Source organism: Hyla sarda, chromosome 3, assembly GCF_029499605.1.
Source record: "Hyla sarda isolate aHylSar1 chromosome 3, aHylSar1.hap1, whole genome shotgun sequence".
Taxonomy (NCBI): domain Eukaryota; kingdom Metazoa; phylum Chordata; class Amphibia; order Anura; family Hylidae; genus Hyla; species Hyla sarda.
Genome location: NC_079191.1, coordinates 431,261,806 through 431,333,894, shown reverse-complemented (window position 1 = coordinate 431,333,894; position 72,089 = coordinate 431,261,806).

Sequence of the window (72,089 nt, the reverse complement as noted above, 5' to 3'; positions counted from 1 at the left end):
CCTCCAGTCGAGACAAGGAGCTCGAGTTTCCTCCTCAGACCCCGATACAGGCGGTACCTATTCAGGGACCTGAGGCTCGAGAGCTGGCGGAAGAACCCCGCAACCCGCTTTTTGAATATCTCCCACCACTCTGACTTACTACTACAAAAGTCCAGTAAAGGTACCTGACTCTGAAGAAAGTCCTCAAAGGACTGTCTTATCTCCGCTTCCTCCAGGAGGGACGAATTCAGCTTCCAATAACCTTTACCCATCCGGGGGGTCTCTGAAACATTCAAGGAAAACAAAATCATACAGTGATCGGAGAATTCCACCTCAACCACGGACACTGCGGAAGAGACGGCTTCCTCCTTTAAATAAAACCTGTCTATCCTAGACCTGCAGCTACCTCGATGATAGGTGAAACCCACGTGGCCTGAGGGGCTCCGGATGTGGGCGTCCTCTAGGCGAGCTTCCCTAACTATATTATTGAGGGCCACGCTATCGTAAGCCAGCGGACCATTGGAACCTCTCCTATCTTGGGACCTCGTGACATTATTGAAGTCCCCTCCAAAAATCACTTGCCGGCTAGTAAAAAGGAAGGGCTTAATCCTCATAAAGAGATCTTTGCGGCCCCACTTGGTTTGTGGGGCGTAGATGTTAATGAGCCGGAGCTCTTGCCCCTTCATGAGGACATCTAAGATCAGGCACCTCCCCATTTCTAACTCAATAACCCGTCGGCATTCAACCGGAGCGGTAAAAAGGACCGCCACCCCACTATACGGCTCAGCCGCAAGAGACCAGTGGGAGGGACCGCACCTCCACTCTCTTCTGGCTTTTACCAGGGAGGCTGAATCTGACAACCTGGTCTCTTGCAGATACAAAATGTCGGCTTCAACACGGCCGAGAAAATCAAAGGCTGCGAATCTAGCCGTATCAGACTTTATGCTGGCACAGTTAATGGATGCCAGCGTCAATGGGGTGAGTGCCGCCATCATGGGTGATTAAGTTAGATGGCCTCACCTTTATTTCTTCTTCCCCTTCTTCTTCGTGCCCTCATCCCCAGAAGAAGAAGAAAGGGCAGGACCGCTTTTACCCCTTTTTTTGGACTCACTCTGGTCCATATGGTCCCCGTCTCCGTCCGACCCCGGTCTAGCCCTGCCCTCTGAGGAAGGTGCCTCAACAGGACAGGGCCCAGTTCCCCCCAGAGGCTCTCTCTCCCTAGGCACCTCGCCCTCACCTTCCCCCTCCAAGGAGGGGGAGGAGATGTTATCAAGGACGAGGTACCGGTTTGACAGGTCAACCAGAGGGGGGGCAGTCAGGCTTCCGCTTTGGACCCGGCCCGCAGTACGAGGGAGAGAGGGCTTGGACCTCTTCTTTCTCCCTTTCCTTTTGCCCTTGTCTTTCTTTTTGGCCTTCTCTACACTCTCCTCATCCACACTTTCATAGTGGGAGGAATCGGAAGAGTCGGCCATATTGCCTTCCTCTTCGCCCAGTCTCCTGACCTCCTCATCCAGCACGTCCTCCTCCAGGGCTTCAGTCATTTCAGGGCCAGCTTCAGGAGCAGGGGCCGGAGCTACCCCCGTCACTTGGGCACTCTCCTGCTCCCTACTCCTCCTCCGATTTTCCTCCCGCCTTAGTTTGGCGGGGCCCTTCTTCCTCACTAGCCCTGGTGCGCCCCCATCCCTGCTCGTACCCTCTCCAGCCGAGGCAACTTCACAGCTCTCCCCAGCCGGAGCGGCCGCCGCACGGGCGAAGGCGCTAGGACAACGGCTGAAAGGGTGCCCGAGGACACCACACAGATGGCAGCGGATCTGCCTACAGGATGCGGCCAGATGACCCACCCCACCACACAAAGCACAGACCTGTACAGTACAAGCTGCGCTAAAATGGGTGGGGCTACCGCACCTGTGACAGACCTTAGGCTGCCCCTGGTAGAAGACCTGGATCCTGTCACGTCCAAGGAAGGCGGCTGACGGAATGTGGGCAACCGTACTCCCTGAACGCCTGAGTTTGACGGAAAACGTCCAGGCCCCGGACCAGATCCCGTGCTCATCAATGTTTTTCTTGGGCATGTCCGTCACATCCCCATACCGACCGAGCCAGGTCATGATGTCGTAACAAGAAAGTGACTCGTTACGGGTCAAAACGGTCACCTTCTTGACCGAGTTCTGACAGGAAATTGCCTTTACGGCAAAATCCCGCCAGCCGGGCTCGTTCTTCGCCACCTCGTAGTTTGACCAGAAGAGTTCGAGACCCTCTGGCCGAACGAAACTGACGTCAAACTCGGACGTACCGTAGGGGTGGATCAGGGCAAAGATGTCACTCGCCCTGAATTCCATCTGGAGGAGGAGCTCAACCACTTTAGCGCGAGGTGGGCACGCATCCTCACCCCTCCAAATCAGACGGACCACATTCCTGCGGTTATTGTCCTGCCCGGTTGTCAGGAGGGACCAGACCACCTCCCCATTCTGCTCTCGGAAAGCCCCCAAACCGTGCCTCTCTATCCAGAAAGACAGGTCGACCTCACCCCTTCCCTCTACCTGGATCGACCTGTCTCCCCTACGCAGAGCCTCCAGGAGGCGCTGTTGCAAGTAACCCCCGGGGACGGACGGAGACGGGGATCCCCCTGGACCCCCGGCAGCGACATTAGCATAGCTCCTAGGAGCAGTCACTGCCAGGGGGGCAGCCGGGCCAGACCCAGACCCAGACCCAGAACCACCATTCACACCACCACTCACACCACCACTCACATCATCCTTTTTCCCATTCATACCACTACTCCCACCAACATTCACTCCACTGACACTCCTCTCATCCACAACACTACTACACTCAGCATTCTCACTCATACCCTGCCTAACTGATTCTGGGCTGGCTGGGATTTGTAGTACCGCTGGCTTAATTTCCGGCTTGGCTGCTGCTGCTGCTGATGATGATGATGGCTCCTCCTTCTGAATCATCAATGGTGCCTCCTGAGTCTGGGGCTGCCCCACCGAGCGCACCCCAGCTCCTCCCACGGCGCCATTGCCGGACACTGATCCCGACACCGGGACACTCCCCCCCCTCACAGGGGAGTGCCCTGCAGTGCCCGCAGAACACACTGTACTCGGGGGACCGCCCCCCGAGCACACAGACACAACGCTCTCTGGCGCCCGGACACTCCCCCCCCTCACAGGGGAGTGCCCCGCGGCGCCAGTAGTGCCCACAGTACTCGGGGAACCGCCCCCCGAGCACACGGCAGCATAACTTGCCTCTGGCACTTGGACACGCCCCCTGCCTCCCTGGGGCGGTCCTGCAGTGCCAGAGCTGCCCGGCATGTGCCCATCCTGCCCTTCCCTACCGACAGGATGGGTGGGCTTCACAACTATTGCGCCCTTAGCCTTTCCTGACGCCTTACTGTACTCCCCGTGCTGGCCCCGCTCCACCACAGGAACGGGGTCTGGCAGTTTGGGGGAGCCCGCAGCCTGAACCAGCTTTGCAGCTGGCCCAGACTGCTGGAAGGGGACAAATACATATTGTACCGTCTCCTTTGTCTTCCTTTTCTTGGACCTCTGCTTGACCACCACATCTTCACATTCCTCGTCCCCAAAGGTGAAATTCTGGAGGTGGGCTGGGGACTCCTGCATCACAATTGCCCTCAGCAGACCCCCAGCCTCACCCTCCACGTCATCCTCCTCACTCTCGCTTGGCGGAAGTGCCACCTGTCCAGCCTCAATGTAGCTGTCCTGGGTCTGGGTGTCACCTGGAGTAGCTACAACTCCCACACTTTCCTCCATCTTCTCCTCTTCACCACCATCCTCACTATCTTCGCCGCCACTACTCTCCCCATCATCCACCTCCACCTTACCTGGGGATTTCGTGGCGGCAAACCGATTGCTGTTGATCAGCTTCTCCTTGAAGAGTCCGCTCCCCTCCAGTATCTCCGCTCTCCTCGCCTCCAGCCTCACAATCTCGCCTTTCAGCGATGTTATCCTCTTCTTCAGTTCTGGCTTGCTCTTTCTGGATCCGGTACTCATCAGACTCTGGGTCGCACGCAGATCCTCTCTGGCCATCCTCAGCTCCTTGCCGCGCTGCTCGTACTCCGCAAACCTTGCGGCCATGCGGGAGCAGTACGTGGAACTGGACTCGCCGGGCCCACTCTCCGACCACATCTCCACACTGCTTTTCCTTGCCTTTCTTCCACCAGTGGATCTCTGGCTGGCATCCGTAGCCTGGGTAGCAGAGCCTGCATTGCTGCAGACTCTGCCCGATCTTCTCCCGGCCGGAACAATGGCTGTCGAAGTTTTCACTCCACTTCCCGCCAGCCTGGAACGGGGAGTGGAGCCACGAGGCTCCATTGCAGGAGCTTCTTCCCCAGGAATCTGCCACAAACCTGGGGAAGGCTTGTTGGAAATCTCTGCTTGGTTCTGCTCTGCTGGAAGTCTCAGGAGACACACCCGCACACACCCTGCTGGGAGCAGCAACTCTTTTTATTATAAAAATGCAAAACAAATCAGATACAAAATATTAAACAAAAACAAGCTTAACCAGCTATAACAAACATAACATAAATAAAATTGCAAAAACAAATTCTGCCTAACCGGCCAGCCCAAATTTACTAAAATACACTTTTACTTTTTTCACATACCAAAAAACTAAATATCACACTCAAACACGCATTCCAAAAAGAACATAAAAATAGCCCAACTTGGCTTATAAAAATATATAAAACATAAAATAAGCACGACTTGGCTATAAAACAAAAAAAAAAAAGGAACATAAAGGTAGCACAACTTGGCTGTAACTCAAAAATGACCCTTACCCAGGGGGAAAAAAAAAAAAAAAAAAAATTTCAGCACAACTTGCTAATAAATAACACTCTGCCTCACAGCCAGAGATCCACCGGTGAAAGAAGGGCAGGGAAAAGCAGCGCGGAGACGCGGCCGGAGAGAGGGCCCAAAGAGCCCAGCCCCACGCACCGCCCCCGCACGGCCGCAAGGCCCGCGAAGCACGCCCAGCACGGCAAGGAGCCGAGGACGGCCAGAGAGGACCCGCGCGCGGCCCAGAAACCGGCGAGAGCCGGACCCAAAAAGAGCAAGCCACAACCGAAGAAAAGGACAACACCGCCGAAAAGAGAGACCGCGAAGCCGGAAGCGAGGAGAACAGAGACACCGGAGGGGAGCAGCCCCCCCAAGGAGGAAAAAATAAAATATAAAATTTTATACACAAACATGTATACATGCATATACGCAAGCATACACATACATACATATATATATATATATACATACACATGTATATACACATAAACGCACACATATACATACACATAAACACATATGACACTACTTAACTACTGGCCCGACTGCACTATACACTATATAATATAAAACAATATAAATACAAAACACAATATATACAAAACACAATACAAAACTTACTGAAAATATACAAAAATATACTACAGAAAACAACGGAAAACACCTACACTAAAACTGTCCCCTCACCCACACCACCCCTCCTGTACATGGGTCAGAGTCCATACCGTCCATACAGTTCACAAAGTCCAGTCCTTAACTGACCCATGTCAGGACCCCAAAACACCACAAAACCACCACCCACAAATACACCCTCCCCACCTAACACTCCTCCCAACCAACTTATATACAAACTTATACATTCTGAACCACCACCCCCTTTAGGCCCAAGTTTGGTTGCCTGTAAGCCCTTCATACCATGTAAATTGAAAACAAAACAAAAAGCTAATGTGCACATGCATCAGCCCACCACCAGGGAGAAGGATGGCAGACCTGATACATAAATCATTTTATACTCTTTCCCTAACTCCCCCTACAATTCTCCCTAATTCTATCCCTACAATAAATCTGACCCTACCCTCACCCTATCTCTACCCCTATAACACTGCCCCTAACCAAAAATAAAAGGTACTCTACCCAAAAGGTTTAGTACCTAGGGCACATGAAATGAGAAACCTCTCCACAGGAGAGAAGCCCTACTGGTACCAAGACTGCCATACTCCAAAGACCTGATCTTCCCGAGGTCACCAGTGATGTTCCTACAGACCTCCACCTCGGAGAGGATTTTCTGTTGGGTCGACACTAAGCACCGTGCGTTCCACGTGTAGTACCTAACCACTAAACTGACTAAAAATAAAGTGCCCCGATCTCGGCCACCCAGGTTCCTGAATGCCCCATAAGCCCACTCCGGATAGGCAAGGCCGGCAAGTTGACTCCAGCCGATGGAAGCGCCCACCCTGTTGTAGACCCCTATGTTAAAGGGACAATGAAGCAGGAAGTGGTCCATGCTTTCCAGCGTGTCCCCACACTCTTCTCGGGGACATCCCCGGTCATCAGAGTTCCTGTACTTCAGGTTGTCCCTTACACATAGCTTCCCCTGAAAGCAGCGCCAGGCCAAGTCCCAAAACTTCTGGGGGATCCTTTTCATGTTTAAAAGATACAACCCCTCCCTCAGATCCCGACCTGGGCAGTCCCTGAGCGCCAGAGGCTTCTGGAAGTGGGTCAACAGAACCCGTTTGTCAAGGAACTGCCTTGACTGGGTCCTGATCTCCCACACTCCCAGACCCCACCGACGTATCGCCTTCAGAGTCGGGGTAGCGTAAGCCGGAAGATATCCATGTGGTGTACGGAGGTCCTTCACTTGCCCTCCTGTCTCCCATTCCTGGAAGAAAGGCCGAAACCACTCCTTGCAGGAGAGTACCCACGGAGGAGCCCTCTCTTTCCAGAGGTTTGCAATGTTGGCTTTCAAGAAGGTGTTCGTTAAGAACACCACGGGGTTTACCATAGATAAACCCCCTAGTCTCCTCGTGCGGTACGTAACCTCCCTCTTGACTAGGTTCAACCTGTTCCCCCATAACAGTTGGAAAAACAGGCTGTAGACCCTAGTGTAGTAAGCCTCTGGTAAGATACATACACTGCCCAGATAGATAAACAAGGGGAGCAGGTACGATTTGATCAGGTGTACCCTTTCCCTGAGGGTCATAGACCAACCCTTCCACTGGTTCACCCTCTGAGTGGCATCCTGGAGCTTACCATCCCAGTTTTTGGTGGGATAATCATCCTGGCCGAATGTGATGCCCAGAATTTTTGCTGACTCTTGGAGTCCTGGAAGGGTGTCAGGGAGATCAAACGTGGGATCTCCCCCTCCCAGCCAGAGACTTTCACACTTATCCCGGTTGATCTTGGACCCGGATGCCTCCGAGTAGCGGTCCACCTCTGACATCACCACATCGACCTCCTCCCGTGAGGAGACGAAAATAGTGACATCATCAGCGTACGCCACCACTCTCTGGGCGACATCCGGCTCCGCCAGAGTCATCCCGACTCCCGCCAACGGCCCACAATCTACCCTCCGGACGAAGGGATCGATTGCGAACACGTATAACAGCGGGCTCAAAGGACAACCCTGACGGACTCCGGACCCCACCTCAAAAGAGCGGCCAGACCAACCGTTCACCAGCGGGAAACTCTCTGCCCCTGCATATAAGGTGACAAGCCAATTCACAAAAGTACTCGGTAAGCCATATCTCAGGAGGACGGACCAGAGGTATTCGTGGTTCACCCGATCAAATGCTTTGGCCTGATCCAAGGACAGCATGTACCCCTTCCAGAGACCCGCACTACTCCGCTCCACTGCCTCCCTGACACTGAGGACAGCACTTAAGGTGCTTCGGCCCGGAACAGAGCAGTGCTGGTCCCCCGAAAGGAGCCGGGGTGCAAACTTCACCAACCGATTAAACAGTATCTTGGCCAGAAGCTTCCTGTCCGTATTGAGAAGAGCTATGGGCCTCCAATTCTCAATCCGGCTAGGATCTTTACCCTTTGACAGAAGAATCAGGGCTGACCTCCTCATTGACTTTGGTAGAGTGCCCGAGGAGAGACACTCATTGAATACCTCAGTCAAGAGGGGAGCTAAAGACTCCTTAAAGGTCCTGTACCACTCGGATGTTAAGCCATCCGGGCCTGGCGACTTCTTGGGGGCGAGCCCCTCGATCGCCAGTCTCACTTCCTCTTCCCTGATTTCTTCTGCCAAAACATCAAGAGAGGGGTCTACCCCTGGCTCAGGAATAGTTTCAGCCAGGAAAGCCAACATCCCGTCTCGATTTAGATCCTTCCTTCCCAAGAGGTGCGAGTAGAAGGATCTGACGACCTCCAGGATCCCTGATCTGGACCGATTCAGAGATCCCGTACTATCAATCAGTCCTGAGACCACTTTACTACTCACTGACATCTTACAGTTCCTGTAAGGGTCGGGCGAGCGGTACCTCCCGTAATCCCTCTCAAAAACCAAAGATGCGTGCCTATCGTACTGACACCCCATCAGCAAGGATTTCACTCTGGAGATATCCTCCCGGCTACCTCCAGTCGAGACAAGGAGCTCGAGTTTCCTCCTCAGACCCCGATACAGGCGGTACCTATTCAGGGACCTGAGGCTCGAGAGCTGGCGGAAGAACCCCGCAACCCGCTTCTTGAATATCTCCCACCACTCTGACTTACTACTACAAAAGTCCAGTAAAGGTACCTGACTCTGAAGAAAGTCCTCAAAGGACTGTCTTATCTCCGCTTCCTCCAGGAGGGACGAATTCAGCTTCCAATAACCTTTACCCATCCGGGGGGTCTCTGAAACATTCAAGGAAAACAAAATCATACAGTGATCGGAGAATTCCACCTCAACCACGGACACTGCAGAAGAGACGGCTTCCTCCTTTAAATAAAACCTGTCTATCCTAGACCTGCAGCTACCTCGATGATAGGTGAAACCCACGTGGCCTGAGGGGCTCCGGATGTGGGCGTCCTCTAGGCGAGCTTCCCTAACTATATTATTGAGGGCCACGCTATCGTAAGCCAGCGGACCATTGGAACCTCTCCTATCTTGGGACCTCGTGACATTATTGAAGTCCCCTCCAAAAATCACTTGCCGGCTAGTAAAAAGGAAGGGCTTAATCCTCATAAAGAGATCTTTGCGGCCCCACTTGGTTTGTGGGGCGTAGATGTTAATGAGCCGGAGCTCTTGCCCCTTCATGAGGACATCTAAGATCAGGCACCTCCCCATTTCTAACTCAATAACCCGTCGGCATTCAACCGGAGTGGTAAAAAGGACTGCCACCCCACTATACGGCTCAGCCGCAAGAGACCAGTGGGAGGGACCGCACCTCCACTCTCTTCTGGCTTTTACCAGGGAGGCTGAATCTGACAACCTGGTCTCTTGCAGATACAAAATGTCGGCTTCAACACGGCCGAGAAAATCAAAGGCTGCGAATCTAGCCGTATCAGACTTTATGCTGGCACAGTTAATGGATGCCAGCGTCAATGGGGTGAGTGCCGCCATCATGGGTGATTAAGTTAGATGGCCTCACCTTTATTTCTTCTTCCCCTTCTTCTTCGTGCCCTCATCCCCAGAAGAAGAAGAAAGGGCAGGACCGCTTTTACCCCTTTTTTTGGACTCACTCTGGTCCATATGGTCCCCGTCTCCGTCCGACCCCGGTCTAGCCCTGCCCTCTGAGGAAGGTGCCTCAACAGGACAGGGCCCAGTTCCCCCCAGAGGCTCTCTCTCCCTAGGCACCTCGCCCTCACCTTCCCCCTCCAAGGAGGGGGAGGAGATGTTATCAAGGACGAGGTACCGGTTTGACAGGTCAACCAGAGGGGGGGCAGTCAGGCTTCCGCTTTGGACCCGGCCCGCAGTACGAGGGAGAGAGGGCTTGGACCTCTTCTTTCTCCCTTTCCTTTTGCCCTTGTCTTTCTTTTTGGCCTTCTCTACACTCTCCTCATCCACACTTTCATAGTGGGAGGAATCGGAAGAGTCGGCCATATTGCCTTCCTCTTCGCCCAGTCTCCTGACCTCCTCATCCAGCACGTCCTCCTCCAGGGCTTCAGTCATTTCAGGGCCAGCTTCAGGAGCAGGGGCCGGAGCTACCCCCGTCACTTGGGCACTCTCCTGCTCCCTACTCCTCCTCCGATTTTCCTCCCGCCTTAGTTTGGCGGGGCCCTTCTTCCTCACTAGCCCTGGTGCGCCCCCATCCCTGCTCGTACCCTCTCCAGCCGAGGCAACTTCACAGCTCTCCCCAGCCGGAGCGGCCGCCGCACGGGCGAAGGCGCTAGGACAACGGCTGAAAGGGTGCCCGAGGACACCACACAGATGGCAGCGGATCTGCCTACAGGATGCGGCCAGATGACCCACCCCACCACACAAAGCACAGACCTGTACAGTACAAGCTGCGCTAAAATGGGTGGGGCTACCGCACCTGTGACAGACCTTAGGCTGCCCCTGGTAGAAGACCTGGATCCTGTCACGTCCAAGGAAGGCGGCCGACGGAATGTGGGCAACCGTACTCCCTGAACGCCTGAGTTTGACGGAAAACGTCCAGGCCCCGGACCAGATCCCGTGCTCATCAATGTTTTTCTTGGGCATGTCCGTCACATCCCCATACCGACCGAGCCAGGTCATGATGTCGTAACAAGAAAGTGACTCGTTACGGGTCAAAACGGTCACCTTCTTGACCGAGTTCTGACGGGAAATTGCCTTTACGGCAAAATCCCGCCAGCCGGGCTCGTTCTTCGCCACCTCGTAGTTTGACCAGAAGAGTTCGAGACCCTCTGGCCGAACGAAACTGACGTCAAACTCGGACGTACCGTAGGGGTGGATCAGGGCAAAGATGTCACTCGCCCTGAATTCCATCTGGAGGAGGAGCTCAACCACTTTAGCGCGAGGTGGGCACGCATCCTCACCCCTCCAAATCAGACGGACCACATTCCTGCGGTTATTGTCCTGCCCGGTTGTCGGGAGGGACCAGACCACCTCCCCATTCTGCTCTCGGAAAGCCCCCAAACCGTGCCTCTCTATCCAGAAAGACAGGTCGACCTCACCCCTTCCCTCTACGTGGATCGACCTGTCTCCCCTACGCAGAGCCTCCAGGAGGCGCTGTTGCAAGTAACCCCCGGGGACGGACGGAGACGGGGACCCCCCTGGACCCCCGGCAGCGACATTAGCATAGCTCCTAGGAGCAGTCACTGCCGGGGGGGCAGCCGGGCCAGACCCAGACCCAGAACCACCATTCACACCACCACTCACACCACCACTCACATCATCCTTTTTCCCATTCATACCACTACTCCCACCAACATTCACTCCACTGACACTCCTCTCATCCACAACACTACTACACTCAGCATTCTCACTCATACCCTGCCTAACTGATTCTGGGCTGGCTGGGATTTGTAGTACCGCTGGCTTAATTTCCGGCTTGGCTGCTGCTGCTGCTGATGATGATGATGGCTCCTCCTTCTGAATGATCAATGGTGCCTCCTGAGTCTGGGGCTGCCCCACCGAGCACACCCCAGCTCCTCCCACGGCGCCATTGCCGGACACTGATCCCGACACCGGGACACTCCCCCCCCTCACAGGGGAGTGCCCTGCAGTGCCCGCAGAACACACTGTACTCGGGGGACCGCCCCCCGAGCACACAGACACAACGCTCTCTGGCGCCCGGACACTCCCCCCCCTCACAGGGGAGTGCCCCGCGGTGCCAGTAGTGCCCACAGTACTCGGGGAACCGCCCCCCGAGCACACGGCAGCATAACTTGCCTCTGGCACTTGGACACGCCCCCTGCCACCCTGGGGCGGTCCTGCAGTGCCAGAGCTGCCCGGCATGAGCCCATCCTGCCCTTCCCTACCGACAGGATGGGTGGGCTTCACAACTATTGCGCCCTTAGCCGTTGCTGACGCCTTACTGTACTCCCCGTGCTGGCCCCGCTCCACCACAGGAACGGGGTCTGGCAGTTTGGGGGAGCCCGCAGCCTGAACCAGCTTTGCAGCTGGCCCAGACTGCTGGAAGGGGACAAATACATATTGTACCGTCTCCTTTGTCTTCCTTTTCTTGGACCTCTGCTTGACCACCACATCTTCACACTCCTCGTCCCCAAAGGTGAAATTCTGGAGGTGGGCTGGGGACTCCTGCATCACAATTGCCCTCAGCAGACCCCCAGCCTCACCCTCCACGTCATCCTCCTCACTCTCGCTTGGCGGAAGTGCCACCTGTCCAGCCTCAATGTAGCTGTCCTGGGTCTGGGTGTCACCTGGAGTAGCTACAACTCCCACACTTTCCTCCATCTTCTCCTCTTCACCACCATCCTCACTATCTTCGCCGCCACTACTCTCCCCATCATCCACCTCCACCTTACCTGGGGATTTCGTGGCGGCAAACCGATTGCTGTTGATCAGCTTCTCCTTGAAGAGTCCGCTCCCCTCCAGTATCTCCGCTCTCCTCGCCTCCAGCCTCACAATCTCGCCTTTCAGCGATGTTATCCTCTTCTTCAGTTCTGGCTTGCTCTTTCTGGATCCGGTACTCATCAGACTCTGGGTCGCACGCAGATCCTCTCTGGCCATCCTCAGCTCCTTGCCGCGCTGCTCGTACTCCGCAAACCTTGCGGCCATGCGGGAGCAGTACGTGGAACTGGACTCGCCGGGCCCACTCTCCGACCACATCTCCACACTGCTTTTCCTTGCCTTTCTTCCACCAGTGGATCTCTGGCTGGCATCCGTAGCCTGGGTAGCAGAGCCTGCATTGCTGCAGACTCTGCCCGATCTTCTCCCGGCCGGAACAATGGCTGTCGAAGTTTTCACTCCACTTCCCGCCAGCCTGGAACGGGGAGTGGAGCCACGAGGCTCCATTGCAGGAGCTTCTTCCCCAGGAATCTGCCACAAACCTGGGGAAGGCTTGTTGGAAATCTCTGCTTGGTTCTGCTCTGCTGGAAGTCTCAGGAGACACACCCGCACACACCCTGCTGGGAGCAGCAACTCTTTTTATTATAAAAATGCAAAACAAATCAGATACAAAATATTAAACAAAAACAAGCTTAACCAGCTATAACAAACATAACATAAATAAAATTGCAAAAACAAATTCTGCCTAACCGGCCAGCCCAAATTTACTAAAATACACTTTTACTTTTTTCACATACCAAAAAACTAAATATCACACTCAAACACGCATTCCAAAAAGAACATAAAAATAGCCCAACTTGGCTTATAAAAATATATAAAACATAAAATAAGCACGACTTGGCTATAAAACAAAAGAAAAGGAACATAAAGGTAGCACAACTTGGCTGTAACTCAAAAATGACCCTTACCCAGGGGAAAAAATAAAAAAAAATAAAAAATAAAAAAAGTAAAAAAAAAAAATATTTCAGCACAACTTGCTAATAAATAACACTCTGCCTCACAGCCAGAGATCCACCGGTGAAAGAAGGGCAGGGAAAAGCAGCGCGGAGATGCGGCCGGAGAGAGGGCCCAAAGAGCCCAGCCCCACGCACCGCCCCCGCACGGCCGCAAGGCCCGCGAAGCACGCCCAGCACGGCAAGGAGCCGAGGACGGCCAGAGAGGATCTGCGCGCGGCCCAGAAACCGGCGAGAGCCGGACCCAAAAAGAGCAAGCCACAACCGAAGAAAAGGACAACACCGCCGAAAAGCGAGACCGCGAAGCCGGAAGCGAGGAGAACAGAGACACCGGAGGGGAGCAGCCCCCCCAAGGAGGAAAAAATAAAATATAAAATTTTATACACAAACATGTATACATGCATATACGCAAGCATACACATACATACATATATATATATATACATACACATGTATATACACATAAACGCACACATATACATACACATAAACACATATGACACTACTTAACTACTGGCCCGACTGCACTATACACTATATAATAAAAAATAATATAAATACAAAACCCAATATATACAAAACACAATACAAAACTTACTGAAAATACACAAAAATATACTACAGAAAACAACGGAAAACACCTACACTAAAACTGTCCCCTCACCCACACCACCCCTCCTGTACATGGGTCAGAGTCCATACCGTCCATACAGTTCACAAAGTCCAGTCCTTAACTGACCCATGTCAGGACCCCAAAACACCACAAAACCACCACCCACAAATACACCCTCCCCACCTAACACTCCTCCCAACCAACTTATATACAAACTTATACATTCTGAACCACCACCCCCTTTAGGCCCAAGTTTGGTTGCCTGTAAGCCCTTCATACCATGTAAATTGAAAACAAAACAAAAAGCTAATGTGCACATGCATCAGCCCACCACCAGGGAGAAGGATGGCAGACCTGATACATAAATCATTTTATACTCTTTCCCTAACTCCCCCTACAATTCTCCCTAATTCTATCCCTACAATAAATCTGACCCTACCCTCACCCTATCTCTACCCCTATAACACTGCCCCTAACCAAAAATAAAAGGTACTCTACCCAAAAGGTTTAGTACCTAGGGCACATGAAATGAGAAACCTCTCCACAGGAGAGAAGCCCTACTGGTACCAAGACTGCCATACTCCAAAGACCTGATCTTCCCGAGGTCACCAGTGATGTTCCTACAGACCTCCACCTCGGAGAGGATTTTCTGTTGGGTCGACACTAAGCACCGTGCGTTCCACGTGTAGTACCTAACCACTAAACTGACTAAAAATAAAGTGCCCCGATCTCGGCCACCCAGGTTCCTGAATGCCCCATAAGCCCACTCCGGATAGGCAAGGCCGGCAAGTTGACTCCAGCCGATGGAAGCGCCCACCCTGTTGTAGACCCCTATGTTAAAGGGACAATGAAGCAGGAAGTGGTCCATGCTTTCCAGCGTGTCCCCACACTCTTCTCGGGGACATCCCCGGTCATCAGAGTTCCTGTACTTCAGGTTGTCCCTTACACATAGCTTCCCCTGAAAGCAGCGCCAGGCCAAGTCCCAAAACTTCTGGGGGATCCTTTTCATGTTTAAAAGATACAACCCCTCCCTCAGATCCCGACCTGGGCAGTCCCTGAGCGCCAGAGGCTTCTGGAAGTGGGTCAACAGAACCCGTTTGTCAAGGAACTGCCTTGACTGGGTCCTGATCTCCCACACTCCCAGACCCCACCGACGTATCGCCTTCAGAGTCGGGGTAGCGTAAGCCGGAAGATATCCATGTGGTGTACGGAGGTCCTTCACTTGCCCTCCTGTCTCCCATTCCTGGAAGAAAGGCCGAAACCACTCCTTGCAGGAGAGTACCCACGGAGGAGCCCTCTCTTTCCAGAGGTTTGCAATGTTGGCTTTCAAGAAGGTGTTTGTTAAGAACACCACGGGGTTTACCATAGATAAACCCCCTAGTCTCCTCATGCGGTACGTAACCTCCCTCTTGACTAGGTTCAACCTGTTCCCCCATAACAGTTGGAAAAACAGGCTGTAGACCCTAGTGTAGTAAGCCTCTGGTAAGATACATACACTGCCCAGATAGATAAACAAGGGGAGCAGGTACGATTTGATCAGGTGTACCCTTTCCCTGAGGGTCATAGACCAACCCTTCCACTGGTTTACCCTCTGAGTGGCATCCTGGAGCTTACCATCCCAGTTTTTGGTGGGATAATCATCCTGGCCGAATGTGATGCCCAGAATTTTTGCTGACTCTTGGAGCCCTGGAAGGGTGTCAGGGAGATCAAACGTGGGATCTCCCCCTCCCAGCCAGAGACTTTCACACTTATCCCGGTTGATCTTGGACCCGGATGCCTCCGAGTAGCGGTCCACCTCTGACATCACCACATCGACCTCCTCCCGTGAGGAGACGAAAATAGTGACATCATCAGCGTACGCCACCACTCTCTGGGCGACATCCGGCTCCGCCAGAGTCATCCCGACTCCCGCCAACGGCCCACAATCTACCCTCCGAACGAAGGGATCGATTGCGAACACGTATAACAGCGGGCTCAAAGGACAACCCTGACGGACTCCGGACCCCACCTCAAAAGAGCGGCCAGACCAACCGTTCACCAGCGGGAAACTCTCTGCCCCTGCATATAAGGTGACAAGCCAATTCACAAAAGTACTCGGTAAGCCATATCTCAGGAGGACGGACCAGAGGTATTCGTGGTTCACCCGATCAAATGCTTTGGCCTGATCCAAGGACAGCATGTACCCCTTCCAGAGACCCGCACTACTCCGCTCCACTGCCTCCCTGACACTGAGGACAGCACTTAAGGTGCTTCGGCCCGGAACAGAGCAGTGCTGGGCCCCCGAAAGGAGCCGGGGTGCAAACTTCACCAACCGATTAAACAGTATCTTGGCCAGAAGCTTCCTGTCCGTATTGAGAAGAGCTATGGGCCTCCAATTCTCAATCCGGCTAGGATCTTTACCCTTTGACAGAAGAATCAGGGCTGACCTCCTCATTGACTTTGGTAGAGTGCCCGAGGAGAGACACTCATTGAATACCTCAGTCAAGAGGGGAGCTAAAGACTCCTTAAAGGTCCTGTACCACTCGGATGTTAAGCCATCCGGGCCTGGCGACTTCTTGGGGGCGAGCCCCTCGATCGCCAGTCTCACTTCCTCTTCCCTGATTTCTTCTGCCAAAACATCAAGAGAGGGGTCTACCCCTGGCTCAGGAATAGTTTCAGCCAGGAAAGCCGACATCCCGTCTCGATTTAGATCCTTCCTTCCCAAGAGGTGCGAGTAGAAGGATCTGACGACCTCCAGGATCCCTGATCTGGACCGATTCAGAGATCCCGTACTATCAATCAGTCCTGAGACCACTTTACTACTCACTGACATCTTACAGTTCTTGTAAGGGTCGGGCGAGCGGTACCTCCCGTAATCCCTCTCAAAAACCAAAGATGCGTGCCTATCGTACTGACACCCCATCAGCAAGGATTTCACTCTGGAGATATCCTCCCGGCTACCTCCAGTCGAGACAAGGAGCTCGAGTTTCCTCCTCAGACCCCGATACAGGCGGTACCTATTCAGGGACCTGAGGCTCGAGAGCTGGCGGAAGAACCCCGCAACCCGCTTCTTGAATATCTCCCACCACTCTGACTTACTACTACAAAAGTCCAGTAAAGGTACCTGACTCTGAAGAAAGTCCTCAAAGGACTGTCTTATCTCCGCTTCCTCCAGGAGGGACGAATTCAGCTTCCAATAACCTTTACCCATCCGGGGGGTCTCTGAAACATTCAAGGAAAACAAAATCATACAGTGATCGGAGAATTCCATCTCAACCACGGACACTGCGGAAGAGACGGCTTCCTCCTTTAAATAAAACCTGTCTATCCTAGACCTGCAGCTACCTCGATGATAGGTGAAACCCACGTGGCCTGAGGGGCTCCGGATGTGGGCGTCCTCTAGGCGAGCTTCCCTAACTATATTATTGAGGGCCACGCTATCGTAAGCCAGCGGACCATTGGAACCTCTCCTATCTTGGGACCTCGTGACATTATTGAAGTCCCCTCCAAAAATCACTTGCCGGCTAGTAAAAAGGAAGGGCTTAATCCTCATAAAGAGATCTTTGCGGCCCCACTTGGTTTGTGGGGCGTAGATGTTAATGAGCCGGAGCTCTTGCCCCTTCATGAGGACATCTAAGATCAGGCACCTCCCCATTTCTAACTCAATAACCCGTCGGCATTCAACCGGAGCGGTAAAAAGGACCGCCACCCCACTATACGGCTCAGCCGCAAGAGACCAGTGGGAGGGACCGCACCTCCACTCTCTTCTGGCTTTTACCAGGGAGGCTGAATCTGACAACCTGGTCTCTTGCAGATACAAAATGTCGGCTTCCACACGGCCGAGAAAATCAAAGGCTGCGAATCTAGCCGTATCAGACTTTATGCTGGCACAGTTAATGGATGCCAGCGTCAATGGGGTGAGTGCCGCCATCATGGGTGATTAAGTTAGATGGCCTCACCTTTATTTCTTCTTCCCCTTCTTCTTCGTGCCCTCATCCCCAGAAGAAGAAGAAAGGGCAGGACCGCTTTTACCCCTTTTTTTGGACTCACTCTGGTCCATATGGTCCCCGTCTCCGTCCGACCCCGGTCTAGCCCTGCCCTCTGAGGAAGGTGCCTCAACAGGACAGGGCCCAGTTCCCCCCAGAGGCTCTCTCTCCCTAGGCACCTCGCCCTCACCTTCCCCCTCCAAGGAGGGGGAGGAGATGTTATCAAGGACGAGGTACCGGTTTGACAGGTCAACCAGAGGGGGGGCAGTCAGGCTTCCGCTTTGGACCCGGCCCGCAGTACGAGGGAGAGAGGGCTTGGACCTCTTCTTTCTCCCTTTCCTTTTGCCCTTGTCTTTCTTTTTGGCCTTCTCTACACTCTCCTCATCCACACTTTCATAGTGGGAGGAATCGGAAGAGTCGGCCATATTGCCTTCCTCTTCGCCCAGTCTCCTGACCTCCTCATCCAGCACGTCCTCCTCCAGGGCTTCAGTCATTTCAGGGCCAGCTTCAGGAGCAGGGGCCGGAGCTACCCCCGTCACTTGGGCACTCTCCTGCTCCCTACTCCTCCTCCGATTTTCCTCCCGCCTTAGTTTGGCGGGGCCCTTCTTCCTCACTAGCCCTGGTGCGCCCCCATCCCTGCTCGTACCCTCTCCAGCCGAGGCAACTTCACAGCTCTCCCCAGCCGGAGCGGCCGCCGCACGGGCGAAGGCGCTAGGACAACGGCTGAAAGGGTGCCCGAGGACACCACACAGATGGCAGCGGATCTGCCTACAGGATGCGGCCAGATGACCCACCCCACCACACAAAGCACAGACCTGTACAGTACAAGCTGCGCTAAAATGGGTGGGGCTACCGCACCTGTGACAGACCTTAGGCTGCCCCTGGTAGAAGACCTGGATCCTGTCACGTCCAAGGAAGGCGGCTGACGGAATGTGGGCAACCGTACTCCCTGAACGCCTGAGTTTGACGGAAAACGTCCAGGCCCCGGACCAGATCCCGTGCTCATCAATGTTTTTCTTGGGCATGTCCGTCACATCCCCATACCGACCGAGCCAGGTCATGATGTCGTAACAAGAAAGTGACTCGTTACGGGTCAAAACGGTCACCTTCTTGACCGAGTTCTGACGGGAAATTGCCTTTACGGCAAAATCCCGCCAGCCGGGCTCGTTCTTCGCCACCTCGTAGTTTGACCAGAAGAGTTCGAGACCCTCTGGCCGAACGAAACTGACGTCAAACTCGGACGTACCGTAGGGGTGGATCAGGGCAAAGATGTCACTCGCCCTGAATTCCATCTGGAGGAGGAGCTCAACCACTTTAGCGCGAGGTGGGCACGCATCCTCACCCCTCCAAATCAGACGGACCACATTCCTGCGGTTATTGTCCTGCCCGGTTGTCGGGAGGGACCAGACCACCTCCCCATTCTGCTCTCGGAAAGCCCCCAAACCGTGCCTCTCTATCCAGAAAGACAGGTCGACCTCACCCCTTCCCTCTACCTGGATCGACCTGTCTCCCCTACGCAGAGCCTCCAGGAGGCGCTGTTGCAAGTAACCCCCGGGGACGGACGGAGACGGGGATCCCCCTGGACCCCCGGCAGCGACATTAGCATAGCTCCTAGGAGCAGTCACTGCCGGGGGGGCAGCCGGGCCAGACCCAGACCCAGAACCACCATTCACACCTTCACTCACACCACCACTCACATCATCCTTTTTTCCATTCATACCACTACTCCCTCCAACATTCACTCCACTGACACTCCTCTCATCCACAACACTACTACACTCAGCATTCTCACTCATACCCTGCCTAACTGATTCTGGGCTGGCTGGGATTTGTAGTACCGCTGGCTTAATTTCCGGCTTGGCTGCTGCTGATGATGATGATGGCTCCTCCTTCTGAATGATCAATGGTGCCTCCTGAGTCTGGGGCTGCCCCACCGAGCGCACCCCAGCTCCTCCCACGGCGCCATTGCCGGACACTGATCCCGACACCGGGACACTCCCCCCCCTCACAGGGGTGTGCCCTGCAGTGCCCGCAGAACACACTGTACTCGGGGGACCGCCCCCCGAGCACACAGACACAACGCTCTCTGGCGCCCGGACACTCCCCCCCCTCACAGGGGAGTGCCCCGCGGCGCCAGTAGTGCCCACAGTACTCGGGGAACCGCCCCCCGAGCACACGGCAGCATAACTTGCCTCTGGCACTTGGACACGCCCCCTGCCACCCTGGGGCGGTCCTGCAGTGCCAGAGCTGCCCGGCATGTGCCCATCCTGCCCTTCCCTACCGACAGGATGGGTGGGCTTCACAACTATTGCGCCCTTAGCCGTTGCTGACGCCTTACTGTACTCCCCGTGCTGGCCCCGCTCCACCACAGGAACGGGGTCTGGCAGTTTGGGGGAGCCCGCAGCCTGAACCAGCTTTGCAGCTGGCCCAGACTGCTGGAAGGGGACAAATACATATTGTACCGTCTCCTTTGTCTTCCTTTTCTTGGACCTCTGCTTGACCACCACATCTTCACACTCCTCGTCCCCAAAGGTGAAATTCTGGAGGTGGGCTGGGGACTCCTGCATCACAATTGCCCTCAGCAGACCCCCAGCCTCACCCTCCACGTCATCCTCCTCACTCTCGCTTGGCGGAAGTGCCACCTGTCCAGCCTCAATGTAGCTGTCCTGGGTCTGGGTGTCACCTGGAGTAGCTACAACTCCCACACTTTCCTCCATCTTCTCCTCTTCACCACCATCCTCACTATCTTCGCCGCCACTACTCTCCCCATCATCCACCTCCACCTTACCTGGGGATTTCGTGGCGGCAAACCGATTGCTGTTGATCAGCTTCTCCTTGAAGAGTCCGCTCCCCTCCAGTATCTCCGCTCTCCTCGCCTCCAGCCTCACAATCTCGCCTTTCAGCGATGTTATCCTCTTCTTCAGTTCTGGCTTGCTCTTTCTGGATCCGGTACTCATCAGACTCTGGGTCGCACGCAGATCCTCTCTGGCCATCCTCAGCTCCTTGCCGCGCTGCTCGTACTCCGCAAACCTTGCGGCCATGCGGGAGCAGTACGTGGAACTGGACTCGCCGGGCCCACTCTCCGACCACATCTCCACACTGCTTTTCCTTGCCTTTCTTCCACCAGTGGATCTCTGGCTGGCATCCGTAGCCTGGGTAGCAGAGCCTGCATTGCTGCAGACTCTGCCCGATCTTCTCCCGGCCGGAACAATGGCTGTCGAAGTTTTCACTCCACTTCCCGCCAGCCTGGAACGGGGAGTGGAGCCACGAGGCTCCATTGCAGGAGCTTCTTCCCCAGGAATCTGCCACAAACCTGGGGAAGGCTTGTTGGAAATCTCTGCTTGGTTCTGCTCTGCTGGAAGTCTCAGGAGACACACCCGCACACACCCTGCTGGGAGCAGCAACTCTTTTTATTATAAAAATGCAAAACAAATCAGATACAAAATATTAAACAAAAACAAGCTTAACCAGCTATAACAAACATAACATAAATAAAATTGCAAAAACAAATTCTGCCTAACCGGCCAGCCCAAATTTACTAAAATACACTTTTACTTTTTTCACATACCAAAAAACTAAATATCACACTCAAACACGCATTCCAAAAAGAACATAAAAATAGCCCAACTTGGCTTATAAAAATATATAAAACATAAAATAAGCACGACTTGGCTATAAAACAAAAGAAAAGGAACATAAAGGTAGCACAACTTGGCTGTAACTCAAAAATGACCCTTACCCAGTGGAAAAAAAAAAAAAAAAAAAAAAAAAAAAATTTTTCAGCACAACTTGCTAATAAATAACACTCTGCCTCACAGCCAGAGATCCACCGGTGAAAGAAGGGCAGGGAAAAGCAGCGCGGAGACGCGGCCGGAGAGAGGGCCCAAAGAGCCCAGCCCCACGCACCGCCCCCGCACGGCCGCAAGGCCCGCGAAGCACGCCCAGCACGGCAAGGAGCCGAGGACGGCCAGAGAGGATCTGCGCGCGGCCCAGAAACCGGCGAGAGCCGGACCCAAAAAGAGCAAGCCACAACCGAAGAAAAGGACAACACCGCCGAAAAGCGAGACCGCGAAGCCGGAAGCGAGGAGAACAGAGACACCGGAGGGGAGCAGCCCCCCCAAGGAGGAAAAAATTAAATATAAAATTTTATACACAAACATGTATACATGCATATATGCAAGCATACACATACATACATATATATATATATATACATACACATGTATACACACATGTACATACACATAAACGCACACATATACATACACATAAACACATATGACACTACTTAACTACTGGCCCGACTGCACTATACACTATATAATATAAAACAATATAAATACAAAACCCAATATATACAAAACACAATACAAAACTTACTGAAAATCCACAAAAATATACTACAGAAAACAACGGAAAACACCTACACTAAAACTGTCCCCTCACCCACACCACCCCTCCTGTACATCGGTCAGAGTCCATACCGTCCATACAGTTCACAAAGTCCAGTCCTTAACTGACCCATGTCAGGACCCCAAAACACCACAAAACCACCACCCACAAATACACCCTCCCCACCTAACACTCCTCCCAACCAACTTATATACAAACTTATACATTCTGAACCACCACCCCCTTTAGGCCCAAGTTTGGTTGCCTGTAAGCCCTTCATACCATGTAAATTGAAAACAAAACAAAAAGCTAATGTGCACATGCATCAGCCCACCACCAGGGAGAAGGATGGCAGACCTGATACATAAATCATTTTATACTCTTTCCCTAACTCCCCCTACAATTCTCCCTAATTCTATCCCTACAATAAACCTCACCCTATCTCTACCCCTATAACACTGCCCCTAACCAAAAATAAAAGGTACTCTACCCAAAAGGTTTAGTACCTAGGGCACATGAAATGAGAAACCTCTCCACAGGAGAGAAGCCCTACTGGTACCAAGACTGCCATACTCCAAAGACCTGATCTTCCCGAGGTCACCAGTGATGTTCCTACAGACCTCCACCTCGGAGAGGATTTTCTGTTGGGTCGACACTAAGCACCGTGAGTTCCACGTGTAGTACCTAACCACTAAACTGACTAAAAATAAAGTGCCCCGATCTCGGCCACCCAGGTTCCTGAATGCCCCATAAGCCCACTCCGGATAGGCAAGGCCGGCAAGTTGACTCCAGCCGATGGAAGCGCCCACCCTGTTGTAGACCCCTATGTTAAAGGGACAATGAAGCAGGAAGTGGTCCATGCTTTCCAGCGTGTCCCCACACTCTTCTCGGGGACATCCCCGGTCATCAGAGTTCCTGTACTTCAGGTTGTCCCTTACACATAGCTTCCCCTGAAAGCAGCGCCAGGCCAAGTCCCAAAACTTCTGGGGGATCCTTTTCATGTTTAAAAGATACAACCCCTCCCTCAGATCCCGACCTGGGCAGTCCCTGAGCGCCAGAGGCTTCTGGAAGTGGGTCAACAGAACCCGTTTGTCAAGGAACTGCCTTGACTGGGTCCTGATCTCCCACACTCCCAGACCCCACCGACGTATCGCCTTCAGAGTCGGGGTAGCATAAGCCGGAAGATATCCATGGGACGTATGGAGGTCCTTCACTTGCCCTCCTGTCTCCCATTCCTGGAAGAAAGGCCGAAACCACTCCTTGCAGGAGAGTACCCACGGAGGAGCCCTCTCTTTCCAGAGGTTTGCAATGTTGGCTTTCAAGAAGGTGTTCGTTAAGAACACCACGGGGTTTACCATAGATAAACCCCCTAGTCTCCTCGTGCGGTACGTAACCTCCCTCTTGACTAGGTTCAACCTGTTCCCCCATAACAGTTGGAAAAACAGGCTGTAGACCCTAGTGTAGTAAGCCTCTGGTAAGATACATACACTGCCCAGATAGATAAACAAGGGGAGCAGGTACGATTTGATCAGGTGTACCCTTTCCCTGAGGGTCATAGACCAACCCTTCCACTGGTTCACCCTCTGAGTGGCATCCTGGAGCTTACCATCCCAGTTTTTGGTGGGATAATCATCCTGGCCGAATGTGATGCCCAGAATTTTTGCTGACTCTTGGAGCCCTGGAAGGGTGTCAGGGAGATCAAACGTGGGATCTCCCCCTCCCAGCCAGAGACTTTCACACTTATCCTGGTTGATCTTGGACCCGGATGCCTCCGAGTAGCGGTCCACCTCTGACATCACCACATCGACCTCCTCCCGTGAGGAGACGAAAATAGTGACATCATCAGCGTACGCCACCACTCTCTGGGCGACATCCGGCTCCGCCAGAGTCATCCCGACTCCCGCCAACGGCCCACAATCTACCCTCCGGACGAAGGGATCGATTGCGAACACGTATAACAGCGGGCTCAAAGGACAACCCTGACGGACTCCGGACCCCACCTCAAAAGAGCGGCCAGACCAACTGTTCACCAGCGGGAAACTCTCTGCCCCTGCATATAAGGTGACAAGCCAATTCACAAAAGTACTCGGTAAGCCATATCTCAGGAGGACGGACCAGAGGTATTCGTGGTTCACCCGATCAAATGCTTTGGCCTGATCCAAGGACAGCATGTACCCCTTCCAGAGACCCGCACTACTCCGCTCCACTGCCTCCCTGACACTGAGGACAGCACTTAAGGTGCTTCGGCCCGGAACAGAGCAGTGCTGGGCCCCCGAAAGGAGCCGGGGTGCAAACTTCACCAACCGATTAAACAGTATCTTGGCCAGAAGCTTCCTGTCCGTATTGAGAAGAGCTATGGGCCTCCAATTCTCAATCCGGCTAGGATCTTTACCCTTTGACAGAAGAATCAGGGCTGACCTCCTCATTGACTTTGGTAGAGTGCCCGAGGAGAGACACTCATTGAATACCTCAGTCAAGAGGGGAGCTAAAGACTCCTTAAAGGTCCTGTACCACTCGGATGTTAAGCCATCCGGGCCTGGCGACTTCTTGGGGGCGAGCCCCTCGATCGCCAGTCTCACTTCCTCTTCCCTGATTTCTTCTGCCAAAACATCAAGAGAGGGGTCTACCCCTGGCTCAGGAATAGTTTCAGCCAGGAAAGCCGACATCCCGTCTCGATTTAGATCCTTCCTTCCCAAGAGGTGCGAGTAGAAGGATCTGACGACCTCCAGGATCCCTGATCTGGACCGATTCAGAGATCCCGTACTATCAATCAGTCCTGAGACCACTTTACTACTCACTGACATCTTACAGTTCTTGTAAGGGTCGGGCGAGCGGTACCTCCCGTAATCCCTCTCAAAAACCAAAGATGCGTGCCTATCGTACTGACACCCCATCAGCAAGGATTTCACTCTGGAGATATCCACCCGGCTACCTCCAGTCGAGACAAGGAGCTCGAGTTTCCTCCTCAGACCCCGATACAGGCGGTACCTATTCAGGGACCTGAGGCTCGAGAGCTGGCGGAAGAACCCCGCAACCCGCTTTTTGAATATCTCCCACCACTCTGACTTACTACTACAAAAGTCCAGTAAAGGTACCTGACTCTGAAGAAAGTCCTCAAAGGACTGTCTTATCTCCGCTTCCTCCAGGAGGGACGAATTTAGCTTCCAATAACCTTTACCCATCCGGGGGGTCTCTGAAACATTCAAGGAAAACAAAATCATACAGTGATCGGAGAATTCCACCTCAACCACGGACACTGCGGAAGAGACGGCTTCCTCCTTTAAATAAAACCTGTCTATCCTAGACCTGCAGCTACCTCGATGATAGGTGAAACCCACGTGGCCTGAGGGGCTCCGGATGTGGGCGTCCTCTAGGCGAGCTTCCCTAACTATATTATTGAGGGCCACGCTATCGTAAGCCAGCGGACCATTGGAACCTCTCCTATCTTGGGACCTCGTGACATTATTGAAGTCCCCTCCAAAAATCACTTGCCGGCTAGTAAAAAGGAAGGGCTTAATCCTCATAAAGAGATCTTTGCGGCCCCACTTGGTTTGTGGGGCGTAGATGTTAATGAGCCGGAGCTCTTGCCCCTTCATGAGGACATCTAAGATCAGGCACCTCCCCATTTCTAACTCAATAACCCGTCGGCATTCAACCGGAGCGGTAAAAAGGACCGCCACCCCACTATACGGCTCAGCCGCAAGAGACCAGTGGGAGGGACCGCACCTCCACTCTCTTCTGGCTTTTACCAGGGAGGCTGAATCTGACAACCTGGTCTCTTGCAGATACAAAATGTCGGCTTCAACACGGCCGAGAAAATCAAAGGCTGCGAATCTAGCCGTATCAGACTTTATGCTGGCACAGTTAATGGATGCCAGCGTCAATGGGGTGAGTGCCGCCATCATGGGTGATTAAGTTAGATGGCCTCACCTTTATTTCTTCTTCCCCTTCTTCTTCGTGCCCTCATCCCCAGAAGAAGAAGAAAGGGCAGGACCGCTTTTACCCCTTTTTTTGGACTCACTCTGGTCCATATGGTCCCCGTCTCCGTCCGACCCCGGTCTAGCCCTGCCCTCTGAGGAAGGTGCCTCAACAGGACAGGGCCCAGTTCCCCCCAGAGGCTCTCTCTCCCTAGGCACCTCGCCCTCACCTTCCCCCTCCAAGGAGGGGGAGGAGATGTTATCAAGGACGAGGTACCGGTTTGACAGGTCAACCAGAGGGGGGGCAGTCAGGCCTCCGCTTTGGACCCGGCCCGCAGTACGAGGGAGAGAGGGCTTGGACCTCTTCTTTCTCCCTTTCCTTTTGCCCTTGTCTTTCTTTTTGGCCTTCTCTACACTCTCCTCATCCACACTTTCATAGTGGGAGGAATCGGAAGAGTCGGCCATATTGCCTTCCTCTTCGCCCAGTCTCCTGACCTCCTCATCCAGCACGTCCTCCTCCAGGGCTTCAGTCATTTCAGGGCCAGCTTCAGGAGCAGGGGCCGGAGCTACCCCCGTCACTTGGGCACTCTCCTGCTCCCTACTCCTCCTCCGATTTTCCTCCCGCCTTAGTTTGGCGGGGCCCTTCTTCCTCACTAGCCCTGGTGCGCCCCCATCCCTGCTCGTACCCTCTCCAGCCGAGGCAACTTCACAGCTCTCCCCAGCCGGAGCGGCCGCCGCACGGGCGAAGGCGCTAGGACAACGGCTGAAAGGGTGCCCGAGGACACCACACAGATGGCAGCGGATCTGCCTACAGGATGCGGCCAGATGACCCACCCCACCACACAAAGCACAGACCTGTACAGTACAAGCTGCGCTAAAATGGGTGGGGCTACCGCACCTGTGACAGACCTTAGGCTGCCCCTGGTAGAAGACCTGGATCCTGTCACGTCCAAGGAAGGCGGCTGACGGAATGTGGGCAACCGTACTCCCTGAACGCCTGAGTTTGACGGAAAACGTCCAGGCCCCGGACCAGATCCCGTGCTCATCAATGTTTTTCTTGGGCATGTCCGTCACATCCCCATACCGACCGAGCCAGGTCATGATGTCGTAACAAGAAAGTGACTCGTTACGGGTCAAAACGGTCACCTTCTTGACCGAGTTCTGACGGGAAATTGCCTTTACGGCAAAATCCCGCCAGCCGGGCTCGTTCTTCGCCACCTCGTAGTTTGACCAGAAGAGTTCGAGACCCTCTGGCCGAACGAAACTGACGTCAAACTCGGACGTACCGTAGGGGTGGATCAGGGCAAAGATGTCACTCGCCCTGAATTCCATCTGGAGGAGGAGCTCAACCACTTTAGCGCGAGGTGGGCACGCATCCTCACTCCTCCAAATCAGACGGACCACATTCCTGCGGTTATTGTCCTGCCCGGTTGTCGGGAGGGACCAGGCCACCTCCCCATTCTGCTCTCGGAAAGCCCCCAAACCGTGCCTCTCTATCCAGAAAGACAGGTCGACCTCACCCCTTCCCTCTACCTGGATCGACCTGTCTCCCCTACGCAGAGCCTCCAGGAGGCGCTGTTGCAAGTAACCCCCGGGGACGGACGGAGACGGGGATCCCCCTGGACCCCCGGCAGCGACATTAGCATAGCTCCTAGGAGCAGTCACTGCCGGGGGGGCAGCCGGGCCAGACCCAGACCCAGAACCACCATTCACACCTTCACTCACACCACCACTCACATCATCCTTTTTTCCATTCATACCACTACTCCCTCCAACATTCACTCCACTGACACTCCTCTCATCCACAACACTACTACACTCAGCATTCTCACTCATACCCTGCCTAACTGATTCTGGGCTGGCTGGGATTTGTAGTACCGCTGGCTTAATTTCCGGCTTGGCTGCTGCTGATGATGATGATGGCTCCTCCTTCTGAATGATCAATGGTGCCTCCTGAGTCTGGGGCTGCCCCACCGAGCGCACCCCAGCTCCTCCCACGGCGCCATTGCCGGACACTGATCCCGACACCGGGACACTCCCCCCCCTCACAGGGGTGTGCCCTGCAGTGCCCGCAGAACACACTGTACTCGGGGGACCGCCCCCCGAGCACACAGACACAACGCTCTCTGGCGCCCGGACACTCCCCCCCCTCACAGGGGAGTGCCCCGCGGCGCCAGTAGTGCCCACAGTACTCGGGGAACCGCCCCCCGAGCACACGGCAGCATAACTTGCCTCTGGCACTTGGACACGCCCCCTGCCACCCTGGGGCGGTCCTGCAGTGCCAGAGCTGCCCGGCATGTGCCCATCCTGCCCTTCCCTACCGACAGGATGGGTGGGCTTCACAACTATTGCGCCCTTAGCCGTTGCTGACGCCTTACTGTACTCCCCGTGCTGGCCCCGCTCCACCACAGGAACGGGGTCTGGCAGTTTGGGGGAGCCCGCAGCCTGAACCAGCTTTGCAGCTGGCCCAGACTGCTGGAAGGGGACAAATACATATTGTACCGTCTCCTTTGTCTTCCTTTTCTTGGACCTCTGCTTGACCACCACATCTTCACACTCCTCGTCCCCAAAGGTGAAATTCTGGAGGTGGGCTGGGGACTCCTGCATCACAATTGCCCTCAGCAGACCCCCAGCCTCACCCTCCACGTCATCCTCCTCACTCTCGCTTGGCGGAAGTGCCACCTGTCCAGCCTCAATGTAGCTGTCCTGGGTCTGGGTGTCACCTGGAGTAGCTACAACTCCCACACTTTCCTCCATCTTCTCCTCTTCACCACCATCCTCACTATCTTCGCCGCCACTACTCTCCCCATCATCCACCTCCACCTTACCTGGGGATTTCGTGGCGGCAAACCGATTGCTGTTGATCAGCTTCTCCTTGAAGAGTCCGCTCCCCTCCAGTATCTCCGCTCTCCTCGCCTCCAGCCTCACAATCTCGCCTTTCAGCGATGTTATCCTCTTCTTCAGTTCTGGCTTGCTCTTTCTGGATCCGGTACTCATCAGACTCTGGGTCGCACGCAGATCCTCTCTGGCCATCCTCAGCTCCTTGCCGCGCTGCTCGTACTCCGCAAACCTTGCGGCCATGCGGGAGCAGTACGTGGAACTGGACTCGCCGGGCCCACTCTCCGACCACATCTCCACACTGCTTTTCCTTGCCTTTCTTCCACCAGTGGATCTCTGGCTGGCATCCGTAGCCTGGGTAGCAGAGCCTGCATTGCTGCAGACTCTGCCCGATCTTCTCCCGGCCGGAACAATGGCTGTCGAAGTTTTCACTCCACTTCCCGCCAGCCTGGAACGGGGAGTGGAGCCACGAGGCTCCATTGCAGGAGCTTCTTCCCCAGGAATCTGCCACAAACCTGGGGAAGGCTTGTTGGAAATCTCTGCTTGGTTCTGCTCTGCTGGAAGTCTCAGGAGACACACCCGCACACACCCTGCTGGGAGCAGCAATCACTGTCTATGTCAGTGTTTCCCAAGCAGGGAGCCTCCAGCTGTTGCAAAACTACAACTCCGGTAGTTTTGCAACAGCCGGGGGCACCCTGCTTGGGAAACACTGGTCTATGTAGAGGAAAGGAGCTTCTTCGGGGTCCTGTACAGTACACAATGTCCTAAAAAATTTATGGAGTAGTCCTCACCTGGTGTCCAAAGGAGCAGGTAACCCTGGGGCAGGTAAAGTGTTCAGAACATGTAATACCTCTCTGTACTGTAGGGAGCGCTACCAGACACAAGTCAGTGCATACAGTTCAGTAATACATATGCATATACGCATATGGCCAGGATACGGGAGAGCATGGTTTTAGGTCCCCCCCAGCCGTATGCGCTCCCATATGGGTAAAAACGTGGTGTGAATCCACCCATAGCGAAGGGGTGAGATACTTTCCTATTGGTTGCTGGGTATGTTGCTAATCTCCAACAACTGTATTTGCATCATTCTCATTGGCCCACAAGCTAAAAGAAGGGGGGGATCAATGTTCGCGAATATTCGCATATGCCAGGCGGTCTCACACAGTAGTATTACAGCCTTCTTTAGACCACACAGACTGGAAGCAGAGAGGGATGATCACTGTGATGTGTACTGTGAAAAAAAAAGCGAATATTCGTAATTTCGAATATATAGTGCTATATTCATGAATTTTCGTGAATATGCGATATTCGCGAATAAAATTCAAATTGCGAATGTTCGCGAGCAACACTACTCTACACCACCCGAAGGTATACCGCTGGATCCTGGGCTAGGCACTAGGGTAATAATTCAAACAAAGAAAAAAGTATATATAGCCAGCTCACCGTTTGTAGTAATTTGGTCCTGACACTCATTGGAATTAGTTCGGAAGCCCGGAGAGAAAGCCAAGCCGTTGTCCTGGTAGATATAAACCGTAGAAGAAAAAATTTCCAGCTCCAGAAAAAAATAATTGGAAATTTTAAAAATCCCAAATTCATTCAGTCCATATTGAAATAAAAAAACAAAACACCCTGTGTGGTTAAAAAAAAACACGTCGACGCGTTTCGGACTGTCTAGTCCTTAATCATGGCACCTTGCACATAGCGATGTATTGAGGGGGCGTGTCAGCCGCCACTTCGTGCGGGGGTCGACACCCGCTATCTGGCCCCCGTACAGAGAGATCGCGGGGGGCCCCAGCGGTCGGACCCCATGCGATCTCAAACTTATCCCCTATCCTTAGGATAGGGGATACGTTTTTCACCACTGGATTACCCCTTTAATACTGGTCCTGATACACCTATATCCAGGCATATGAGAGAGGTACATGTGGAGAATCCTCTTAATTTGCAGTTTTTGGGTATCACTCATTGCAAGCTGGGATCCAGACGTGGGAATCTAAATAAAAAAGTTGTTAAAAGAGGAAGCGCGGTGGATTTCCCAATTGCAAACAAAAAATCCCAGTGGTTTAAATGAAGGATTAAAGGGGTTATCCAGGAAAAAACTATTTTTTTTATATCAACTGGCTCCAGAAAGTTAAACAGATTTGTAAATTATTTCTATTAAAAAATGTTCATTCTTTCAGTACTTATGAGCTTCTGAAGTTGAGTTGTTCTTTTCTGTCTAAGTGCTCTCTGATGACACGTGTCTCGGGAACTGTCCAGAGTAGGAGCAAATCCCCGTAGCAAACCTCTTCTACACTGTGCAGTTCCCGAGACAAGCAGAGATGTCAGCAGAGAGCACTGTTGCCAGACAGAAAACCACAACAACAACTCAACTTCAGCAGCTGATAATTATTGAAAGGATTAAGATTTTTTAATAGAAGTAATTTACAAATCTGTTTAGTTTTTTTTCCTGGAATACCCCTTTAACCTTCTCTACATTTTTTTAAACTGATTTGTAATTTTTACCCTGCAGTTTTGTATCACTATGTAAAAATTGTTATTGTGCCTTAGTATTGCTAATGCTGTCATCAATGAAAATGTGAAATGCCTCCTTAAAGCGGTACTCCGGCGCTAAGACATCTTATCCCCTATCCAAAGTATAGGGGATAAGATGCCTGATCGCGGGGGTCCCGCCGCTGAGGACCCCCGTGATCTTCCACGCCGCACCCCGTTACCATCGGCCCCCAGAGCGTGCTCGCTCCGCGTCTGATTACTGGCTATCACGGGGACGGAGCATAGTGACGTCACGGCTCCGCCCCCCTAGTGACATCACGTTCCGCCCCCTCAATGCAAGCCTATGGAGGGGGCGTGTCACTGATTACTGGCGATCACAGGGACAGAGCATAGTGACATCACGGCTCCGCCCCCCTAGTGACATCACGTTCCGCCCCCTCAATGCAAGCCTATGGAGGGGGCGTGACACGCCCCCTCCATAGGCTTGCATTGAGGGGGCGGAGAGTGACATCACACGGGGGGCGGAGCTGTGATGTCACTATGCTCCGTCCCTGTGATCGCCAGTAATCAGTGACACGCCCCCTCCATAGGCTTGCATTGAGGGGGCGGAGCGTGACATCACACGGGGGCGGAGCCATGATGTCACTATGCTCCGTCCCTGTGATCGCCAGTAATCAGTGACACGCCCCCTCCATAGGCTAGCATTGAGGGGGCGGAGCGTGATGTCACACGGGGGCGGAGCGTGATGTCACACGGGGGCGGAGCCGTGACGTCACTATGCTCCGTCTCCGTGATCGCCAGTAATCAGACCCGAAGTGAGCACGCTCCGGGGGCTGATTCTAATGGGGTGCGGCATGGGACCCCCGCGATCAGGCATCTTATCCCCTATCCGCCGGAGTACCCCTTTAATATTTAAGTATACAGCTGAGATACATTCTGACAATTATGATGTATATACCAGCTATTGTGTCCATTATAATCCCATATTTCTAACTATCCCCAATATCCATTTTCTGACTGTCCCCAATTTGGATTTTAGATCATCTTATGTTATATAATCTGATGGACTCATTAATTTAATGCTAAAAGGAATACTTACCTGGGGTTATATACTTCCCTATTGAGAGACCCTATATCTAATAACAGTGGTGATTGTGGTCAAAATGAGTTTATGTGCCTCATCCGAAGAGAGGACCAATAGCAGTACATGTAAACAAAGACGCGCGCAAGCGCGGTCGGAGAACGGCTGCGATCGACACGGTGTCTATTTTCTAGCGCAGATAGTTTTGCGCAGTTACGTTAGAATTCTCGTTAGCCATTAGGAGACGCGGCTGGTAAGAAGCAGATCTATGATTGGTTCAGCTATCTGTCAACCTTGGAAATGAATGTAGGAGCATGATGGGATATTTTACCGTCATCTGGTGGGGCAAATTCTTACTGGCTGATGTTGCTGTCTATCCACTGTGTGGTGAGGGTGTGATGAGGGCAGATGGAATTACCCTAGGGGCAGATGGCATTAACTCCTTGTGTTCGTGACGCCAGGGCGTAGTTTATCCTCTATACCACCCGAAGGTATGGCCGCTGGTGTTACGCCGAGCGCTCCGGGTCCCTGCTCCTCCCCGGAGCGCTCGCGGCGTTCTCCTCTCTGCAGCGCCCTGGTCAGACTCGCTGACCGGGAGCGCTGCACTGACACTGCCGACGGGGATGCGATTCGCATAGCGGGACGCGCCCGCTCGCGAATCGCATCCCAAGCTACTTGCCTGTCCCGGTCCCCGGCTGTCACGTTCTGGCTTGCGCAGCTCCGCTCTCTAGGGCGCACGTGGGCGCCAGCTCTCTAGGATTTAAAGGGCCAGTGCAACACTGATTGGTGCCTGGCCCAATCACTGTAATTAGCTCCCACCTGCTCCACGTCCATATAACCTCACTTCCCCTTCCCAGTATTGCCGGATCTTGTTGCCTTGTGCCAGAGAAAGCGGTTTGTGTATGTCCCAAGCCAGTGTTCCAGACCTTCTGCTGTTGCCCCTGACTACTACCCTTGCTGCCTCCCCTGACCTTCTGCTACGTCCGACCTTGCTCTTGCCTTGTCCTTTGCACCGCGCCTGTCTCAGCCAGTCAGAGAGGTTGAGCCGTTACCGGTGGATACGACCTGGTTGCTACCGCCGCAGCAAGACCGTCCCGCTTTGCGGCGGGCTCTGGTGAATACCAGTAGCAACTTAGAACCGGTCCACCGGTACGGTCCACGCCAATCCCTCTCTGACACAGAGGATCCACCTCCAGCCTGCCGAATCATAACAGCTGGATCCTGGGCTAGGCACAGGGGCAAATAACGACTCTGACTCAGTAAAGCTGCTGTTGTTCCGTAACTTGGTGTCGGACAGGTGTAACAGTCTATACAGCGTGACTAGGCCCACGGAGGTGACCAGTGACTTCAGAGACCTCAGGGCTTGCTGGGACTTATGGTGGACTTGGATAATTTAATGAAGGCCAAGCTGACTTGAAACAGATTGACTTGGACTGACTTGACTGAGACCGACTATGATAGACTTCACCCCGTTTGTAGCTTACCAGGCTTTGACTTGGATCTGGGGGGTCGTGGACTTGTGGATCCGTGGCTGCGTGGTAGACTTTAGGCCTCTTTAGGACACCAGACACTCTCTCCAGACTTGACCTTGCTGCCCTCTGGAGGGGTCCTATAGGTCACCCTGTGGTCACCTAGTCACTGACACCTTCCTTGGTTACAATTAGTGTTGGGCACGAATATTCGCGAATATTGCGAATATAGCGCAATATATTTGCAATTACGAATATTCACATTTTTTTCACAGTACACATCACAGTGATCATCCCTCCCTACTTCCACCTTGTGGTGTAAACAAGGCTCCAATACTAGTTACTGTGTCAGACCAGCGGGCGTCCGCGCATATTGATCCCTCCCTTCTTTTAGCTCTTTTATCCCGCCAAATTGCGCATGCAAATTTTATGGTTAATGCGCTTGAGCATGCAAATTTTATGGTGCATAGTAAAAAAGGCCGCGAATATTGCAAATATGCAAATTTTGCGAGTATATGACGAATATTCGTCATATATTCGCGAAATATCACGAATTCGAATATGGCCTATGCCGCTCAACACTAGTTACAATCACATGACAACAGTACTTAAAGGTATATGACAAATCATGTACATTGCATTGGATAACATACACATTCAGGGCACATAGGAGAAGGGGAGGCCCAGGGGACACGGAATGGATTCTGCCTGACAGGGCAGCTAGGGTACAGGGGTGCAACTTCTGTACTGGGCCACCACAACTGTTTCACCAATGAGATGAGACGTAATCACATCCTGTTGATAACATCATACAAGGGAAGTTGTATAAACCCCACTTTGGCTCATATATATGCCATTTGCCCTATAGCCCTGGATAAAGCCACTTGTTGGTGGCGAAACGTCAAGGGGGCCATTTGTATATCGTTTTTTAAAATTCAGCACTTAGGTCCACAAGATATCAAAATCTATTAGTTGCGGACTGCAGCCGTAACAATAGTACCTGTTGTTCACTTCATTAGCATGTAGCCACATGCTGTATTGGCTACAATTACTGTGATGTTAAGGATGAGACCTAATTGTTTGAGGATATTAATAGCTGACAAATTAAAAGTTACGTTTTACTGTGTATATATTAGTAGTGGATGGTAAATTTAGGGTATCGGCTACTACAGCCTGTCACAGGGTGTATCACTAACCAGGTTATGGCAGCCACTGAGGCCTAGCCAATCGACTGACCACCAAAACATGGACGGCAAAACTATTTTAATGCTGCGCTCGCTATTGATCACGGCATCTAAACAGTTAAAGGGGTACTCCGCCCCTAGACATCTTATCCCCCGCTGCTGTGGACCCCCGGGATCTTGGCAGCGGCACCCCGCTATCATTACTGCCCAGAGCACACTCGCTCCGTGCGTAACGACGGGCGATACAGGGGCCGGAGCATCGTTACGTCACGGCGCTGCCCCCTCGTGATGTAACGGCCCGCCCCCTCAATACAACTCTATGGGACGGGGCGTGGTGGCCATCACGCCCCCTCCCATAGACTTGTATTGAGGGGCGGGCCGTTACGCCACGAGGGGGTGGAGCCGTGACGTAACGATGCTCCGGCCCCTGTATTGCCCGTCATTGCGCAACAAGCGAGTGTGCTCTGTGCAGTAATGATAGCGGGGTGCCGCAGCAGCGGGACCCCGGCGATCTGACATCTTATCCCCTATCCTTTGGATAGGGGATAAGATATCTAGGGGCAGAGTACCCCTTTAAATGACCGAAATCAGAGTGATCACCGATGTGGTCATGACTGGCGGATGTCTGATGCAGGTAGCAGAATCGAACTTGTGCCAATCTGTAAGTCTAAATCAGCCGAAGGCTGTCCGGGCATGCTGGGAGTTGTAGTTTTGCAACAGCTGGAAGCACACTGGTTGGGAAAAACTGCTCTAAGCATTGCTGTTGGTCTCCCATCCACCGCCCAGACCATGATACCTGCTGCTTAGCATGCTTGGAGTTGTAGTTTTGCAACAGCTGGAGGCACACTGGCTGGGAAAAACTGCTTTAAGCATTGCTGTTGGTCTCCCATTCACTTCCCAGACCATGATACCTGCTGCTTGGCATGCTGGGAGTTGTAGTTTTGCAACAGCTGAAGTCACACTGGTTGGGAAACACTGGTGATTTTGAACGAGAAGACAAGATCTCCAGTAATAGGAAACCTAATTCTCTCTCCCGTAAGTCCAGCTGATCCTGGAACGCGAGCGCCATGGCGCAAGCGCGGCCTCGTAAAGCCGAGTATTTATAGACATTCAATTTCCCAGTCTGTATAGTTACATTTATAGCCAATAAAGAGTTTACTATAGATCCTTGCTGGAAGGAGCCCAATTCCCACAGACAGGGGGAGGTCTTATTGTGTAGACGCTGGGTGGGGGTCCACCATAAACCAGTACAACGCTCTCGTTATTATTACTCTTTGCGCAATTGACGACTGTCTGAAATATGTAATGGATGCCGCTAAATTGACACAAATTATTATGTAGCTAAGCCTATTATGTGTGATACAGTTTGCGGCATCTGCGTATCTAAATCTATCACGTTTGATGCTGTCTGATAAGTCACTGAATCTAATCCTATCAGGTGTGATACTGTCTGGTAAATCTGTGTATCTAATCCTACTATGTGTTATACTGTCTGCTGAGCTAAAGTATCTAAGCCTCTCATGTGGGACACTATGGGGAAGATTTATCAAAACCTGTGTGGAGGAACAGTGGTGCAGTTACCATAGCAACCAATCAGATCGCGTCTTTTTCAAAGGCCTTTTTGAAAATGAAAGTAGTGCTCTGATTGGTTGCTATGGGCAACTGCACCACTGTTCCTCTACACAGGTCTGGATAAATCTCCCCCTAATGTATTTTAGCCTATTATGTTTGATGCTGTCTGACAGGTCACTGTATCTAATCCCGTCATTTGTGATACTGTCTGGCGAGCCGGTATATCTAATCCTACATTGTGTTATACTGGCAACTAAGCCACTGTATCCGAGTCTATTGTGTGAAACAGCTCAATGAACCAACGTATCTAAATCTATCATCTGTGTTACATCATCCTATCATGTGTATGGGATACCATCTACCGAGCCTACAATCAGTGACACTTAGGTGTATCTAAGCCTATCATGTGTGATGCAGCCTCGGGAACTAGTGTATCTAAACTTACTATGTATGATACTGTCTAGTGAGCCTGGGTATCTAATCCACCATGTGTGCTTTTAATAAAGTGTATCCAAGGCTGGACCATTGCTCTTCCTAATGAATTATGTGCACCCCAATGTCACATGTGCCATGTGTCTACTACTCAAGATATGTATCCAAGCTTACTATGTGTGATACACTTAATCAAGTGTATCCAAGCATGTAATTTTTTTATTTTGCCTATGAAGAAGCCCTGAACCATTTCCTTGAACCATCATTGTCCAAATGAATTATGTGCACCCCTGGGGTCCTGGCCTTGATGTCACATTGGCCAAGGTGTCTAATGTGTAGGTATCTAATCCAAGCCTATCATTACTATTTCGCCTATGAAGAGTCCTGAACCATTGCCCTTCCTATTGAGTAATGTGCACACGTGGGGTACTGGCCCCGGTATGACATGTACCAATGTTTCTACTACTCAGGCTATGTATCCAAGCCTACCATGTGTGATACACTTAATCAAGTGTATGCAAGCCTTTGATTACTGTTTCACCCATGGAGGGCCTTGGCCCATACCGGCCCGCACCATCACCCATTCTTATGGATGCTGCGAACCTGTGGGGTACTGGCCACATGGGGTAAGGTATCTAATGTGTGCTGCTGTCTACTTAGGCTATGTATCCAAGCCTATCATTGCTATTTCGCCTATGAAGAGTCCTGAACCATTGCCCTTCCTAGTGAATTATGTGCATATATTTACTGACCCCAGTGTGACATATATGTACTGGCCACAGTGTGACATATATGTACTGGCCCCAGTGCGACATATATTTAGTGGCCCCAGTGCGACATATATGTACTGGCCCCAGTGTGACACATATGTACTGACCCCAGTGTGACATATATGTACTGACCCCAGTGTGACATATATGTACTGACCCCAGTGTGACATATATGTACTGGCCCCAGTGCGACATATATGTACTGGCCCCAGTGGGACATATATGTACTGGCCCCAGTGGGACATATATGTACTGACCCCAGTGTGACATATATGTACTGACCCCAGTGTGACATATATGTACTGGCCCCAGTGTGACATAGATGTACTGGCCCCAGTGTGACATATATGTACTTACCCCAGTGTGACATATATGTACTGGCCCCAGTGCGACATATATGTACTGGCCCCAGTGGGACATATATGTACTGGCCCCAGTGGGACATATATGTACTGACCCCAGTGTGACATATATGTACTGACCCCAGTGTGACATATATGTACTGACCCCAGTGTGACATATATGTACTGGCCCCAGTGTGACATAGATGTACTGGCCCCAGTGTGACATATATGTACTTACCCCAGTGTGACATACATGTACTGACCCCAGTGTGACATATATGTACTGGCCCCAGTGTGACATATATGTACTGGCCCCAGTGTGACATATATGTACTTACCCCAGTGTGACATATATGTACTTACCCCAGTGTGACATATATGTACTGGCCCCAGTGCGACATAGATGTACTGGTCCCAGTGTGACATATATGTACTTACCCCAGTGTGACATATATGTACTGACCCCAGTGTGACATATATGTACTGACCCCAGTGTGACATATATGTACTGACCCCAGTGTGACATATATGTACTGACCCCAGTGTGACATATATGTACTGACCCCAGTGTGACATATATGTACTGACCCCAGTGTGACATATATGTACTGACCCCAGTGTGACATATATGTACTGACCCCAGTGTGACATATATGTACTGACCCCAGTGTGACATAGATGTACTGGCCCCAGTGTGACATATATGTACTGACCCCAGTGTGACATATATGTACTGACCCCAGTGTGACATATATGTACTGACCCCAGTGTGACATATATGTACTGACCCCAGTGTGACATATATGTACTGACCCCAGTGTGACATATATGTACTGGTCCCAGTGTGACATATATGTACTTACCCCAGTGTGACATATATGTACTGACCCCAGTGTGACATATATGTACTGACCCCAGTGTGACATATATGTACTTACCCCAGTGTGACATATATGTACTGACCCCAGTGTGACATATATGTACTGACCCCAGTGTGACATATATGTACTGACCCCAGTGTGACATATATGTACTGACCCCAGTGTGACATAGATGTACTGGCCCCAGTGTGACATATATGTACTGACCCCAGTGTGACATATATGTACTGACCCCAGTGTGACATATATGTACTGACCCCAGTGTGACATATATGTACTGACCCCAGTGTGACATATATTTACTGGCCCCAGTGTGACATATATGTACTTACCCCAGTGTGACATTTACCAATGTTGTTTCTACTACTCAGGTTATGTATCCAAGCCTACAAAAAAGAAGATTGTAGCAGCACTCTTGGTCAAAAAATGGAGGCTCTTAGCGCACTTTTTGATCAAAACGTGCCCCCCCCCCATCCACCACGCGGAGGTGGCCTCATTTCAGATGGGACCCTAACACTTATTCCACTCACCTCTGCTGGGCATATGGCCTGGGTGACATGCAGGATCCACTATTAACCCCTTCAGGACGGAGCCCATTTTGGCCTTAAGGACCGGAGCGTTTTTTGCACATCTGACCACTGTCACTTTAAACATTAATAACTCTGGAATGCTTTTAGTTATCATTCTGATTCCGAGATTGTTTTTTCGTGACATATTCTACTTTAACATAGTGGTAAATTTTTGTCGATACTTGCATCCTTTCTTGGTGAAAAATACGTAAATTTGATGAAAAATTTGAAAATTTAGCATTTTTCTAACTTTGAAGCTCTCTGCTTGTAAGGAAAATGGATATTACGAATACATTTTTTTTTGGTTCACATATACAATATGTCTACTTTATGTTTGCATCATAAAATTGACGTGTTTTTACTTTTGGAAGACACCAGAGGGCTTCAACGGTCAGCAGCAATTTTTCGATTTTTCACAAAATTTTCAAACTCAGTATTTTTCAGGGACCAGTTCAGGTTTGAAGTGGATTTGAAGGGTCTTCATATTAGAAATACCCCATAAATGACCCCATTATAAAAACTACACCCCCCAAAGTATTCAAAATGACATTCAGTCAGTGTTTTAACCCTTTAGGTGTTTCACACGAATAGCAGCAAAGTGAAGGAGAAAATTCACAATCTTCATTTTTTACACTCACATGTTCTTGTAGACCCAATTTTTGAATTTTTACAAGGGGTAAAAGGACAAAATTTTTACTTGTATTTGTAGCCCAATTTCTCTCGAGTAAGCACATACCTCATATGTCTATGTAAAGTGTTCGGCGGGCGCAGTAGAGGGCTCAGAAGGGAAGGAGCGACAAGGGGATTTTGGAGAGTACGTTTTTCTGAAATGGTTTTTGGGGGGCATGTTACCTTTAGGAAGCCCTTATGGTGCCAGAACAGCAAAAAAAAACCACATGGCATACCATTTTGGAAACTAGACCCCTCGGGGAATGTAACATGGGATAAAGTGAACCTTAATACCCCACAGGTGTTTCACGACTTTTGCAAATGTTAAAAAAAAAAAAAAAATTTTACCTAAAATGCTTGTTTTCCCAAAAAAATTGTATTTTTAAAAAGGGTAATAGCAGAAAATACCCCTAAAAATTTGAAGCCCAATTTCTCCCGATTCAGAAAACACCCCATATGGGGGTGAAAAGTGCTCTGCTGGCGCACTACAGGTCTCGGAAGAGAAGGAGTCACATTTGGCTTTTTGAACGCAAATTTTTCTCTGGGGGCATGCCGCATTTAGGAAGCCCCTATGGTGCCAGGATAGCAAAAAAAAACCCACATGGCATACCATTTTGGAAACTAGACCCCTCGGGGAACGTAACAAGGGGTTAAGTGAACCTTTATACCCCACAGCTGTTTCACGACTTTTGCATATGTAAAAAAAAAATTTTTTTTTTACCTAAAATGCTTGTTTTCCCAAAAATTTTACATTTTTAAAAAGGGTAAAAGCAGAAAATACCCCCCAAAATTTGTAACACAATTTCTCCCGAGTACGGCGATACCCCATATGTGACCCTAAACTGTTGCCTTGAAATACGACAGGGCTCCAAAGTGAGAGAGCGCCATGCGCATTTGAGGCCTAAATTAGGGATTGCATAGGGGTGGACATAGGGGTATTCTACACCAGTGATTCCCAAACAGGGTGCCTCCAGCTGTTGCAAAACTCCCAGCATGTCTGGACAGTCAACGGCTGTCCGACAATACTGGGAGTTGTTTTGCAACAGCTGGAGGCTCCGTTCTGGAAACAGTGGCGTACCAGACGTTTTTCATTTTTATTGGGGAGGGGGGTTGTATAGGGGTATGTGTATATGTAGTGCTTTTTACTTTTTATTTTATTTTTTGTGTTAGTGTAGTGTAGTGTTTTTAGGGTACAGTCACACGGGCGGGGGGTTCACAGTAGTTTCTCGCTGGCAATTTGAGCTGCAGCAGAAAGTTTGCGGCAGCTCAAATTTGCAGCCAGATACTTACTGTAATCCTCCGCCCATGTGAGTGTACCCTGTACGTTCACATTGGGGGGGGGACATCCAGCTGTTGCATAACTACAACTCCCAGCATGCCCGTTGGCTGTCGGTGACTGCTGAGAGTTGCAGTTTTGCAACAACTGTAGGCACACTGGTTATGTATCACTGAGTTTGTGACCTAACTCAGTGTTTCGCAACCAGTGTGCCTCCAGCTGTTGCAAAACTACAACTCCCAGCATGTACGGTGCATGGTGTACGGTGACTGCTGAGAGTTGTAGTTTGCAACAGCTGGAGGCACACCGGTCGTGAAACACTGAGTTAGGTAAAAAAAAACTCTGAGTTTCACAACCAGTGTGCCTTCAGCTGTTGCAAAACTACAACTCTCAGCAGTCACCGACAGCCAACGGGCATGCTGGGAGTTGTAGTTATGCAACCAGCAGATGCACCACTACAACTCCCAGCATGCACTTTAGCTGTTTGTGCAAGCTGGGAGTTGTAGTTAGACAACAGCTGAAGGTACACTTTTCCATAGAAAGAATGTGCCTCCAGCTGTTGCAAAACCATAAGTCCCAGCATGCCCATAAGGGAATGCTGGTAGTTGTGGTGGTCTGCCTCCTGCTGTTGCATAACTACAGCTCCCAGCATGCCCTTTTTGCATGCTGGGAGCTGTTGCTAAGCAACAGCAGGAGGCTGTCACTCACCTCCAACGATCCAGACGCTGCAGGTCAGTCCCGCCGCCGCAGCTGCTCCTGGGGCCCCGATCCCAACATTGACGCCGGGGATCGGGGTCCCCAGCACCCGGGGTGCACGTCCCGCACCCGCTCACGTCCTCCGGAAGAGGGGCGGAGCGGGTGCGGGAGTGACACCCGCAGCAGGCGCCCTGATTGGTCGGCCGGTAATCCGGCCGACGAATCAGGGCGATCGTGAGGTGGCACCAGTGCCACCTCACCCCTGCAGGCTCTGGCTGTTGGGGGCCGTCTCTGACGGCCCCGAACAGCCAGTAATTCCGGGTCATCGGGTCACTGGAGACCCGATTGACCCGGAATCGCCGCAGATCGCTGGACTGAATTGTCCAGCGATCTGCGGCGATCGCCGACATGGGGGGGCATAATGACCCCCCTGGGCGATATGCCGGGATGCCTGCTGAACGATTTCAGCAGGCATCCGGCTCCGGTCCCCAACCGGCTAGCGGTGGGGGCCGGAATTCCCACGGGCGTATGGATACGCCCTCGGTCCTTAAGGACTCGGGATTCAGGGCGTATCCATACGCCCTATGTCCTGAAGAGGTTAAAGGGGTACTCCGGTGGAAAACTTTTTTTTTTTTTTTTTTTAATCAACTGGTGCCAGGAAGTTAAACAGATTTGTAAATGACTTCTATTAAAGAATATTAATCCTTCCAGTACTTATTAGCTGCTGAATACTACAGAGGAAATTCTTTTCTTTTTGGAACACAGAGCTCTCTGCTGACATCATGACCACAGTGCTCTCTGCTGACATCTCTGTCCATTTTAAGAACTGTCCAGAGTAGGAGAAAATCCCCCATAGCAAACATATGCTGCTCTGGACAGTTTCTAAAATAGACAGAGGTGTCAGCAGAGAGCACTGTGGTCATGATGTCAGTAGAGAGCTCTGTGTTCCAAAAAGAAAATAATTCTCTATGTAGTATTCAGCAGCTAATAAGTATTGGAAGGATTAAGATTTTTTAATAGAAGTAATTTACAAATCTGTTTAACTTTCTGGCACCAGTTGGTTTAAAAAAAAAAAAAGGTTTCCCCCGGAGTACCCGTTTAATGAAAAAAAAAAAAAACTCCTGTGAATAGGGAGGGGTGCACGGCTACAGAGGGAGCCACTCCCCCTTTTGCACAGCAAAAACAAAAGTAGCCAGCACAACTACCTAATACATGGGTGCACGCTGCTGTGGCAAATACAAAGTGGGCCTATGATTACTGGTTCACCCATGGTGAGGCCTTGGCCCATACCGGCCCGGACCATCACCCTTTCTTATGGATGCTGTGAACCTGTGGGGTACTGTCCCCGGTGTCACATGGGGCAAGGTATCTAATGTGTGCTACTGTCTACTCAGGCTATGTATCCAAGCCTATCATTGCTATTTCGCCTATGAAGAGTCTGAAACAATTGCCCTTCCTAGTGAATTATTTGCCCACGTGGGGTACTGGCCCCGTGGGACATGTACCAATGTATCTACTACTCAGGCTATGTGTGGTGTCTGGGGTGTTGCAATGGTGTAGCAGGGTCTGGTGGTATTTACCCTGTGGGGCAAGGTGTTATTAACCCCTGATTAGTCGTGACGCCAGGATGTGGTTGTTTTCTGTATAAGGCCCCGCCGACAACCAACCCAAAAACGGCAGGCAATAAAGGAATGTCCACAGCAGGAGTTGTGAGATAACTGGAACTTTTACTTAAACTTCTTATGGAACAGTCTTTACAGTTATGCAGTTTCTCTAGAGGCAACCTGATGCAGGATACCTCACAGGCTTTGCTGGGACTTGTAGTATTGAGATTTATGCAGGTCACTGTGCTACTAATTGTATACTTGAGTTGAGTAGTAGTCACTAGAATTGTAGATAGAGCTTGATAACTCACGTTTTGAAGTGGCTGCAGGTTCTTTAGTCTTTGGCCTAGATGAGATAAATTTAGTAGTATATGCTGAGATTGTGCTTGCTTTAGATCCAGGAGGTAAGAGAGTTCAGGAACAAGAGAGTGAATTTAGAGACTACAGCCCATTGGTTGCAAAGCCTGTAGGTCCTGTACCCAGGGAACTCTGGGTACATCACATGACAGTAGAAAACATGACCCAGGAAGGTCCTATACAACTTGATATACAATGAACAATATGCACAATACAATGCATTTATAGTAGGCGAGCAAGGAGTGAGCCCTGCAGGAGAGCCCTATGGACTACAGGGACTCTTCCTGAGAAGGGACTTAGGGATGGGACAGGACAAGGTCCTGTACCGGGACACCACATAAGTAACCAAGCCTACCATGTGTGATACACTTAATCAAGTGTATCCAAGCATATGATAACTGTTTCACCAACGGAGAGACCTTGGCCCACACCGACATGGACCATCACCTTTGTGAACCTGTGGGGTACTGGCCCATGGTATGGAGGGATGTAGACACGCTTAACCCCTTATGTCTTCTGGGGGCTTGTAAAGACAAGACGTGGCCCCACTTCATCTCAGGGGCCCGCTCTGCTCTCTGCGTGCCCTTGATACACTCATGAGGAACTGAACCTGACTTCCACCATCTGCTCCTTGTGTCTCCTTCTCCTTGGATGAGCAGAGCAGACGTCTCCTCCATGTCTTCCCTGATGTCCCTCTACGCCAGTCTTTCCCAACCAGGGTGCCATCGGCCGTTGCAAAACTACAACTCCCAGCATGCCCGGACAGCCGAAGGCTGTCCGGGCATGCTGAGAGTTGTAGTTTTGCAACAGCCGGAGGCGCCCTGGTTGGGAAACACTGCTGTAAGCGTTACCACAGGGCATTTAAGGGTTAAAGATCTCTGACGCTGAAGGGGGTATACACATCTATAATAATTTGTGTAATTCAATGTGCATTATATATCCCCCTAGCAACCGTCCGCTACCAATAATTCACGGGGAGCTCACGGTTGCTAAGGGATAATTATTCATTTTCTTTCTAGGAAACAACTGGAAAAAAAAAAAAAAAATATATATATATATATATATATATATATATATATATATTATTTTTTTTATTTTTATATTTATTTTATATTTTCCATTTTCCTTGTTTCAGCTGTATTAGTATTATTATTAATAGTTAATAGTGTAATATTAATTAAAATATTAATATTAATATAATAATAATATTTTAATTTCTCTAAAATTGTTTTATTTTAATTGTTTAGTTGTAAAGAAAAGAAAAAAGAAGTTACAGCTCTATTTCATGTTTCAAAGTCACATGATGATTTTATTCATTTATTTCCTTTCTGTAATATTACGTTTTTACTACTTTACATGTACGTTAACATTACATTGTTTTTTTTTTTTTTTGTGAAAGGGGTTATCCAGAAAAAATCTTTTATTTATATATATATATATATATATATATATATATATATATATATAAGATTTGTAAATTACCTCTATTAAAAAATCTTAATCCTTTCAGTACTTATGAGCTGCTGAAGTTCAGTTGTCCTTTTCTGTCTAAGTGCTCTCTGATGACACGCATCTCGGGAACTGTCCAGAGTAGAAGCAAATCCCCATAGCAAACCTCTTCTACTCTGTGCAGTTCCCGAGACAGACAGAGATGTCAGCAGAGAGCACTGTTGTCAGACAGAAAAGAACAACTCAACTTCAGCAGCTGATAATTATTAGAAGGATTAAGATTTTTTTAAAGTAATTTACAAATCTGTTAAACTTTCTGGAGCCAGTTGATATATAAAAATATTTTGTTTCCTGGAATAACCCTTTAAGTGTTTATCCAGGCATTTTTGCAGTAAACCCAGATTTTAAGGGCTCATGCGCTCTACGGAAATTTCGCAAAAAATATCTTTGCTGAACCCCATCAGCCGTTCAGAGCCGTGCGGAATCAAGGGTTAATTTCACACAGAATTTGAACCCATTCAACGCCCCATTGACTAAGGCTATGTTCACACAATGGTTGCTCACAAATTCCGTTACAGCAGAGTCCAATTGTTTTTAAAGAAACTCTGCTGTACTGTGCACGCGAGGAAATTTACGTTTCTGGTCACCACAGAAAGAACGGACGTGTTCATTCTTTTTAGTGGAATCTGTTAGGAAATGCATTCAGTGTCTATGGAGACAGCACATTTCCCAGCGGTCCTAGCGACGGCGGTCGCAGAACTTGAAATTTGCGCAATGTCTGACCGTGTTTTTGAGTGGACATTCTTCAAATTTTCTGCCTGAATGAACGTGTTGATTTTTTTTCGGAAGAATCCATATCCATGTCAGAAATTCTGTAGTGTGCGCGGGGCAAGTGTGATTATAAAAAAAAGTAATCTAAATTGATATATATATATATATATCAGTGATGGGGAACTGGTGGCACGCCGAGCCCCCTCTGTGTGCATGCGGCCATAGTTTGCCAGGCAGGGCAAACCGGGACATCCCTGTGTCCCGAAAGATCTTTTCAGGACACAAGGATGTCCCGGTTACCTTTCTGCGGCCCCGTGTTAACTTTAAAAACGCAGGGGCTGCCGGGAGGTAGCACATGCAGGGACGTCACTAACGTGCGTGCGCCCATGGAAACAGCAGAGCGGAGTAGTGGGGACTCGCGGGTATGGTAAGTTACCAGCACGTCATTTTCGGTGCTCCGACCACCGCTCCTCCGGTCCTGGGACCCACTGCTATGGCCTCCCATAGCAGTAGGTCATGACCCCTGACCGGAGGAGCGGTGGTCGGAGCACTGTATATGTCTGACGGCTGTATGTCTGTGGGGGAACTATACTGCACCTAATGTGGGGGAACTATACTGCACCTAATGTGGGGGAACTATACTGCACCTAATGTGGGGGAACTATACTGCACCTAATGTGGGGGAACTATACTGCACCTAATGTGGGGAACTATACTGCACCTAATGTGGGGAACTATACTGCACCTAATGTGGGGGAGCTGTACTGCGCCTAATGTGGGGGAACTATACTGCACCTAATGTGAGGGAACTATACTGCACCTAATGTGGGGGAGCTGTACTGTACCTAATGTGGGGGAACTATACTGCCAGCCTAATGTGGGGGAACTACAACCAAATGTGGGGGAACAAACTGCTAACCTAATGTGGGGGAACTACAACCTAATGTGGGGGAACTGAAACCTACCTAATGTGGGGGAACTATACTGCCAACCTAATGTGGGGGAACTATACTGCACCTAATGTGGGGGAACTATACTGCCAACCTAATGTGGGGGAACTACAACCTAATGTGGGGGAACTACAACCTAATGTGGGGGAACTATACTGCCTACCTACTATGGGGGGGAACTACAATCTAATGTGGGGGGGAACATACTGCCTGCCTAAGTAGTTTTTTCTAAACCTCAGTATTATTATTTAATTTCTGTGCTGGCACTTTAAGGGAAAAAAAGTTGGCATGCATTATGGTTTGGGCACTCAGGCTCAAAAAGGTTCGCTGATATATACACACAGTATATAGATAAATAGATAAATAAATAAAAATATAAATATACATACAGTCATGGCCGTAAATGTTGGCGCCCCTGAAATTTTTTCAAGAAAATGAAGTATTTCTCACAGGAAAGGATTGCAGTAACACATTTTGCTATACACATGTTTATTCCCTTTGTGTGTATTGGAACTAAACCAAAAAAAGGAGGAAAAAAAGCAAATTAGACATAATGTCACCAAACTCCAAAAATGGTCCGGACAAAATTATTGGCACCCTTAACTTAATATTTGGTTGCGCACCCTTTGGAAAAAATAACTGAAATCAGTGGCTTCCTATAACCATCAATAAGCTCCTTACACCTCTCAGCCGGAATGTTGGACCACTCTTCCTTTACAAACTGCTCCAGGTCTCTTATTGGAAGGCGCCTTTTCCCAACAGTAATTATAAGATTTCTCCACAGGTGATCAATGGGATTTAGATCTGGACTCATTGCTGCCACTTCAGAACTCTCCAGCACTTTGTTGCCATCCATTTCTGGGGCTTTTTGACGTATGTTTGGGGTCATTTTCCTGCTTGGAAGACCCAAGATCTTGGATGCAAACCCAGCTTTCTGACACTGGGCTGTACAGTGCGACCCAAAATCCGTTGGTAATCCTCAGATTTCATGATGTCTTGTACACATTCAAGGCCCCCAGTGCCAGAGGCAGCAAAACAACCCCAAAATATCATTGACCTCCACCATATTTCACTGTAGGTTCTGTGTTCTTTTCTTTGTAGGCCTCATTCTGTTTTCAGTAAACAGTAGAATGATGGGCTTTACCAAAAAAGCTCCATCTTGGTCTCATCTGTCCACAAGACGTTTTACCAGAAGGATTTTGGTTACTCAAGTTCACTTTGGCAAAATGTAGTCTTGCTTTTTTATGTCTGTCAGCAGTGGGGTCCTCCTGGTTTTCCTCCATAGTGGGGTCCTCCTGGGTCTCCTCCATAGTGGGGTCCTCCTGGGTCTCCTCCATAGTGGGGTCCTCCTGGGTCTCCTCCATAGTGTTTCATTTCATTTAAATGTCCACAGATAGTTCATGCAAACACTGATGCTCCCTGAACCTGCAGGACAGCTTGGATATCTTTGGAACTTGTTTTTGGGCTGCTTATCCACCATACAGACTGTCCTGCGTTGACACCTTTCATAAATTTTTCTCTTCCGTCCACACCCAGAGACATTAACTACAGTGCCATGTGTTGCAAACTTCTTGATAATGTTGTGCACTGTGGACAAAGGCAAATCTAGATCTCTGGAGTTGGACTTGTAACCTTGAGATTGTTAATATTTTTCTACAATTTTGGTCCTCAAGTCCTCAGACAGTTCTTTTCTCCTCTTTCTGTTGTTCATGCTTAGTGTGGCACACAGACACACAATGCAAAGACTAAGTGAACTTCTCTCCTTTTTATCTGTTTTCAGGTGTGATTTTTATATTGTTCACACCTGTTACTTGCCCCAGGTGAGTTTAAAGGAGCATCACATGCTTGAAACAATCTTATTTTTCCATAATTTTGAAATGATGGCAAGAATTTTGTCCAGCCCATTTTTGCATTTTTGGAGTTTGGTGACATTATGTCCAATTAGCTTTTCCTTCCTTATTTGGTTTATTTCCAATACACACTAAGGGAATAAACATGTGTATAGCAAAACATGTGTTACTGCAATCCTTTCCTGTGAGAAATACTTAATTTTCTTGAAAACATTTCAGGGGGGACAACATTTAGGCCATGACTGTGTCTAAGGAAAGGCCCTCATTAAAAATATCCACACAAAAAAAGCATACCTGTCGCTGAGCGCACTCTTCATCCATATCATTCTAGCTCAGTGTTTCCCAACCAGAGTGCCTCCATCTGTTGCAAAACTACAACTCCCAGCATGCCAAGACAGCCGAAGGCAGTCCGGGCATGCTGGGAATTGAAGTTTTTCAACAGCTGGAGGCACTCTTATTGGAAAACACTGCTTTGAGCATTTCTGTAGGTCTCCCATCCACTGCCTAGACCATGATACCTGCTGCTTAGCATGCTGGGAGTTGCAGTTTTGCAACAGCTGAAGACACACTGTTCGAAAAATACTGTTCTACCGATTGGTCGCAGTCTGCACACTTAGAACCTGACCGTTCAAGACTTTTGACATCTCTCTAGAATTTCTTAAAGTGACAGTACACATTTAAATTATTCTGCCCATTTATTGTTCATTATTTATTAATTTGCATTAAATGCAGATCATAATACAAAGAATTTATTTTTTATATGTATGGTAAATGTACGCGTTGTGATGTAAATTTAATATATATATATATATATATATTTTTTTTTTTTTTATATTTTTTTTTATTTATTTAACATTTCATTATATTTTAATCTTTAACAGAAAATGTATTATTTCAGAAAGTTTTGGAATAAATCCAGATTATAATAAAAAAAAAATTGTTTTACTTTTCATGGCAAAGAGAAGAGACCTGATGCAAATTATAATATTTATTTTTTCCTCTTTTCCCTTATTTTTGTTGTTGTTGTTTTTTTTAAATAAAAAGCATGTTTCTGTAAACAGTTTTGGAATACAACCAGATTATTATACTTTTTATACTAGCACTTTTTTTTATAGTTTTTATATATATTTTTAAACATTATTAATATTTTTTACATTTTTCCTCTTTTGTTTTTTTTGTTGTTTAATAAAAAGTATGTTACTGCAAACAGCTTTGGATTCAATCCAGATTATGAGGCGACAGCATTATTTTATGCTTCGTGGTGAATGTAAGGGAAAATTTTCCCTCTTAAAATAAACCGATACCCGTCAGGATTCAAAACATCTGTTGTCTGTCGTTTTCCTATTTTAATCACAGCTCGGGAGGTTATAAATCATCTTTATAATGATCTATATCCCAGTTATACTGTATATAAAGCTCCAGGTCACATCTATATCTCTATATTCCCAGTTATATATAAAGCTCCAGGTCACATCTATATCTCTATATTCCCAGATATATATAAAGCTCCAGGTCACATCTATATCTCTATATTCCCAGTTATATATAAAGCTCCAGGTCACATCTATATCTCTATATTCCCAGTTATATATATAAAGCTCCAGGTCACATCTATATCTCTATATTCCCAGTTATATATATAAAGCTCCAGGTCACATCTATATCTCTATATTCCCAGTTATATATATAAAGCTCTAGATCACATCTATATCTCTATATTCCCAGTTATATATAAAGCTCCAGATCACATCTATATCTCTATATTCCCAGTTATATATAAAGCTCTAGATCACATCTATATCTCTATATTCCCAGATATATATAAAGCTCCAGGTCACATCTATATCTCTATATTCCCAGTTATATATAAAGCTCTAGATCACATCTATATCTCTATATTCCCAGTTATATATAAAGCTCCAGATCACATCTATATCTCTATATTCCCAGTTATATATAAAGCTCCAGATCACATCTATATCTCTATATTCCCAGTTATATATAAAGCTCCAGGTCACATCTATATCTCTATATTCCCAGTTATATATAAAGCTCCAGGTCACATCTATATCTCTATATTCCCAGTTATATATAAAGCTCCAGGTCACATCTATATCTCTATATTCCCAGTTATATATATAAAGCTCCAGGTCACATCTATATCTCTATATTCCCAGTTATATATATAAAGCTCCAGGTCACATCTATATCTCTATATTCCCAGTTATATATATATATATATATATATATATATATATATATATATATATAAAGCTCCAGGTCACATCTATATCTCTATATTCCCAGTTATATATAAAGCTCCAGGTCACATCTATATCTCTATATTCCCAGTTATATATATAAAGCTCCAGGCCACATCTATATCTCTATATTCCCAGTTATATATAAAGCTCCAGGTCACATCTATATCTCTATATTCCCAGTTATATATAAAGCTCTAGATCACATCTATATCTCTATATTCCCAGTTATATATAAAGCTCCAGGTCACATCTATATCTCTATATTCCCAGTTATATATAAAGCTCCAGGTCACATCTATATCTCTATATTCCCAGATATATATATATATATATATATATATATATAAAGCTCCAGGGCACATCTATATCTCTATATTCCCAGATATATATAAAGCTCCAGGTCACATCTATATCTCTATATTCCCAGTTATATATATATATATATATATATATATATATATATATATATATATATAAAGCTCCAGGTCACATCTATATCTCTATATTCCCAGTTATATATATATATATATATATATATATATATATATATATATATATATATAAAGCTCCAGGCCACATCTATATCTCTATATTCCCAGTTATATATATATATATATATATAAAGCTCCAGGTCACATCTATATCTCTATATTCCCAGTTATATATAAAGCTCCAGGCCACATCTATATCTCTATATTCCCAGTTATATAGAAAGCTCCAGGTCACATCTATATCTCTATATTCCCAGTTATATATATATATATATATATATATATATATATATATATATAAAGCTCCAGGTCACATCTATATCTCTATATTCCCAGATATATATATATATATATATATATATATATATATATATAAAGCTCCAGGTCACATCTATATCTCTATATTCCTAGCTGGCTCAAATCCTTCCCAATGGACTCATAAAAAGGATTAGAGGCACTCATACCCACCAATCCCAAAACAGGGGCATTCTACATGCTTCCAAAAAATCCACAAATCTGGGAACCCAGGCAGACTAATAATAACCGGTATGGACACATTAACTGAACAGATATCTGGCTTGGTAGAAAAGCTACAACCCCACGAGTTTCATACAGGACACCACCGACTTTCTTGACAAATTCCGTCACATTACAAACTTGCCTGCCAACTCTATACTGGCTACAATGGATGTAGAATCTCTGTATAGTAACATCCCACACAAAGATGGTGTGGTGAACTGGGTGAGGCGATGATGTAGCAGGGTCGGGTGGTATTAACCCTTGATTTGTCGTGACGCCAGGGTGCGGTTGTTTTGTATAGAAGGCCCTGCCAACAACCGGTCCACAAACGGCAGGATAATAAACGGAATGTCCACAGCAGGATTTATGAGATAACTGGAACTTTTACTGAACTTTTTATGCCAATAGTCTTTATAAACATACAGTTTCTCTTAAGGTAACCGGGATGCAGGTTCCTCACAGACTTTGCTAGGACCAATAGTCTTTAGCTTTAAGCAGGCCACTGTGCTACTTATTGTGTGAGTTGAGTTGAATAGTAGTCACAAGGATTGAGTAAACAGAGCTTTATAACTCACTGTTTTAGTGGCTGCTGGTTCTGTAGGCTTTGGCCTAGTTAAGATGAATTGAGATATGCTGATTGCGCTTACTTTGGATCCGGGAGATAACATATAAGAGCGCAAATTTAGAGACTACAGCCCCTTATATACTAAGGGGGCTGGACTAATCCCATTGGCTGCAAAGCCTGTAGGTCCTGAACCCAGAGAACTCTGGGTACATCACTTGTCCCAGGAAGGTCCTAAATATCTGTACAACCATTATAATATATCACGTGACCTAGTTAGGTCCTATACATTTGTACACTATACAGAAATACATTTATATGAGGCGACCAAGGGGCAAGCCCTGCAGGAGAGCCCTGTGGATTGAAGGGACTCTAACTGAGGGGACTTTAGACAGGGACAGGACAAGGTCCTGTACCGGGACACCACAATGGCATTGATACCTGTTCTCACAACCAGAAATACAGCCCTCAGATCATCACCATACTCAGAGATTTCATACTCACACACAACTATTTCAGCTTCAACAGTGACATGTGTCTTCAGATGATGGGCACTGCTATGGGGACCAGGATGGCACCACAATATGCCAATCTATTCATGGCTGACCTAGAAGAGCCATTTCTAGATACCCAAATTCACAAACCTACAGATACTACAGATACATTGATGATATTTTCATTATTTGGACTGAAGGCAAAGAAAAATTACAAAAGTTTCATGATACCTTCAACACAATTAATCCATCTATTAAACGCAAAATGGACTTCTCTACAGAAAGTGTGAACTTCCTGGACACCACTGTAACCATAAACAAGGACGCACTACAGACATCTGTATACAGAAAACCCACAGACCGATCCAGCTATCTACACAATTCAAGTTTCCATCCGTCACACACCAAGAAGGTATCATATACAGCCAAGCCACCAGGTACCACGGCATCTGCTCCAACCCTGATGACAGAGACACGCATCTACAAAACCTAGCTGAGAAATTGAAACAAAAAGCTTACAAACCAAGGACCATCAATAAGAAAACCCATTCTGCCCTCTAAACACCACTTAAAGGGTGAGGGGCCCACTGCTGAGACCTCCGGGTTTCCGGGACTGGGGACGTGACGTCACGCCATGCCCTCTCCATTCATGTCTATGGGAGGGGGCGTGACGTCCGTCACGCCCCCTCCCATAGACATGAATGGAGGGGGCCTGGAGTGACGTCACGTCACGTCCCCAGTCCCGGAAACCCGGAGGTTTACGAAACTGGAGATTCAGCACCCGCATAGAATGCAGATGCTGTAAGGAGATCGTGGGGGGTCTCAGCAGCGGGCCCCCCGCGATCAGACACCTCATCCCCTATCCTTTGGACAGGGGATAAAATGTTTTTGCCTGGAATACCCCTTTAATGCCTGCTACAATACAGAGAGAAACAAACCTCATCACACATACCACTGGTAGCCACATACAGTCCGGCCCTTGAGAAAATACGCAAAATCATCAAGGACCTGCAGCCAATATTAGCAGAAGATGAAGTGTTAAAAGAAATCTTCTGTCATGGAGACTATCAAACGTTTTTATTCGTCACAATGACCGGTCAGTAGAACAAGAAATGCGCTTAGTGTTCTCTTCCTCGGCCATCTGTCATGTGACCTGGATGGACTCTTAATGTAAGACTCTAGGAGTGTCCTGCTCACATAGACACAGAGCGAGGAAAGAAGTGTGTGGCTGCACAGTTCCCTTACTGAACACTCAGACCCCAACTGATAAGATTTTGTCAGGGACATGTCAAAAGTTTTTATCAGAAAACATGCCTCTTTGCCCCCCTTATTAGACTTCCTGCCTTTCCTTCTTCTCCCCATCTTAACTCATCATTCACACTGAAAAACTGTTCAGTCTAATAAGGTCACTGTTAGATAAGGTTACATGCTGCCCATAGAAGTCTACAGAGAGTGCTAGATTCCCAGCGTAGGGCTCGTTCACACTACTGTCGTGCTCTAGTAAACGGAGCTCTCTTGGATAGTCTGTCGGAACGATGAGAGATGAGCGGAAAAAAGAATACTGCATGTCCTATTTTTTTCCTCCACTCAACTCCGGTAAAATACTGTATTCCTGATTAACCCTATTCAAGTCAATGGGATCTATTGGGACCTGGTGGTGTCAGTTATGCTGTTCTAGGTCCATTCAGTGCAACAACAAAAAAAAAAGACAGGACAGAGCATAATGGGAGTGGGAAGTTAGCCTAACACTGCTCATTTGTCCTCTATAATGTCCTCCATGCTGCTACTTCTGAGGTTATGCTATAGAAATATAGGGGAGACGGATCTCCTCTTCTGACTGTGCGCAGTATATAGAGCTAGTCTGCACCCACTAGATCGGGGACAATTAAAAGTTAGTTTAAAAAACGTTTAGTAGCAAAAAGTAAGAAATAGTACCAAAAAATGCTATGACAATATAACAGTGTAATAGAATATGTGTATGTTACTAGAACAGACAAACACTGTAAAAGAAATTGTCAAGCAGGCTTATAGGATTACAGATTTACAGTATTATAAATCGATAATAGCCGACACTATGTGTAAGGTGCTGGCTAAGTGTGCACCATCAGGCTTATGATAGGGTGCAGGGCGGTATGTTCATATTGTGATGTCTGACTGCTGTAGTGTATGGTCTGTATACAGGGGGATCTATAGGACATGCAGTAATGATGTGTTGTAGTGTATGGTCTGTATACAGGGGGCCCTATAAGACATGCAGTAATGATGTGTTGTAGTGTATGGTCTGTATACAGGGGGATCTATAGGACATGCAGTAATGATGTGTTGTAGTGTATGGTCTGTATACAGGGGCCCTATAGGACATGTAGTAATGATGTGTTGTAGTGTATGGTCTGTATACAGGGGGATCTATAGGACATGTAGTAATGATGTGTTGTAGTGTACGGTCTGTATACAGGAGATCTATAGGACATGTAGTAATGATGTGTTGTAGTGTATAGTCTGTATACAGGGGATCTATAGGACATGTAGTAATGATGTGTTGTAGTGTATGATCTGTATACAGGGGATCTATAGGACATGTAGTAATGATGTGTTGTAGTGTATGGTCTGTATACAGGGGGATCTATAGGACATGTAGTAATGATGTGTTGTAGTGTATGGTCTGTATACAGGGGATCTATAGGACATGTAGTAATGATGTGTTGTAGTGTATGGTCTGTATACAGGGGATCTATAGGACATGCAGTAATGATGTGTTGTAGTGTATGGTCTGTATACAGGGGATCTATAGGACATGCAGTAATGATGTGTTGTAGTGTATGGTCTGTATACAGGGGATCTATAGGACATGTAGTAATGATGTGTTGTAGTGTATGGTCTGTATACAGGGGATCTATAGGACATGTAGTAATGATGTGTTGTAGTGTATGGTCTGTATACAGGGGATCTATAGGACATGTAGTAATGATGTGTTGTAGTGTATGGTCTGTATACAGGGGATCTATAGGACATGCAGTAATGATGTGTTGTAGTGTACGGTCTGTATACAGGGGATCTATAGGACATGCAGTAATGATGTGTTGTAGTGTATGGTCTGTATACAGGAGATCTATAGGACATGCAGTAATGATGTGTTGTAGTGTATGGTCTGTATACAGGGGATCTATAGGACATGCAGTAATGATGTGTTGTAGTGTATGGTCTGTATACAGGGGATCTATAGGACATGTAGTAATGATGTGTTGTAGTGTATGGTCTGTATACAGGGGCCCTATAGGACATGCAGTAATGATGTGTTGTAGTGTATGGTCTGTATACAGGGGCCCTATAGGACATGCAGTAATGATGTGTTGTAGTGTATGGTCTGTATACAGGGGATCTATAGGACATGTAGTAATGATGTGTTGTAGTGTATGGTCTGTATACAGGGGATCTATAGGACATGCAGTAATGATGTGTTGTAGTGTATGGTCTGTATACAGGGGATCTATAGGACATGCAGTAATGATGTGTTGTAGTGTATGGTCTGTATACAGGGGCCCTATAGGACATGTAGTAATGATGTGTTGTAGTGTATGGTCTGTATACAGGGGATCTATAGGACATGTAGTAATGATGTGTTGTAGTGTATGATCTGTATACAGGGGGATCTATAGGACATGTAGTAATGATGTGTTGTAGTGTATGGTCTGTATACAGGGGGATCTATAGGACATGCAGTAATGATGTATTGTAGTGTATGGTCTGTATACAGGGGATCTATAGGACATGTAGTAATGATGTGTTGTAGTGTATGGTCTGTATACAGGGGCCCTATAGGACATGCAGTAATGATGTGTTGTAGTGTATGGTCTGTATACAGGGGCCCTATAGGACATGTAGTAATGATGTGTTGTAGTGTATGGTCTGTATACAGGGGCCCTATAGGACATGCAGTAATGATGTGTTGTAGTGTATGGTCTGTATACAGGGGATCTATAGGACATGCAGTAATGATGTGTTGTAGTGTATGGTCTGTATACAGGGGATCTATAGGACATGTAGTAATGATGTGTTGTAGTGTATGGTCTGTATACAGGGGATCTATAGGACATGTAGTAATGATGTGTTGTAGTGTATGGTCTGTATACAGGGGGATCTATAGGACATGTAGTAATGATGTGTTGTAGTGTATGGTCTGTATACAGGGGGATCTATAGGACATGTAGTAATGATGTGTTGTAGTGTACGGTCTGTATACAGGAGATCTATAGGACATGTAGTAATGATGTGTTGTAGTGTATAGTCTGTATACAGGGGATCTATAGGACATGTAGTAATGATGTGTTGTAGTGTATGATCTGTATACAGGGGATCTATAGGACATGTAGTAATGATGTGTTGTAGTGTATGGTCTGTATACAGGGGATCTATAGGACATGTAGTAATGATGTGTTGTAGTGTATGGTCTGTATACAGGGGATCTATAGGACATGTAGTAATGATGTGTTGTAGTGTATGGTCTGTATACAGGGGATCTATAGGACATGCAGTAATGATGTGTTGTAGTGTATGGTCTGTATACAGGGGGATCTATAGGACATGTAGTAATGATGTGTTGTAGTGTATGGTCTGTATACAGGGGATCTATAGGACATGTAGTAATGATGTGTTGTAGTGTATGGTCTGTATACAGGGGATCTATAGGACATGTAGTAATGATGTGTTGTAGTGTATGGTCTGTATACAGGGGATCTATAGGACATGCAGTTATGATGTGTTGTAGTGTATGGTCTGTATACAGGGGATCTATAGGACATGCAGTAATGATGTGTTGTAGTGTATGGTCTGTATACAGGGGATCTATAGGACATGTAGTAATGATGTGTTGTAGTGTATGGTCTGTATACAGGGGATCTATAGGACATGCAGTAATGATGTGTTGTAGTGTATGGTCTGTATACAGGGGGATCTATAGGACATGTAGTAATGATGTGTTGTAGTGTATGATCTGTATACAGGGGATCTATAGGACATGCAGTAATGATGTGTTGTAGTGTACGGTCTGTATACAGGAGATCTATAGGACATGCAGTAATGATGTGTTGTAGTGTATGGTCTGTATACAGGGGATCTATAGGACATGTAGTAATGATGTGTTGTAGTGTATGGTCTGTATACAGGGGGATCTATAGGACATGCAGTAATGATGTGTTGTAGTGTATGGTCTGTATACAGGGGCCCTATAGGACATGTAGTAATGATGTGTTGTAGTGTATGGTCTGTATACAGGGGATATATAGGACATGTAGTAATGATGTGTTGTAGTGTATGGTCTGTATACAGGGGATCTATAGGACATGTAGTAATGATGTGTTGTAGTGTATGGTCTGTATACAGGGGATCTATAGGACATGCAGTAATGATGTGTTGTAGTGTATGGTCTGTATACAGGGGATCTATAGGACATGTAGTAATGATGTGTTGTAGTGTATGGTCTGTATACAGGGGATCTATAGGACATGTAGTAATGATGTGTTGTAGTGTATAGTCTGTATACAGGGGATCTATAGGACATGCAGTAATGATGTGTTGTAGTGTATGGTCTGTATACAGGGGATCTATAGGACATGGAGTAATGATGTGTTGTAGTGTATGGTCTTTATACAGGGGGTCTATAGGACATGCAGTAATGATGTGTTGTAGTGTATGGTCTGTATACAGGGGATCTATAGGACATGTAGTAATGATGTGTTGTAGTGTATGGTCTGTATACAGGGGATCTATAGGACATGCAGTAATGATGTGTTGTAGTGTATGGTCTGTATACAGGGGGATCTATAGGACATGCAGTAATGATGTGTTGTAGTGTATGGTCTGTATACAGGGGATCTATAGGACATGTAGTAATGATGTGTTGTAGTATATGGTCTGTACACAGGGGGATCTATAGGACATGCAGTAATGATGTGTTGTAGTGTATGGTCTGTATACAGGGGATCTATAGGACATGCAGTAATGATGTGTTGTAGTGTATGGTCTGTATACAGGGGATCTATAGGACATGCAGTAATGATATGTTGTAGTGTATGGTCTGTATACAGGGGCCCTATAGGACATGTAGTAATGATGTGTTGTAGTGTATGGTCTGTATACAGGGGATCTATAGGACATGTAGTAATGATGTGTTGTAGTGTATGGTCTGTATACAGGAGATCTATAGGACATGCAGTAATGATGTGTTGTAGTGTATGATCTGTATACAGGGGATCTATAGGACATGCAGTAATGATGTGTTGTAGTGTATGGTCTGTGTACAGGGGGTCTATAGGACATGCAGTAATGATGTGTTGTAGTGTACGGTCTGTATACAGGGGATCTATAGGACATGCAGTAATGATGTGTTGTAGTGTATGGTCTGTATACAGGGGATCTATAGGACATGCAGTAATGATGTGTTGTAGTGTATGGTCTGTATACAGGAGATCTATAGGACATGTAGTAATGATGTGTTGTAGTGTATGATCTGTATACAGGAGATCTATAGGACATGTAGTAATGATGTGTTGTAGTGTATGATCTGTATACAGGGGATCTATAGGACATGTAGTAATGATGTGTTGTAGTGTATGGTCTGTATACAGGAGATCTATAGGACATGCAGTAATGATGTGTTGTAGTGTATGGTCTGTATACAGGGGATCTATAGGACATGTAGTAATGATGTGTTGTAGTGTATGGTCTGTATACAGGAGATCTATAGGACATGTAGTAATGATGTGTTGTAGTGTATGGTCTGTATACAGGAGATCTATAGGACATGTAGTAATGATGTGTTGTAGTGTATGGTCTGTATACAGGGGATCTATAGGACATGCAGTAATGATGTGTTGTAGTGTATGGTCTGTATACAGGGGGATCTATAGGACATGTAGTAATGATGTGTTGTAGTGTATGGTCTGTATACAGGGGCCCTATAGGACATGTAGTAATGATGTGTTGTAGTGTATGGTCTGTATACAGGGGATCTATAGGACATGTAGTAATGATGTGTTGTAGTGTATGGTCTGTATACAGGGGATCTATAGGACATGTAGTAATGATGTGTTGTAGTGTATGGTCTGTATACAGGGGGATCTATAGGACATGTAGTAATGATGTGTTGTAGTGTATGGTCTGTATACAGGGGCCCTATAGGACATGCAGTAATGATGTGTTGTAGTGTATGGTCTGTATACAGGGGATCTATAGGACATGCAGTAATGATGTGTTGTAGTGTATGGTCTGTATACAGGGGATCTATAGGACATGTAGTAATGATGTGTTGTAGTGTATGGTCTGTATACAGGGGATCTATAGGACATGCAGTAATGATGTGTTGTAGTGTATGGTCTGTATACAGGGGATCTATAGGACATGTAGTAATGATGTGTTGTAGTGTATGGTCTGTATACAGGGGATCTATAGGACATGTAGTAATGATGTGTTGTAGTGTATGGTCTGTATACAGGGGATCTATAGGACATGCAGTAATGATGTGTTGTAGTGTATGGTCTGTATACAGGGGGATCTATAGGACATGTAGTAATGATGTGTTGTAGTGTATGGTCTGTATACAGGGGATCTATAGGACATGCAGTAATGATGTGTTGTAGTGTATGGTCTGTATACAGGGGGATCTATAGGACATGCAGTAATGATGTGTTGTAGTGTATGGTCTGTATACAGGGGCCCTATAGGACATGCAGTAATGATGTGTTGTAGTGTATGGTCTGTATACAGGGGATCTATAGGACATGCAGTAATGATGTGTTGTAGTGTATGGTCTGTATACAGGGGGATCTATAGGACATGTAGTAATGATGTGTTGTAGTGTATGGTCTGTATACAGGGGGATCTATAGGACATGTAGTAATGATGTGTTGTAGTGTATGGTCTGTATACAGGAGATCTATAGGACATGTAGTAATGATGTGTTGTAGTGTATGGTCTGTATACAGGGGATCTATAGGACATGTAGTAATGATGTGTTGTAGTGTACGGTCTGTATACAGGGGATCTATAGGACATGTAGTAATGATATGTTGTAGTGTATGGTCTGTATACAGGGGGATCTATAGGACATGCAGTAATGATGTGTTGTAGTGTATAGTCTGTATACAGGGGATCTATAGGACATGTAGTAATGATGTGTTGTAGTGTATGGTCTGTATACAGGGGGATCTATAGGACATGCAGTAATGATGTGTTGTAGTGTATGGTCTGTATACAGGGGATCTATAGGACATGCAGTAATGATGTGTTGTAGTGTATGGTCTGTATACAGGGGGATCTATAGGACATACAGTAATGATGTGTTGTAGTGTATGGTCTGTATACAGGGGATCTATAGGACATGCAGTAATGATGTGTTGTAGTGTATGGTCTGTATACAGGGGATCTATAGGACATGTAGTAATGATGTGTTGTAGTGTATGGTCTGTATACAGGGGATCTATAGGACATGCAGTAATGATGTGTTGTAGTGTATGGTCTGTATACAGGGGATCTATAGGACATGCAGTAATGATGTGTTGTAGTGTATGGTCTGTATACAGGGGATCTATAGGACATGTAGTAATGATGTGTTGTAGTGTATGGTCTGTATACAGGGGATCTATAGGACATGTAGTAATGATGTGTTGTAGTGTATGGTCTGTATACAGGGGATCTATAGGACATGCAGTAATGATGTGTTGTAGTGTATGGTCTGTATACGGGGGATCTATAGGACATGCAGTAATGATGTGTTGTAGTGTATGGTCTATATACAGGGGCCCTATAGGACATGTAGTAATGATGTGTTGTAGTGTATGGTCTGTATACAGGGGGATCTATAGGACATGCAGTAATGATGTGTTGTAGTGTATGGTCTGTATACGGGGGATCTATAGGACATGCAGTAATGATGTGTTGTAGTGTATGGTCTATATACAGGGGCCCTATAGGACATGTAGTAATGATGTGTTGTAGTGTATGATCTGTATACAGGGGATCTATAGGACATGCAATAATGATGTGTTGTAGTGTATGGTCTGTATACAGGGGATCTATAGGACATGTAGTAATGATGTGCTGTAGTGTATGGTCTGTATACAGGGGCCCTATAGGACATGTAGTAATGATGTGTTGTAGTGTATGGTCTGTATACGGGGGATCTATAGGACATGCAGTAATGATGTGTTGTAGTGTATGGTCTATATACAGGGGCCCTATAGGACATGTAGTAATGATGTGTTGTAGTGTATGATCTGTATACAGGGGATCTATAGGACATGCAATAATGATGTGTTGTAGTGTATGGTCTGTATACAGGGGATCTATAGGACATGTAGTAATGATGTGCTGTAGTGTATGGTCTGTATACAGGGGCCCTATAGGACATGTAGTAATGATGTGTTGTAGTGTATGGTCTGTATACAGGGGATCTATAGGACATGCAGTAATGATGTGTTGTAGTGTATGGTCTGTATACAGGGGATCTATAGGACATGCAGTAATGATGTGTTGTAGTGTATGGTCTGTATACAGGGGATCTATAGGACATGCAGTAATGATGTGTTGTAGTGTATGGTCTGTATACAGGGGCCCTATAGGACATGCAGTAATGATGTGTTGTAGTGTATGGTCTGTATACAGGGGATCTATAGGACATGCAGTAATGATGTGTTGTAGTGTATGGTCTGTATACAGGGGCCCTATAGGACATGCAGTAATGATGTGTTGTAGTGTATGATCTGTATACAGGGGATCTATAGGACATGCAGTAATGATGTGTTGTAGTGTATGGTCTGTATACAGGGGCCCTATAGGACATGTAGTAATGATGTGTTGTAGTGTTTTGTCTGTATACAGGGGATCTATAGGACATGTAGTAATGATGTGTTGTAGTGTATGGTCTGTATACAGGGGGATCTATAGGACATGTAGTAATGATGTGTTGTAGTGTATGGTCTGTATACAGGGGATCTATAGGACATGCAGTAATGATGTGCTGTAGTGTATGGTCTGTATACAGGGGCCCTATAGGACATGTAGTAATGATGTGTTGTAGTGTATGGTCTGTATACAGGGGGATCTATAGGACATGTAGTAATGATGTGTTGTAGTGTATGGTCTGTATACAGGGGGATCTATAGGACATGTAGTAATGATGTGTTGTAGTGTATGGTCTGTATACAGGGGGATCTATAGGACATGTAGTAATGATGTGTTGTAGTGTATGGTCTGTATACAGGGGGATCTATAGGACATGTAGTAATGATGTGTTGTAGTGTATGGTCTGTATACAGGGGGATCTATAGGACATGTAGTAATGATGTGTTGTAGTGTATGGTCTGTATACAGGAGATCTATAGGACATGCAGTAATGATGTGTTGTAGTGTATGGTCTGTATACAGGGGATCTATAGGACATGCAGTAATGATGTGTTGTAGTGTATGGTCTGTATACAGGAGATCTATAGGACATGTAGTAATGATGTGTTGTAGTGTATGGTCTGTATACAGGGGATCTATAGGACATGTAGTAATGATGTGTTGTAGTGTATGGTCTGTATACAGGGGATCTATAGGACATGCAGTAATGATGTGTTGTAGTGTATGGTCTGTATACAGGGGATCTATAGGACATGCAGTAATGATGTGTTGTAGTGTATGGTCTGTATACAGGAGATCTATAGGACATGTAGTAATGATGTGTTGTAGTGTATGGTCTGTATACAGGAGATCTATAGGACATGCAGTAATGATGTGTTGTAGTGTATGGTCTGTATACAGGGGGATCTATAGGACATGCAGTAATGATGTGTTGTAGTGTATGGTCTGTATACAGGGGATCTATAGGACATGTAGTAATGATGTGTTGTAGTGTATGGTCTGTATACAGGGGATCTATAGGACATGTAGTAATGATGTGTTGTAGTGTATGGTCTGTATACAGGGGCCCTATAGGACATGTAGTAATGATGTGTTGTAGTGTATGGTCTGTATACAGGGTATATATAGGACATGTAGTAATGATGTGTTGTAGTGTATGGTCTGTATACAGGGGATCTATAGGACATGTAGTAATGATGTGTTGTAGTGTATGGTCTGTATACAGGGGATCTATAGGACATGCAGTAATGATGTGTTGTAGTGTATGGTCTGTATACAGGGGATCTATAGGACATGTAGTAATGATGTGTTGTAGTGTATGGTCTGTATACAGGGTATATATAGGACATGTAGTAATGATGTGTTGTAGTGTATGGTCTGTATACAGGGGATCTATAGGACATGTAGTAATGATGTGTTGTAGTGTATGGTCTGTATACAGGGGATCTATAGGACATGTAGTAATGATGTGTTGTAGTGTATGGTCTGTATACATGGTATATATAGGACATGTAGTAATGATGTGTTGTAGTGTATGGTCTGTATACAGGGGGATCTATAGGACATGCAGTAATGATGTGTTGTAGTGTATGATCTGTATACAGGGGGATCTATAGGACATGTAGTAATGATGTGTTGTAGTGTATGGTCTGTATACAGGGGATCTATAGGACATGCAGTAATGATGTGTTGTAGTGTATGGTCTGTATACAGGGGATCTATAGGACATGTAGTAATGATGTGTTGTAGTGTATGGTCTGTATACAGGGGATCTATAGGACATGTAGTAATGATGTGTTGTAGTGTATGGTCTGTATACAGGGGATCTATAGGACATGTAGTAATGATGTGTTGTAGTGTATGGTCTGTATACAGGGGCCCTATAGGACATGCAGTAAAGATGTGTTGTAGTGTATGGTCTGTATACAGGAGATCTATAGGACATGTAGTAATGATGTGTTGTAGTGTATGGTCTGTATACAGGGGATCTATAGGACATGTAGTAATGATGTGTCGTAGTGTATGGTCTGTATACAGGGGCCCTATAGGACATGTAGTAATGATGTGTTGTAGTGTATGGTCTGTATACAGGGGCCCTATAGGACATGCAGTAAAGATGTGTTGTAGTGTATGGTCTGTATACAGGGGATCTATAGGACATGTAGTAATGATGTGTTGTAGTGTATGGTCTGTATACAGGGGATCTATAGGACATGTAGTAATGATGTGTTGTAGTGTATGGTCTGTATACAGGGGATCTATAGGACATGCAGTAATGATGTGTTGTAGTGTATGGTCTGTATACAGGGGATCTATAGGACATGCAGTAATGATGTGTTGTAGTGTATGGTCTGTATACAGGGGGATCTATAGGACATGCAGTAATGATGTGTTGTAGTGTATGGTCTGTATACAGGGGCCCTATAGGACATGCAGTAAAGATGTGTTGTAGTGTATGGTCTGTATACAGGGGATCTATAGGACATGCAGTAATGATGTGTTGTAGTGTATGTGTCACGATGCCGGCTGGCAGGTAGTGGACCCTCTGTGCCAGAGAGGGATTGGCGTGGACCGTGCTAGTGGACCGGTTCTAAGCCACTACTGGTTTTCACCAGAGCCCGCCGCAAAGCGGGATGGTCTTGCTGCGGCGGTAGTGACCAGGTCGTATCCACTAGCAACGGCTCACCTCTCTGGCTGCTGAAGATAGGCGCGGTACAAGGGAGTAGGCAGAAGCAAGGTCGGACGTAGCAGAAGGTCGGGGCAGGCAGCAAGGATCGTAGTCAGGGGCAACGGCAGAAGGTCTGGAAACACAGGCAAGGAACACACAAGGAACGCTTTCACTGGCACTAAGGCAACAAGATCCGGCAAGGGAGTGCAAGGGAAGTGAGGTAATATAGGGAAGTGCACAGGTGAAAACCCTAATTGGAACCACTGCGCCAATCAGCGGCGCAGTGGCCCTTTAAATCGCAGAGACCCGGCGCGCGCGCGCCCTAGGGAGCGGGGCCGCGCGCGCCGGGACAGAACAGACGGGGAGCGAGTCAGGTAGGGGAGCCGGGGTGCGCATCGCGAGCGGGCGCTACCCGCATCGCGAATCGCATCCCGGCTGGCAGCAGGATCGCAGCGCCCCGGGTCAGAGGACGTGACCGGAGCGCTGCAGCGGAGGGAGTGAAGCGAGCGCTCCGGGGAGGAGCGGGGACCCGGAGCGCTCGGCGTAACAGTACCCCCCCCCTTGGGTCTCCCCCCTCTTCTTGGAGCCTGAGAACCTGAGGAGCAGACTTTTGTCAAGGATGTTGTCCTCAGGTTCCCAGGATCTCTCTTCAGGACCACAACCCTCCCAGTCTACTAAAAAAAATTTTTTCCCTCTGACCTTTTTGGCAGCCAAAATTTCCTTGACCGAGAAGACGTCCGAGGAGCCGGAAACAGGAGTGGGAGGAACAGATTTGGGAGAAAAACGGTTGAGGATGAGTGGTTTGAGAAGAGAGACGTGAAAGGCATTAGGGATACGAAGAGAAGGAGGAAGAAGAAGTTTATAAGAGACAGGATTAATTTGACACAAAATTTTGAAAGGACCAAGATAGCGTGGTCCCAACTTGTAGCTAGGGACACGGAAGCGGACATATTTAGCGGAGAGCCATACCTTGTCTCCAGGGGAAAAAACGGGGGGAGCTCTTCTTTTCTTATCCGCGAACCTCTTCATGCGTGAAGAAGCCTGTAAGAGAGAATTTTGGGTCTCTCTCCATATAATGGAAAGGTCACGAGAAATTTCATCCACAGCGGGCAGACCAGAGGGCAAGGGGGTAGGGAGGGGGGGAAGAGGGTGACGGCCGTACACCACGAAAAATGGGGATTTGGAGGAAGATTCAGAGACCCTGAAGTTATACGAAAATTCGGCCCATGGAAGGAGATCTGCCCAGTCATCCTGGCGGGAGGAAACAAAATGTCGCAAATAATCACCCAGGATCTGGTTAATTCTTTCTACTTGTCCATTGGACTGGGGATGATATGCAGAGGAAAAATTTAATTTAATCTTGAGTTGTTTACAGAGAGCCCTCCAGAATTTAGACACGAATTGGACCCCTCTATCCGAGACAATCTGCGTAGGCAACCCGTGAAGACGAAAAATGTGTACAAAAAATTGTTTAGCCAACTGAGGCGCAGAAGGAAGACCAGGAAGAGGGATGAAATGTGCCATTTTGGAGAATCGATCAACGACCACCCAAATAACGGTGTTGCCACGGGAAGGGGGTAAATCAGTAATAAAATCCATACCAATCAGAGACCAAGGCTGTTCGGGGACAGGCAGAGGATGAAGAAAACCAGCGGGCTTCTGGCGAGGAGTCTTATCCCGGGCACAGATAGTGCAGGCTCGCACAAAGTCCCCAACATCCGTCTTCCAGAGTCGGCCACCAATAGAAGCGGGAGATGAGTTGCACAGATTTCTTGATGCCCGCATGACCTGCGAGATGGGAGGAGTGACCCCATTTGAGGATTCCGAGGCGTTGGCGTGGAGAAACAAAGGTCTTTCCTGGAGGAGTCTGCCTGATGGAGGCAGGAGAAGTGGAGATCAGGCAGTCAGGTGGAATGATGTGTTGCGGAGGGAGATCAACTTCTGAGGCATCCGAGGAACGAGAGAGAGCATCGGCCCTAATGTTCTTATCGGCAGGACGAAAGTGAATCTCAAAATTAAATCGGGCAAAGAACAGAGACCACCGGGCCTGGCGAGGATTCAGCCGTTGGGCCGACTGGAGGTAGGAGAGGTTCTTGTGGTCGGTGTAGATAATAACAGGAAATCTTGATCCCTCCAGCAGATGCCTCCATTCCTCAAGTGCTAATTTAATGGCTAGAAGCTCTCGATCCCCGATGGAGTAGTTCCTCTCCGCTGGAGAGAAGGTCCTAGAGAAAAAACCACAAGTGACAGCATGCCCGGAAGGATTTTTTTGTAGAAGAACAGCTCCAGCTCCTACTGAGGAGGCATCAACCTCCAATAGGAAGGGTTTGGAAGGGTCAGGTCTGGAGAGCACGGGAGCCGAAGAAAAGGCAGACTTGAGTCGTTTAAAGGAGTCTTCTGCTTGAGGAGGCCAGGACTTGGGATCAGCATTTTTCTTGGTTAAAGCCACGATAGGAGCCACAATGGTAGAAAAATGTGGAATAAATTGCCTGTAATAATTGGCGAACCCCAAAAAGCGTTGGATAGCACGGAGTCCGGAGGGGCGTGGCCAATTTAAGACGGCAGAGAGTTTGTCTGGATCCATCTGTAGTCCCTGGCCAGAGACCAAATATCCTAGAAAAGGAAGAGATTGGCATTCAAACAGACATTTCTCAATTTTGGCATAGAGTTGGTTGTCACGAAGTCTCTGAAGAACCATACGGACATGCTGGCGGTGTTCTTCTAGATTGGCAGAAAAAATTAGGATATCGTCCAGATATACCACAACACAGGAGTATAACAGATCACGAAAAATTTCATTGACAAAGTCTTGGAAGACGGCAGGGGCATTACACAGTCCAAAGGGCATGACCAGATACTCAAAGTGTCCATCTCTGGTGTTAAATGCCGTTTTCCACTCGTCCCCCTCTCTGATGCGGATGAGGTTATAGGCGCCTCTTAAGTCCAATTTAGTGAAGATGTGGGCACCTTGGAGGCGATCAAAGAGTTCAGAGATGAGGGGTAAGGGGTAGCGGTTCTTAACCGTGATTTTATTAAGACCGCGGTAGTCAATGCAAGGACGTAGGGAGCCATCTTTTTTGGACACAAAGAAAAATCCGGCTCCGGCAGGAGAGGAGGATTTACGGATAAAGCCCTTTTTTAGATTCTCCTGGACGTATTCGGACATGGCAAGAGTCTCTGGGGCAGAGAGAGGATAAATTCTGCCCCGGGGTGGAGTAGTACCCGGGAGGAGGTCGATAGGGCAATCATAAGGCCTGTGAGGAGGTAGAGTCTCAGCTTGTTTTTTGCAGAAAACATCCGCGAAGTCCATATAGGCCTTAGGGAGACCGGTTACTGGAGGAACCACAGAGTTACGGCAAGGGTTACTGGGAACCGGTTTTAGACAGTTCTTGGAACAAGAGGACCCCCAACTCTTGATCTCCCCAGTGGACCAATCCAGGGTTGGGGAATGAAGTTGAAGCCAGGGAAGTCCAAGGAGAATCTCCGAGGTGCAATTGGGGAGGACCAAAAGTTCAATCCTCTCATGATGAGATCCGATGCTCATAAGAAGGGGCTCCGTGCGGAAACGTATGGTACAGTCCAATCTTTCATTATTTACACAATTGATGTAGAGGGGTCTGGCGAGACTGGTCACTGGGATGTTGAACCTGTTGACGAGAGAGGCCAAAATAAAATTTCCTGCAGATCCAGAGTCCAAGAAGGCCACTGTAGAGAAGGAGAAGGCAGAGGCAGACATCCGCACAGGCACAGTAAGACGTGGAGAAGCAGAGTAGACATCAAGGACTGTCTCACCTTTGTGCGGAGTCAGCGTACGTCTTTCCAGGCGGGGAGGACGGATAGGACAATCCCTCAGGAAGTGTTCGGTACTAGCACAGTACAGGCAGAGGTTCTCCATACGGCGTCGTGTCCTCTCTTGAGGTGTCAGGCGAGACCGGTCGACCTGCATAGCCTCCACGGCGGGAGGCACAGGAACAGATTGCAGGGGACCAGAGGAGAGAGGAGCCGAGGAGACGAAACGCCTCGTGCGAACAGAGTCCATATCTTGGCGGAGTTCCTGACGCCTTTCAGAAAAACGCATGTCAATGCGAGTGGCTAGGTGAATAAGTTCATGTAGATTAGCAGGAATTTCTCGTGCGGCCAGAACATCTTTAATGTTGCTGGATAGGCCTTTTTTGAAGGTCGCGCAGAGGGCCTCATTATTCCAGGACAATTCTGAAGCAAGTGTACGGAATTGTACGGCATACTCGCCAACGGAAGAATTACCCTGGACCAGGTTCAACAGGGCAGTCTCAGCAGAAGAGGCTCGGGCAGGTTCCTCAAAGACACTTCGGATTTCCGAGAAGAAGGAGTGTACAGAGGCAGTGACGGGGTCATTGCGGTCCCAGAGCGGTGTGGCCCATGACAGGGCTTTTCCGGACAGAAGACTGACTACGAAAGCCACCTTAGACCTTTCAGTGGGAAACAGGTCCGACATCATCTCCAGATGCAGGGAACATTGGGAAAGAAAGCCACGGCAAAACTTAGAGTCCCCATCAAATTTATCCGGCAAGGATAAGCGTATCCCAGGAGCGGCCACTCGCTGCGGAGGAGGTGCAGGAGCTGGCGGAGGAGATGACTGCTGAAGCTGTGGTAGCAAGTGTTGTAGCATAACGGTCAGTTGAGACAGCTGTTGGCCTTGTTGCGCTATCTGTTGTGACTGCTGGGCGACCACCGTGGTGAGGTCAGCGACAACTGGCAGAGGAACTTCAGCGGGATCCATGGCCGGATCTACTGTCACGATGCCGGCTGGCAGGTAGTGGACCCTCTGTGCCAGAGAGGGATTGGCGTGGACCGTGCTAGTGGACCGGTTCTAAGCCACTACTGGTTTTCACCAGAGCCCGCCGCAAAGCGGGATGGTCTTGCTGCGGCGGTAGTGACCAGGTCGTATCCACTAGCAACGGCTCAACCTCTCTGGCTGCTGAAGATAGGCGCGGTACAAGGGAGTAGGCAGAAGCAAGGTCGGACGTAGCAGAAGGTCGGGGCAGGCAGCAAGGATCGTAGTCAGGGGCAACGGCAGAAGGTCTGGAAACACAGGCAAGGAACACACAAGGAACGCTTTCACTGGCACTAAGGCAACAAGATCCGGCAAGGGAGTGCAAGGGAAGTGAGGTAATATAGGGAAGTGCACAGGTGAAAACCCTAATTGGAACCACTGCGCCAATCAGCGGCGCAGTGGCCCTTTAAATCGCAGAGACCCGGCGCGCGCGCGCCCTAGGGAGCGGGGCCGCGCGCGCCGGGACAGAACAGACGGGGAGCGAGTCAGGTAGGGGAGCCGGGGTGCGCATCGCGAGCGGGCGCTACCCGCATCGCGAATCGCATCCCGGCTGGCAGCAGGATCGCAGCGCCCCGGGTCAGAGGACGTGACCGGAGCGCTGCAGCGGAGGGAGTGAAGCGAGCGCTCCGGGGAGGAGCGGGGACCCGGAGCGCTCGGCGTAACAACATCATTACTACATGTCCTATAGATCCCCTGTATACAGACCATACACTACAACACATCATTACTGCATGTCCTATAGGGCCCCTGTATACAGACCATATACTACAACACATCATTACTGCATGTCCTATAGATCCCCTGTATACAGACCATACACTACAACACATCATTACTGCATGTCCTATAGATCCCCTGTATACAGACCATACACTACAACACATCATTACTACATGTCCTATAGATCCCCCTGTATACAGACCATACACTACAACACATCATTACTACATGTCCTATAGTTCTCCTGTATACAGACGATATACTACAACACATCATTACTACATGTCCTATAGTTCTCCTGTATACAGACCATACACTACAACACATCATTACTGCATGTCCTATAGATC